General features: G+C 46.2%; 1 protein-coding gene across 2 annotated transcripts; it reads right to left on the bottom strand.

The window, feature by feature from the left end:
- Positions 1-27,763: 27,763 nt before the first annotated feature.
- Positions 27,764-70,680, bottom strand: TENT4A (terminal nucleotidyltransferase 4A). 2 transcript variants are annotated; one of them, XM_045848189.1, is made up of 13 exons: positions 69,912-70,680; positions 46,876-46,999; positions 45,813-45,859; positions 44,728-44,848; positions 42,833-42,940; positions 41,515-41,643; positions 38,681-38,894; positions 36,619-36,745; positions 34,939-35,039; positions 33,445-33,617; positions 32,856-33,014; positions 30,808-30,972; positions 27,764-30,073 (listed from the first exon to the last, which is right to left on the bottom strand). In XM_045848189.1, exons 1-13 carry the CDS (start codon positions 70,625-70,627, stop codon positions 29,879-29,881), a joined length of 2,379 nt encoding a protein of 792 aa, XP_045704145.1. In that variant the 5' UTR covers positions 70,628-70,680; the 3' UTR covers positions 27,764-29,878. The 2 variants fall into 2 exon arrangements, with proteins under 2 accessions (XP_045704145.1, XP_045704146.1); XM_045848190.1 differs by having other exon boundaries at positions 27,764-30,070.
- Between the last annotated feature and the right edge of the window lie 1,409 nt (positions 70,681-72,089).

The following is a 72,089-nucleotide window of genomic DNA, read 5'->3' as shown; positions in this document are numbered from 1 at the left end:
AGAATGGTTCTTACATTTTAAAATGGTATTAAAAAATCAAACCACAATTAATATCCTGTGACATGTGAAAATCACATGAAACTGAAATTTCGGCATCCATAAATGAAGTTTTATTGGAACTCAACCACACCCATTCATTTCATCTTGTCTAAGGACAAGAGTTGAGCAGTGACAAACACCATCTTATTCACAAAACAGAAAATATTTGCTTTCTAACCCATTAAAGAAAAGTTTGCTGACCCCTGATTTAGTTTCTGTTTATTCACCCGAGCCAAATGATAACATTTCAGAGACTGAAAAACTGAAGGGCAAATGCAAAAGACAGGGCTCTGAAAGTGGAAAGACAACAAAGTACTGGTTTGGAAAAAGAGCCCTGGCCAGTGTGTCCAGCCTGCCCAGTCGGTCGGAGTGCCGTCCTGCACCCTGAAACGCTGCGGGTTTGCCTCCCCCCTCCCCATAGGGAGTGTGTGCCTGGGTTGCAGGTTCGGTCCCCTGTCCGAGAGCAAGCCTACAGGAAGCAATCAGCAGATGTTTCTCTCCCTTCCTTTCTCTCTCCCTCCCTCTCTCTAAGAACAATGAAAAAATATCCTCAGTGGGGATTTTTTTTTTTAAACAAAAGACACTCAAGCAAATGTATGATTCTCAGTTATTTAATTTCTAAGGAAAATTTATTTCCAGTAGAAGTAAGAAAGGAGAATGTTAAACCATTAATTTTACTCCTGAGAAAAAAAGAGTTAGCAGGAAAGAGCCATCTCTTCTACCTCCTCATCTGTTCGGCTCACGTCTCAGGTTTTGAATCTCTCCCATCGGATACACATATGAAACCTCAGGAAGAAGTGTGGTCAAATGTAAAATAAAACATAAAAACGCTCCTCGGATTTGTTACATTTGGTGCAAGCCCAGTGGTTAGCAGGTTAGATTTATTTTCCTTTTCACCTTTACAGATAGACATCACTCTTCTCACTGGTCTTTTGCTTTTGTTTTTTGAAAACATCTCTTGGGAGAACCATGTGTACACAAGACAAGCTATCTTCTGCTGATTTATATAAATACACACACTGTGCCTGGTTTTTACACACTGTTTTCCATGAAGTGTTCATTTTCATCATGGTCAGCTTCTAGGGCTCTGAAGAAAAAATGAGAAGGAACGTTTCCTACCACAGTCTTCTGAGAACTAGCCTGCGCTGGGTTGATGCTGTGAGTGGGGGTGCAGAGGCTCGGCCCCACAGGTGACACACAGATAACAACTCCTCCAATAAACAGGAGGGAAAGGTGACTTTGAAAAGCACGTCTCACGTTGTCAGTTGTCCACTAACACCAGGAAAATCAGCTGCAGTAATCATTTCAGTGATGGTAACGCTGTCATAGTCCCCGTTGTGGAAAAGAACCTTAGCTAGCCCCGTGAACACTCTGTCGAATGCGATTGTGTTGAATGATGTTTTAAGGCTTTGACATGATACAGAGCCAATTGTGGGCAAGCCTCTCATCTAGAGTGCCTGCAACAGGGCTGTGTTATCAGAGGGCAGTTTGTCATCCTCCTAATGACCCTTAGAAATAAAACTCAGAAATAACCACGACCTCCCCTTGGTGCGCTCTGGAGTCCCCCGCTCCTTGCGCCACCTGTCCTTTTTGGCCCTGCCCCTCCAACACCGACCTCTCCACTCTCCATGATTTCTGATTATTTCAGAGCCTTACCCTGAAACCCTTCTCAAGACTATCACTGGAAGCAGTAACCTTCAGTTATATACAAAATTCAATTCTGGGAATCCTCTCAGTGCATAAAGGAGGCCCCTCTGTGTGCCCAGAGTTAATCAGTACCAATTGACAACTTCATCTTACTCATAGAAAAGAATGAATTTTAGCTGAAGTGTTAATGGAAAGGAATGACTACACCTGGTCTGCCTTCTTCTCCAGGAACATTGCCCTTTAACAAAACCTTCAGCATCCTGGACTATTATCAGCCCAGAGGGTCCAGAGGGGACATAACCCCACACCTCAGTTTCAGGCCTCCAGAGGAATGCTGAGCTGAAGGAGGAGGAGCAAAAGCGACAGTGAGCTCAGGGAGCAGCCAGCTCCTCTAAGATGCCTTCCTGTGAGGAAACGAAAGAGCCATAGCCCTTAAGCACTCAGAAAGCCATGCTGAGCGCTTGTTTCCAAGGGATAGGCCATGAGCAGCTCAGGAGGGCAGGGGCCACAAGCCAGTGGGATAGCGTGTGGGGTGAAAAGCTAAAGGAGCACCGGATACCCAGGGGGAATGGTAGGTGCCTGGGGTGAGGGGCTGCTACCATCTAGGAGGCAAGGTCATGGCCAAGCTCCCCATGGGGACAGCTGGGATTGGTGTCAGGCTCTTCTTGTGCCACAGAACTAGATTGGGAAGCAAAGAAGATAAGTACAGTTTACTTTTTCCAACTGAAGCAATGTTGTTTGTGAAAAAGAGGAAGCTTATAATGTCAAGCCTTCACAGGCTTCCAATTTAAGCCAGGAACACCAGTTACCAAGGACACAGTGATCCAGGTATAATGATTCCAGGCTCACACTGATGAGTAAGGTTAGAGCTGCAGACACATTTCCTGCACAGTAATTTATGTCTGAGGACGCAAAAGCTGGTAGGGCCAGGAGTGCGGAGTTGCATTCTGGGCATCACACTTTAAAGGTGGTCAAATTCAATTCACAGGATGGCATTGGATCAAGGTATTAGACATCGTTGTCCCCTAATTTCTAGAAATGACAAAGGAAAAACACGTTTAAAACAGAACAAATCCGTTGAGCCCATGACATAAGAAAGAAGTACAGCTTCAATGTTGAGACTGCTGAAACTTTTTAGATTATTCATTGCATCAGCTCACTTTAATTACCCTAAGACATAACTTAGTAACTTGAAAGAGGATACTCACAATTTAAAATATAATAAAACCTAAAATATATATAACATTATATTAGCAGTCAGATGGCCAAAAAAAATGTTATTTAAGTCTGAGGAAATGGCTCAATGTTATCTTGTGGCAAGGTATTTGAAAAAATTCTTGGCTTTTATTTATTAGAAGGCAGCCCACATCCTAGTGGACCTTGGCTCCAGAGAAGAAGATGAACAAACAATGTTAGTGGAGTGTACCAGCTATAACTTCTCTCGGAAGCAATTAGAAGAAAGAGACGAGTGCAAAAAAGGAGGAGCTCGTGTGCGAGCAGTAGGCACAGGGAACAGAGTCCAGAAATGTTCAGCCTTTGCTGGTTGCAATGGAAACAGCTTGGCTTAAAATCAGGGCTCAGCTGAAGGTAAGCCCACTCGCATCAATTGTTCAAGAACAAGAAATAAAACGTCCTGGTATTAAAGTACTGAAATGCTGGGGCTTTTGTTACAGCAGCTAGTACAAATTCCCCAAGACAATTTTCTATATACTAGTCACAAGCAGTTCAGAAATATAATCAGGAAAAGGAGGTCCCAGTCACAATCACAAGAATTAAAAAAACTTAGGTATGCATCTAACAAGAAATATGCAAGAACTGTGAATACTGTAAAAGTTAAAGAGTATCTAAAGAAAACACATAACGGTCTGTCTTTGCAGTCATTCTTGCCTGTCACCACGCTCAATCACCAAGCTGTAGTGGGATGATGGCGACCCCTAGCGGCTAATAGAGAAAACTGTTTAATTGAAACTTTTCAACACCTCTAGGATTCATGAATCCTGCTCCGAGTCATGTATGGACAGACATTTATCTTTCTCTTCCGGTACTGCCTGTTTCCATGGTATTTCCACCTAAGGTGATAATTTTCTTACACTTTCGTGGAAAATGCCTTCCTTTTCCTGTTTTAGTAGTCTTGTCTGAAGAGAATAATGTTTGCCTTTCATTTCTCCTTAGTGAAAACATTAAAATTACTCTGGTTATGCTTGGAAACTGTGTCGATGTAACAAAAATGGAAACTTCTGACATGAAGTCAAACAGCCTCACTCGCTGCTGGCCCTTGCTTCCTCCTCAAAGGCTTCTTCCCAGAAATTGCACCAATTCCATTTTCTAAGCCCCAGGATTCTGGCTTTTCGAAAAGCTACTAAATTGCCAAATCCTCTTTCATTTATGCATTGGTGCCTTATTAGTTATTTGAAATGTGGCATTTGCTAGGATGTGAATGCTTTGTGTAGTAGTCAGAATAGGGTAGGTGCTGCAGCGGCAAACTAATCTGGAAACCTCAGTGATTTTGCATGTAAGTGTTTATCTGTCTCCCTCACAAAATCTTCTATGATGTCATCTACTTTTGAGGGACTCCTACTTCCAAACAGTGGCTTGGAGGTCCATGCGAATTGCTTCTCACAGCTTCTTACATCCGGGACCCACGGGCTCCAGCTCACTGCCTCAGTGGAAGAGAGAGTGCAGGGTCACGCACCCTCTCTTCCGTGCTTAGAAAGCCCAGAAGGGATGCCTGTGATCCTGGCTCGCCATCCTGAACTTGCCTCACGGCCCAACCTAACCGCCTAACTCCAAGGGGCTGGGAAGGTTGGGTGTCATATTCGCTGAGCAGTAAATGCCTCATCACAAAATATATTTCAAAAATGTTTTAAGTTTGGTGTTGTTGAGGAAGGAGTGGGTCTAATCCAGAATTTCAACCCCACTAATGCCACTACCCATGAGAGTGTGCTATCTTGATCAGTTGTAAACTGCTCTATCACTTTACTAAATATAAAAAGAGGAGGGAAAAGCAGCTTCCTTCAAAATAAATTTCCAGAGGAATAACATTAGCGAGGTACCACTGCTGAGATGAAGAGGTCGGCGTGAACATCTGAAGCAAGGTATGGCAAAGAAAAAAAAACAACAGACAGTAATAAACCACCAGACAAGCCTTGCAAAAATTCTTCATGGAGTATAAATAATGCGACATATTTATGAACAGAGAAGAGAAAAATTAACTAGAGCTAAGAGTCTGATGGCTCGGCCCCTTGTAGCCTTGTGGAGAAATAGCACCTCCCAGCGATGCTTCCTCGCGTATCCCGAGTCCCCTCGCAGGCACAGGAGTCCCTGTCTTGGCTTCATTGCCTTGGCTGAACTCTAATATGTTTCGGGGCATTTTAAATTGCTTCCAGAAGAACTGGCGAACCACAATCTTATATAACCATCTATCACAGATAATTTTCAAGTAACTTTGGAAAGCAGTTTGGCAGTTTCTTCAAAAGGAAAACTTATCTTTATCATACAGTCCAGCCATTCTACTCCTTGGTGTCTGCCCCTCAAAAATGAAAACACAGAGACTTTTGCACAAATGTCCACAGCAGCAGCATTCTTTGTAACCCCAAACTGGAAACCACCTAAATGCTCCTCAGTAGGCAAATTAGCAAAATGTGGTGTATTCCTCCAATGAATTTACTCAGCAGCTAAAAGAAACACGATAGAGGCAACAGCCCGGAGAATCTCAAACCATTGTGCTAAAGGAAGCCAGACACAAAAGAGCACATTTTACAGGATTCTGTTTATGTGAAATTTCTAGAACAGACAAACAACATTGAAACCAAAATATCTGTGGTTGCCTGTGGCTGGGAGCGGAAGCAGGATTCATTGCCAACGCTCGGAAGGAAATTCTTGGGGGTGATGAAAAGTGACCTGGATCATGGTGATGGTTGTACAACCATATATTTCTAAAATGCCACTGAACTTGCATTTTTCCATACTTACAGTGATGAAGTGTATGTTATGTAAATTGTAATTCAATAAAGCTGCTAAAATAAAACACTGCAGGAAATGGTTGTACAGTCAGGGGTGCATTATAAAATGCTTGTAAGACTCAGGGCTCCTCCTTAAACAAATTAACTCTAATTTGTGTTACTGAATTCTGGTGTCAGAGGAAAGTGGGAGTGTCTGAATACCTATCAGTAAACCCACTCCGAAGGCAGCCCTGCATCCCAGCTGTGTGCCTCTAGCAGAGGTGTCCGCTCCATTTCGTTATCAGATGGCCTGTGTCTGTGCCGGCAGCTCAACCACAAGGTGAGATGGGAAGGCTACAGGTCACGGCCCTGTGATGCTCAAAGGAGCGTGCAGCGTTATCAGTGAGCCTATTTGCAAACCTCTCTTCTCACCAGGTACTAAGACATGTGTGCTTTAACACTGTCAATCAGGCTCTGGAAAGGAGCTGGAAAACACCAGATAACACATACACATGTTCCAAATGTCACCAGGATTGGCACCACAGTGCTGAACCTGTGGCAAAGAGGCTATGGCAGCAGCCTCCTCTGGCTCTCAGACGAGGTGCCTGCCATAAGTTAGAATGGCCCCTCTGGCTGCAGGTGCTCCTGATACGCTTCATGATCACTGCCATGTTTCTCAAATTTATACAAAAGTGAGTTCCAGGTTTTACAAATAGAAGTTGTAGCCTCCATGCAGAGTTGGGCTCTTCCAAACACTGGAAGTCAGAAGCAGTAGTGTGCTGGTAAAGGTTTAACACTGGGCTCTCCTGGGAATGGAAAGGACCTGGTATGCAGTCTTTGCTGATGGCTGTGGTGTAAAGACTGCTCCCATGGCTGATTTCAAGCTACCGACTTGCTGTTAATGAATGTGGAGTTGAGAAGAGGGTCGCAGTGGCTTCGGTGAACCAACTAGTGGGAGCCGTTTCCAGCACACCTGTGTCTGGGTCTGGGCACACAGATTACAATGTTTGATCAAGACTTTAATCAAGACCTAGAATGTCAGAGTAAAACCATGTAACATTTTTTACTTAAACAGTTGAAATAAATTTTAAATATTCCAAGTTTAAAAAATTGCTAATTTTATAATATTTCTCTGTATGTTGGCATTCTATCAGCAAATTTTCAATAGGGTCATTTACATAGCCGTGCATTATATGTACATATAGACACATATTATATATATGTGTATACACACACACACTATACCTGGATATACACCTGTATACTTGAACAAGCCCAATGTTGATCTCAGAAGTCCTGAGGCCTATCCAAAGGTTTTTGCAGATCTGAGGTTCTTATAATACCAAGGTTCTTTGGTTGACCTTTCTACTAAACAAAAATTCTATTGTTAAGGTTCTCACTCAGTTACAATGGACAGACTAGCCAATGGGCCATCATTTTTCCAAGGGTGGTATCAAGTTCATGTCCTCAGGAGAGACCATCTGAAGTGGCTCAGAAAAACCTTAATCTTGCTTCCTTGACCCCGTGACCCCAGGGACACGTGGGCAAGAGGTTGGCCTGAAGCCAAACAGGAGTAGACAGGTTGGGACTAAATGTGGCCGTTGCTGATTCCTGGGGTCAGTGACTTACACACAACTCACCTGCTTGGTGGAGAGGGAAGGCTTCCAGTCTCCCTCTCAGGGAAGGCCCAGAGAGAGCTGGCAAGTCTGAAAGTACAGACAGGGGTGCACTTTCAGCCTCTTTCACAGGGCTGAGTTTCGTAAGGTGCCCATCTCCACTCTCGCAGGTCGGTGGTGGCTCCCCTTTATCTGAGGGCCCCGCTCAGGAACCTTGGCTCTGGGCGCATGAGAGGTGGTAGGTGGGGCCTCCAACAGGCATGCATCCTCAGTGCACTTCCCACTAGATCCTGAGGACTGCTCGGTGACTGGCGATGAGAAAGACGATCATTGCAAAATGACAGACCAAAATGTTGACACTTGCAGAGAACATGGACATTTGATAACCTTGTGTGAGCAAAATAACTTGCCATAGAAAGATGCCTTTCAAGTGTATTAAAAAAAAAAAATTCCTAAGCTCAGTTTTGATTTTTGAGCTTTCCCGAAGCCATATGAAGAAAATCTCCCATCTTAAAATTACCGCAGCAGGAGAGACTTCACAATGGGTAAGGGGTGAACAGTAGCGATACATAATTTAGCATTTATGTAGCATCTGGCATCTTCAGCTTTGTCGGTCAGCTTTGATCATTATGGCTCACGGTCGCTGCAGGTAGGGGTCTACATGATGATTTCTGTTTTCTCGGAGAAGCATATGAAATAATAGAGAAAAACAGCATAACAGCCAAGACAGCTAGAAAAAAGGGACAACCCTTTCTTTATATAAGAATGCCACTTTTAAAGTTGTTCAAAGAGTGAAGTGAATTTTGTCAGCTGTGTTAATAGGAGGGTGATGGTGCTTGTTTTTCTTCTGACTACATAAGAGCCAAATAATCAAAATACGTATCTAAAAATACCACCAGCTATACAGATCAAGGAGAGCTACTGCTGTGATCAGTACTTTGGGACATAGTTTTGTTGTTTGAAAACAGAGAAATGTCGATTTGTATGTGTGCCCTCCATTTTAGAGAAGGATTGAAGACCGCAAACCATAGTAAACATTAAGCATATGTTAACTCTTCAAGACACAGGGCAAGTACCTCACCACCTAACAAGTGAATTTTCCAGTCTTCTGCACTATTGTAAACTTGGGATACTAACCCGTAGGCCAGGAGATCTACCTTTGCTGCACTAAGCCCCTGCCTTTGGCATCCTGTATGTACAACAGACCAGGCCTGCCCCCTGCCTGCAGTGGAGGGAAGGACATAAGACCTGTGGTAAGTGCCTGGCACGGTGGTGAGCTCAGAAGAACCTGACTCGGTCGGTGGTCTGTGGTCAGATGGATCAGGAAAGGCCTCCCGAGGAGTGACCTTCAGCTGACATCTAAAGGGTGAATAGGTATTAACTGGGAATAAAGGGAAGGGGGACTAGATATGAGTCCCTGGAGAAATTACAATGCCCAGAGCACAGAGAATGAAGCTGCAGAGATAGGAAACAAGGAAAACACTGACCTCCAGAAACAAGCAGTTTCTGAGCCAGTGGCACCCACAGCAGCCAGGACTTAGCAGCTTGGGCTCTGGAGGTGAGCCTGACCACCACTGAGTCCCTAAGGGAACTCTGTGCCTCAGTTTCCTCACCTGTAAGCTGGTATCTGCCTTACAGAGGAGTTGTTGCAAAGACTCAATGTTCCATTGTACTTCATACGCAACTTGATCATTGTCAGCTAAAGCCTGTACTGTCCCGCTCCTGACATCTTACCGCTGTTTCCTGACCTACACCGGTGGGGCAGTGCCCTGCGACACAGCTCAGGAAGGCTGCACTGATTGCATGAGTTTGGGAACACTGCACACTGGTGTACTAAAGAATCTGAAAGTCCCACAGCTTAAAAGAAATTAACTGTCTTAACCAAGTGTGTGCAGAAATTAATCAACGATAGACCCCATGCTGCTCCCTTTTCTCGGTAGGTGATGCTGTTACTTACTAATAATCGAGGTCCTTATATCCCCCCCAAGAGTTCCATGGGGAGGACATGGACAGGTGCCAGCCAAGGACTGATTCGGGTCTCTGGCTTGTGCATTTGGGAAACTGCAGCTGAGCGGTTTCAATGTTAATAGTTAGAAAGTAGATTATTTCACAGCTCCCATTTATCACACATTCTCAAGCACTTCCCATTTCTCAGAACTTTTTCCTCACCCGTAGCTATAATGTTCAGTCTATCCAGGCAGTGACTTTCAGGGAACAAATCTGTGTCACCAGAATGACATGACCTTGTTAGCATCATTTCACCTCTTCTCAGTTTCCCCATGGATGAACCTCGGGGTCAGACTAAGCAACCCGAAAGCCCTTCACACACTAAGACTGTATTGTTCAATGTTAAAGTCTTGCCAGGTTACCTAATATACATCAGTAGGTGGTTATTGAGACCAAGTTGGCCTCAGGATGAATGGACGGACACACATCCATCCACGAACGGACCGATTTCTAGCTCTTGCCTCCTTGCCCTTCCATTATTTTGTCTGCCTTAGCAGGGCTGTAGAATATTCAGCAAAGGTGTGATCATGCTATTTTTGTAATTTTTTATCTCCATTTTTAAAAACTCACTAAACACAGAAAAGTGCAAAACATAATATAAAAATAATAGTGTGGAGGGAAGTTTCCCAAGAGTTAACATTTTTTCAACCATAGATGTCTATGCCTCTGTACTTTATGTTTACACGTCTTTCAAGATTGTAAAAGTTATGATCTTCGGTTGGTGACAAATTTCTTTAATGACCTCATAGGGGCCTCTGAAGCCTCTTGTACACACTCTTCATCATCCCCTTAAGTTAACTGTCTCAAGGCTGAGATTTAGAAGTAAAAATACGATCTTGCTTCCTGCCCTGCAAAGTTCATGTTTGGGTAATTATAGATTAGATGCAAGAAGTATTTTTTTTGAGATCAAAATGAAGCTCTAAAATGGCAACCAGGAGCTGAAACCTCACCCAAGCTACCCAGCTGCACGACAAGGGCACTTCCATCAGCCCAACTGTCGGAGTCTCAGGCAGAGACATTTTCCCACTAACTTTATCTGAAAGGAAGACCTATTTCATACTGTCTCATATAAATCACCTTCAGACTGACCGCAGCCAATGTGCCATTTTGTTTTTATTACAAATGAATGACTCCAAGATATATTGTAATATATTATGAAACATCTCAAACTTTGTTCAAATTATTACGAAATTTTAATCCAGCCTGAGTCTGGGTGGGGGCCTGCTATGTTTATCTCCCTGGGAACAAAGTCTTTGTAGAACTTAATCATATACAAACAGCTGAGGCTCTAATGAAAGAACTTTTACGGTCTTTTCTTTGTTTGGAAGATGTCTGGTTCCTACCAAATGCTGAACTGCATGACCCCAAGCTCCTTTGGTCAAGATTAAGCTAGAAAGTTCTAGAGATAAGAAACCAAAACGTGGAGGTGCAGACAGTTTCGAACTCACAGGGTGGTGGACTTGGCCTGGGCCAGGGGCAGCTGGGCACATTGGGAGGATAAAACAGAAGAAGAACTGTGGGGTTCAGCTTGCTTCTCCTTGTCATTGTCTTGAGATAGTGTCTGCTCCCAAAACTGGGGCAACACAGATCTCTGGTCCAGATGGTCACACAAAGAACTTCAGGGAGGTCCAGACACTCTGGGCCTGGAGGAGCTGAGAAAGACAGTGGGGGCTGATGAGCCTCAGCCAGTAGCTTGCACGTGTTCCCCGGGGCTGGGGAATGCAGTCTAAGAGTGCCTCTCCATGGGGGTAGTAGGTGATGCCCTGAGCTCAGGTGGGGTCTTGTGAGGCACCAGGGTGACCGTTTTCTGGTGCCAGGCTCTCATTCACAAGGTTCATCCACCCCCATGCCTTCAGCCCCCTGGGGCTGAGAGGTGGAGTTGGGCCTTCCTCCCTGTGCTGGGCTGGTGCCCCACAGGATAGGAACTGCGGGGCAAAAAGGGAAAACTGTTGGCCACACTCCCTTCATGACTTGTAGGCATATTCTCTGAACCATATGGCCCAGAGCCCCTCCCAGGAAGAACCCAGAGGACAGTGAAACCCTCATGCTGTGGGGAACTGGCCTGTGACTCCACACGCTGCACCTGCGGCCCATGCGCAGAGCCCCACGTCCTCCACTGCTCCCTCAGAGGAACGGTCCTTAATCGCCCGCCACCCCAACTGCTGCACTCTGTCCTCTCCCTGTGGCCAATGGCAGTGATCACGGAGGTGACCTGGAGATTGCAATAATCCCATGAAACGGGGGACAAAGGGAAATAAAACTAGTCATTTTAAAACATTCTACAAACCAGGATGTTTATTTATTTACTAGTATAACAAGTCTGAATTTCTGGGTTTCACATCATAAAATAAAAAAATCAAAGAACCAAGTGATTTTATCTTAGCCTGATTTCATCCTGAACTTTTTTTTTCTTTATCTGTTAAGTCAGATAAGTTCGCCTTCTCTGACAATGTGGGGAGTGGGGGGGGGGTAGTTGGCAAAAGATTAAAAGTGCACATAGCTTCTGTAAGCTCTCCCTCCAAAAAATAATTAAATCACCATAATTAAAGTTGGCTTTCTTGTGTGTGTGTGTGTGTGTGTGTGTGTGTGTGTGTGTTTTAATCCTCCAGAACAATTTCATTGGCTCCAAAAATAGCTCTTCCTGGAATAAAAATTAATAAATAAATTCTAGCATATAAAGAGGCCTTGTATCTTACAAATATTTTGTAAACATTTGCCAGTTTAATTGTTTTACTTAAGTACTTTTTAATGACTGTTTGTTTGTGTGGAAAGTCCTGAGCCACGAGTATACCGAGTATATCGTGTCCTGAGACTGGGAAACAGACGACTTCTCTCCTCCAATCACGTTGTTCTCCACAAGTTGGCTTATCTGCCTGTGGAAACTCAACTCCCCGGCACTCGGGCAGCTGTCCTGCAGCTGGCTCTGCATCCGGGCAGAGCTGTAAGGGTCGTGCTCACAGCCAGGCTTTGCCATCTGGCCCGGCACTGCCACCACCCACAGGTTTCTGCCTGAGACCACCCTCAACCAAGGGCAAGCAACAGGCGAGCCTTGCTTGGGTTTGCAGTAGTCAGGGAAGGGCTGACCCCTAGCAGCCCTTCCTCTTCAAGCCACTGAATTCAGTTATTCGGCAAAAACATTTTGAGCATCAGTGATGGGTCCCCTGGAAAGTGAAACAGGAAGCTGGGTTTCCTCCTCTTACCAGCCTCAGAGGGCGGTTCACACGCAGGGCGTCATGGCAGTGGCACTGAGTTTCCAGTTCCCATCTGTGTCCCACTGTGACTGCCAGCTCCCTGCCCTCCCTTCCCTCCTCAGGGTTCCCTTCCATGGGCATCAGAGTTCTTGCATAAGGAAAGCCCCCAAAAACAGGCCCACAGGTGAGCACATGCACCCCAGTAACCCTCAGCCCTGGACGCTGACGATTTATGATTAAGATCCCAGTAGTTCTGGAAGCCCAACCAGCATTCACGAAGTCCCCTTGGATATTTTTTCCTGGGGACCTGGAGGCTGTTCCACTAAAAATGCTCTCAGTGACCCTCCTAACACCCCACTGGGGTGCCTGTCACTGCAGGTAAGATGTAATCTCTATCACCAAATAGCTGACAATCAAGTAAGAAAAAATAATGTATATTTAAAGGATATTGCTGTGTATGCATTAATTAAAGTAGTAAAAATAGCAGCCGGTATTTTTGAGTACTCAGTATACTCTGAATGCTTTGGCTATATTAATTAATTTACATGTATAGACTTAATAGTTGTACGGTAAATGGAGGAGTCTAGCTCCCTCACACAGATGTCTGGGAACTAGATAAGCGGTGTTCTCACAGCCTTGAGACTGGGTCCGATGAACTGTATTACCATAACACTGAGTGGGCCGGCATGCGCAGAATCACTCTGTCACACAGTATTTTGGCTCCCTGCAGGCTTTGTTTGCACATAGTATCAAAAGAAGTTGGGACTTCCTGCTCTGTGATATGCAATGACACACAAGAACATGCTGGGGCACACACAGCTTGCAGTATGCGTGGCTCACCCCATCCCAGAATAAAGGCATGTCAAGCATCCCGACAGCTCTGTGACATTTCTTCCGTCTGTCCAAATCCCGTGTGAACCTCTCTGGCCTTGAACGGTGGCAACACAGTACTCAAAAACTCTGAGTTGTTACCAAGATCTGGCCCGTTTTACAGATGGGAAAGTTAGCTGACCCTTTGTATAGCTAATGAGAGCAGATGCAGGAATTTGTAGCAGGAAATCTGCATCCAGAACCCGCTCCCATAACAACTGGAACATACCGCCCTCCTGAAGCTGCACCATGACGCAGAGAGAGAAGACTGCCATGAGTACAGTAACAAGTACCAGGATCCATAAATGGTGGCCATGTGCTTTAGGAGTGAAAAAGTGGGAGTGATCCCCTCCAGCTGAGATAATCAGCAGATTGTAAGATGCAGCGTCAGTTGTACCAAGCCGAGTGTGACAGATGGAAGTGGAGAAGTAATTTCTGTCCAGTGGGGTAATATACAGAGGGACGGAGACAGCAATGTTGGCACCCGGGGCACCTGCAGCTTCCTGCTCCTGCCCTCCAGTGCAGGGAGCACGGAGTCCACCAGCACGATGCTGGCCTCCTTCCCTTCTCTCGGGAGAACAGGTGCACCCAGTGGCGGGTGATGGAGGCAGTGAGAAGCTTGGGTTGTGTAGTGAGACGCAGCTCCTTTCTTGCATCTGACAAGGTTCCCACATACTTCCTGCATGAAATAAGTGACTGAGGAGGGGAGTCAAGGCCAGTCCACTTACCCCAGTGCAGCCATAGACAGAGAGAAATTTTAGAAAAGGCAGTCATTACCCACAACTGGTTTTCTAAAATCATCTGTAAACACTCACTGAGCAGGAAGCACAATTCAGAGTGTGGGGGGTTGCCCTTCTGTGCTGTGGGACACGTGTCCATGATGCCTGTGAGCTCCAGCAATGAAATTTATCCTCTGCTTCCACCCCATCTTACCTGTCGCTTTCAGCCCCATTGCGTCCACCTCCAGGACAGGAGGATTGGGAATGAGGGGTGGTAATGCCAGTTCCTGCTGCCCGGGACAAACTCCATCTGTCCGTTTTTCAGGTAGTGCAGCAGTGGCTATGTATATCTTTAAAACCACACAGCTTAATTAAATCTGAATGCAGTGATCATGATTCATTGTTCACATTGCATCAAAACCAGACAGATTTCCTGTGGGCCCGTTTCCTGTACAATAGTCCTCCTGAGTGCCTAGACCAGCATTTCAAAGTTCTGATGAAATAAATCCAAGTTAAGACTGTTTGCTAAAAATTAGAGATAAATATGAGAATATTCTTAGCAGCTTTAAAATACCCCTAAAGTAGAAACAACTCAAGTGTACATCCAGAGAAAGGATAAACCTATTCTGGTTATATTCACATAATGGAATGTGAAATGGTATCTTAGGTTGGGCTGCTATGATGGAATTGCACAGACTGTGTGGCCTAAACATTTATTTCTCACAGTTCCTGAGGCTTGAATTTCAAGATGAAGGTTCCAGCAGATGCACTGTCTGGTGAGGACCCACTTCCAGGTTTGCAGATGGCTGGCTGACTTCTCACGTGTCCTGACAGGGAAGAGAATGAGGAAAGCTCGGGTCCCTTCATCCCCTCATCAGGGCATGAATCCCATTCATGGGGGCTCCACCCTCATGACTCACTGGACTTTGCCATGCATAATGCACACATTTTTGCCCAAACTTTTGAGGAAAAATAAGGATGGGCATTATACATGGGTAGTACTAATTCCATATCTATATAAATGTTTTTAATTCTATTATTTGTGCCTATGTATTAAAAGTATAACTCTAGAAAGCAATAATGATATCTGTGTGAAAAATAATACCCTGGAATATGGTAATCAGTTTTGTTTCTAAATATAAATAAATTAAAAATTGAATTACAAAATTAAAATGAAAGATTTTTTTCCCTGAAAGTTTGGGCCAAAAACATGAATGTGTATCATACACAGGAGTGCGTGATACACAGCAAAATATGGCGATCACCTTCCACAGGCCCCACCTCCTAACACCATCACATTGGAGATTTAGGGTTCAACATATGAATGTTGGGGGACCCAAACACTCAGTCCATAGCACCCAGTGATGAAAAACAATGCACTGCTGATGTCTGTACCAACACAAATAAATTTCAAAGTCATGGTAAGTGAAAGGAGCCATAAAGGAAAAAAAAGGTCCTGTGTGATGCCACTTGGGTCAAGTTCAAGACCAAGCAAAGCCAATCTATGGTCTAATAAAGGTTGAAATAGATATTCTTAGAGAATAGGAGTAGTGACCTAAAGGAAATACAGCAGTTCCTCAAATAACATCGTTTTTGTTCAATGTCATTTTGTTCTAACACTGATGAGATACCATAGGAACTTAACTCTGGTTTACGTCAGTTAGCGTAGGTGAAAGTTGGTTTCATTATCTGCTGATTCACTGCAGTTCCAAGAACCATCTATGATGCTCAGGACTTACCGTACAAGGAGGAATTTCAGGGACCTGACAAAGCTCTGTGTCTTGTTCTGGCTAAGTGGTTAGTAACAGGGGTGTGTTCAGTGTGTGAAAATTCATGGGGCTGCATGGTGATCAGGAAAACAAGAGGCAATGTATAAACGAGATCAGCAGGAATTCAGAAATCTCCCTGTTGGCAAATTGGTGGATGTAGGTATAACACAACCAAAATTAAAATGCCATTTAGGGCAGCTTTTGTGGCCTCAAGCACTGTTAAGCATCCTACAACATTCATAAAACATTGAGACTAGCAGATCGAGGAGATCTTATAAACCAAAATCCTTGGTTTATAGACTCAAGAAGTGAAGGGCTCCTTGGTTTATGGACTCAAGAACTGAAGGCTCCGAGGCTTCTGCAGGACAAACGTTACCTGGGAAAGTAATGTCTTCAATCAGTGGATCTCAGCCCTGGCTGCACAGCAAAAATGCCAAGAGAGTTTTAAAACACTGGCATCTAGGCTGGACCCCAGCTCAACTAAATCCTAATCTCTTGGAATGGGGCCAAGCAGCAATGGTTGAGGAGTGTCTCATGTGAGTGTAAAGAGAGCCAGGGTGGGACACTGACCCCTTGGCTTTCTCCCGAGGCTTACACCTTAACTGAAATTCATCTGGATCAATCTGCCAACTCGTTGCAGAGGGAGAAATGGGGCAGATGGGGATGTGGGAATAGGGCCCTGCCTCAAAAGAAGCTGGAGGAGGGAGAGGGCCCCACCCGCTCCCCACCTTGCTGCAGCTGCAGATACCAGCTGTCCTGGAGCAGGAAGAAAGCTCTTCCTTCTGTCCTGTGCACAAGATCTCCTGTCACTGCCTTCACCTCACACCCAGTGCAGCGCAGTTACATAAGTCAAGGAGATGTGTTCTTAAAGGTCAAAGTCGAGATGGATCTGGCACAGCAGGAAATTCAGGATAAATTTAGTTAAGATCACAGCTCTCCCAGCAAAGGCACGACTCTGACCTGCTGGTGCTGTGCATCCTAACACACAGATTCCAGGACTGGAGATTCACACCCAAATATCCTACTGCAGCCAAAAACAAATTAGGCAGCGTCTGAGCCATTTCCACTGCTCCTAGAAAGGGAAGGGCTACAGTTGTCACCACACACCGTCTTTGGGTTTTCTCTGCTTCTAGAGATCCCCAGGGCTGGGGCAGCTTCATGGAAGGGGCCAGCAGGCTGGACAAGGGGCATCTCTCAGAAGCTTCAGCATTCTCGCCCACATGGCGTTGGGGCCTCTGCTATGATACCCCTGCCGAGTCTGGTCTCTGGGCTGGGCCAAAGACCCCTTGCTACCCTCCCCTCCACACACACACGCGCAAAGCCTCCCTGCCTCTAGGGCCCTGAGAGCACCCTTACTGGTCCAGGGAATTCAGTACTGGCAGGGGGCCCAATGTTCTCACAAGGCCCTTCAGCAGAGACAGGAGGGAGCAGAACCTGGAGGAGCTGCCCAGCACCATCCTGCTCATCTTCGGTCCCTGGGAGCCCAGGGTAGGGTGGGAGGATGGGGCGGCATGTCTCTGCCCCACTGCTGAAACCCAGCACCAACACTGAAACCGTACCCTATAGTGTTCTCTCTCCCTCCCTCTCTCTCTCTTTCTTGATTTTTTAGTGTTTTTCAGGAGATGACACCAGACCTCCTCACAACACTCAAGAGACCACCAGATCAAGCTGGGTCCAGAGGCTTGTGAGGGCCCAATTACAGCCACTTGACTCAAAAATGACCTAGAGAGCACAGTGGAACCAAGACTCGTGGAACTAAAGTAACAGAGGCGACTCTGCTTCCCATCCAGAGCCCATTAAAAAGACAGAGGCCCGTCAATGAGGAAGATCCGGTGCCCAACCCCATGTGGACACACACAGGCCTGACCCACCTGACTCCGCCACACTGGAACTCCTTCGTTCCCGCCTGGCATCCTCCACAGTCCTCACCTTAGGTGGCTTAGTTCCAAAGCTACCCAGTCAGACACCCTGCATTAGAATTAGTCATTATGTGTAGCCCCTCCTCAGCTTATTCTTTAAATTTGCTTCAATTCTTTGTTGGGGAGACTAATTTGAGCTCCCTCTCTGGTCTCCTCATCTGGTTGCCTTATGAATAAAACCACTTTCTCTCTGAAGAAAAAAAAATACCTGTTGCCCCAACATTGTCTGTATGGGATGGACAAAGGACCCACCAACTTTGGTTGGAGACACAGCCAGCTCCCTGCAGACCTGCCTTTTTGACGGCATCAGGAAAGGACGGCAGCTGGGTGGTTCTACGAGCTCTCTCCTTGCACCCGTTCCTCGGCCGGCATGGCTGCCTTCTTCACTGCCCCAGGCCATGTGGCAGAACCCTGACTGCCTGCTGGCATGGCTTCTACCTCACAAACCAGCCCTCAGAGTGGACTGCTTCACCATAAACTGCATAGCTGCTTGCTGCTTCCCCTCTCAGACCTGAAAGCCAAATCCCCCAACTTCGTGTCTCCTTCCTCATGGCTCCCCTCCTCATGGCTTCCTGCTTTTCACTCAGCTCGCCTCATTTTGAATGCTGACCTGGAGCTCCCTGGTACCTCATATCCAGCCCCTTCTACCGTGTGCTACTTTTGCCAGTTCCCCTATATCTTTACCTCCTTCCAGCTGCCATTCTTAGTCATGGCAGGAGTCCCCCATGACACACAGATATCCTGGCTGGGCCACCTCCCCTGGCTATGTCACAAGTCACTGAATACTCTGAAAGTCACTGAATGCTCTGAAAGTCCCATAGACCTTTTGCCAGGTACAGCAGCACAGCTATCAACTAGCTATCAACTTGCATTAGTTATGCAAAGTATCTTAAACACCAACTCATTGAATCAATCAACCATGGGCTGTGGGGGTTTCTCCTATATTCTGGGGACCCCCATTTTGCAATCCATTTCAATTATACTTGCTCCCTGGGACAACAACAGTTTCACCTCTTCCATTCTGTCCTCATCACAGGTTAAGTGTACAGGAGTGTTACCCTCGGTGTCTTGGATGTTTGTGAATGCTTTGTACTACAAAAGGATAGGAATCATCTTCAGGTTACCCTGGGCTGCTGCCCAGTGCATTGCTGTAGCCTCATAATGGTCCTTAGCATCTGGATGAGCCCTGCCTTCCAGTAACACAAGAGTGATCTTGTGCCTGTTTTTGGAACCTGTATAATGCAGGGGAGTACAGCCATTTTGACTGACAGCATTCACCTGAGCACCTCTCCCTAGAAGGGTTTTTACAATCTCATCCTGGCCAGCAGCAGCAGCAATCTGAAGAGACCAAACCAGCACCATTTCTGTCATTCGCTGGCACTCCAAGTTGCAGCAAAAATTCCAGTTTCTCTATGTCCGGTTGAGCAAGCCCAGTGCAACGCAGTTCTGCTGTCCTGGTCAGTTCTAGTAGCCAGGGATTTTTCAGCCACAATCTCCTCCTTTCACTTAGGCAGCTTTCTGCTGTAGGCCAGATTGCAGATCACTGGGTTAGACACACACCCCTCCATTGCACTTTCCCAGGATCTCCGTGCAGCAGGACCCTTACCCACTTACTTTATACACCGGAATGAATGGGGGAGTCATAAGGGGAGGTTATATGAAATCCTTTGGTGACAAATTAGGGAGGTGGGAGAAAGCAAAGCAGGGAAATCTCTGGCATTGGGTAAAAAGCAAAATGGAGAGACACGTAACTTCTTTTACATTGGTGAGTAGAGGAGAGTTATCAACATTTACAGCACACGGAGATGATATACCCGGAACAGGATAACAGTGAGGGGTTCTGTGTTCTCCGCTCTGGTGGGAGATTGTGCCCTGAGGGGTGTGGAAAAAGAGTACCCTGATGTTCCAAAGATGGTGTTACCATAGATGCAAAAAGACGACAGGCAGGCTCAGTTAAGGTAAAGAGTGACCTTTGTCAAGGTAGATGCTGCCCTAGGACACAACTACCTGCCACGATTCATCTTTAGTTAGGTAGTTTCAGACCATCCTATGTGGCTACTTTCAGTCTCTGAGTTTGTAAGACCTGCCATACAGGCCTCCCCTGAGCTGGTCAGGTTCAGTATATGACCCCTTTTTCGTCCATACTCAGCAAACCCCACCCTATGTGGGGGTCAATGAGAAAAATTGGAGCCTACTGACTGACTGCATAAAAAGAACAGGAAAAATGAACTCACTGGTGAAATAACATGTGGTCATCTTCTCAAGGGTCTTCTTCAGAACCTCCCCCATCTCCCACCCGTCACCAAGTCCCTTCTCCCTCCCCCATTCCATCTCCCCTGCCCCTCCCCATCTCCTATCTCCCACAAGGCTCTTTCCACAAGTAGAGGCATCTGACCCCTCACATACACCCCTCTTCTCTCAGAGTCACCCCTGGGACCACTGTACCTGGCTGGGTGGGGTTGAGCATCATTAATAAGAAAACGACTATTCCTGTAAGAAAACTGATGGGACAGTTAAAAAGCACACAGCTGCCTGACGAGGTGATCCTGAATCACAAGATATCTGAAATATTGGCAGCCAGTTCTAGTTTATTATGGATGGGAAACTGTTTCATTACCTTCTAAACTAAGTTCTTTTCTATGCCTTTTAAAAAGTAAGCATTTACTACCTAAACTTTAAGGTGCTTAATATATGCATCTCTCCAAGCCAGTTGACATGCTAAAATGCAGCAGATTCACACAAAATTGGGTTGCAATTATTGGCTTTGTAAAATGATTCAGATTATAATTTCTCTCCCTAGGGTTTGTGACTCGTTATGGCAATTAAAAATATATATTTGTTTATATGCACAGTGAGGCAACATAACACATACATAAATTTATGGACAATACCATATTAAAATTTCTTACACACATGGACCAACATCTTTATTCAAAAAGATCTATAAACCACAGACAAGATTTTACTTGGATCTATATTAAAATAATGGGAAAAAAGGACTTTCCACTAACGAATTTTGCACATGTGTACAAAATTTTCAGGACACTTTTTATTCCAGGAAACACCTATTATCTTCCTGAGCACAGCCAGCCTCCCCACCCCGCCCCCCCCACCACCATTTCCCCACCCACTCGCCCTCTGCCCACCCCTTTCTGAGCTGTGTTCTCTGCCTGGGCATGTGGGATTACACAACTCACTAACCACCTGCCAACTTTCCAATCCAGTGGCCCCTTCACAGTCCTCAGCTCGGTCACCTTCTCTGCAGCATCTGTCACTGCTAGTGAAACTCTCTTCCCAGGGATGTGGGACCCTCCTATTTTTTCTCCCTAGTCCTCCCCTTCCCACACAAGAACAGCTCATCACATCATGTTCCCCACAGCCCATCTCTGGCCTTTCCTTTCTCTCTGAACTTTAGTCATTACTCATGCCCATATCTTGCAAGTTTACCAAGACCCTCCTCCATCAAGACCACCCTCCTCACCACAAGCTCTCTCCCAGCTACCTCACACTCAGTATGGCCAAACTAAGCTCCTTAGGTCCCCAGAAACTTTGAAACTGGTTCTTCTTAGAGTCCCCTTGCTAAGACACACTGAATCTGTCAACTCAACAGGTCTGCCATGAGCATGCACACTCATGGGCATGTGTGCACACACACACACACACACTCACTCACGCTCGCACAATAAAAGCTGCCCCCAAACCAGCTTTCCACACTGTTCACATATATAAAGGAGCAAATAGTAAATATCTTAAGCTTTGCAAGCCTTGAAGTATCTGTCCTGACTCAACTCTACCACTAAAGCTGAAAAATGGCCATAGATGATATTTAAACAAATGAATGTGGACACGTTCTAGTAGAACTTCACAGAACTCATAAAACCAGGTGGCAGGCCAGATTTGACCAAGGGGCCATCATTTACTGAGCCATGCCCAAAAACACAGCAATGGGTCGCAGTGGTTATCTATGCCCATGGAACTCTAGTGGTTCTGATACTCTTTACATTGTTCTATATTTCCCAAGTGTGCTAATATGAGCATGCACATCCTATTCACGATCAGAACATGGATTTAAGCCAACATCAGTCATTAGTGGCTGTTGCCTTGAATGGGTCTGCTGGTTGAGGTTTACCCCCAGTTGTGAGAAAGACCCTTGTGGAGCCAAGCAGTGTTTACAAGGAGCCTGGAATCACATGGCGATTACTGGGCTTGTTTGAGGCTCCAACAGAAAGATTTTCATGCACTTTACTTCTTGTCCTTAATCTGTGCAGGCTCCTGGGTGTGTGCTCACACACACAATGATTTTCTTCAGGGTATGGGTGGAATTCTCTTTTCCAGTACATTTTCCTCATATGACCTCCTCATCTCGTTGGCAGTGTAGAAGTCAAAGAAAATATTTTTATTTCTTACACTACGAACTCAATAGGAATGAAAAAATGAGGCAAACTGAAATGTGCTTTCTCCTCTCCATGTCTGCTCCAGTGCACACAGTACTGGTTAAAGCACTGGTTTATTTAATGCCCCTAAGGCCCCAGGAGAGGGGCTCTGGCATGATCAGTAGTGGTGGGCGAACACAGGACATGGCAGATGGGCAGGAACTCCCCGAGACCCCCACTAGCAGGGCAATGTGGGGTCCCAACCCAGGCCCGCCTCCCTGGGACCTTCTGAAATGCCCTGTTCCTTCAGCACAGCACTGCTGGCAGGAGAGGGGCACTGCCCGCCCAAGCTGGCAGTCCATCAGCTTGAAGACTGAGCCAGCAGATGGCCCAGATGAACAAGGCCATCTCACAGTGGCTGTGCTAGTGTCCCAGGGTCACCCTAACAAAGCACCACATACACGCCAAGTGCTCAGGGCAGGGCCTGGCACACAATGAGTCGGCATAAAGACTCACCTGGCCCTACCAGCAGTCACGAGGAGGCCAAGTCAGCACTGTCCCTCCAGAGCCAAGAATAAGGCTGTGCTTTTGGCTGAATACCTCTTCCCAGAGGCCTGAGCCCCCAAATACAGAGCATCTTTCAGCTGCCAAGAAGGGCTAAACTCCCCTAAATTCTCCAAAGCTGTGCCTATAATCTTCTCAAATCATACCAGTCAAGAACCCTCATTTCTTTGCTCATGTCAGAAGAGAAAGGTTAAGTCAGGATGAAAAGGGTAAGTTGGAAGGATTAAACATGTTTCTGTCATTTTCTAGGTCTGATGCGTTTCACTTGGTACTCTGCCAAACAGAAATTTAACTGAAAATTGTTTCAGGGGAAAATGTAATTATAAGTAGGAAAAATCAACAAGCCCTATCACAATGCCCCCAGGGGGGTTGTTTGACAGGTGGAGTCTAACCACGTGTTCTCTTCTGTGTGCACGTAAATAAATGCACAGGTGATGAGCAGCTCCCAGAAGCAGAGACTTGTCCAGGGAGCCAGTGCCAGGCAGCTAGACAGGGAGCCGCAGGGAGGGGAGAGGGTTAGAGAAGGAAGCGAAGGTCAGGAATCCTGCATCCCGAAGGCCTTGGGTCAGAGGAGAAGGTCTCTGTGAGTGAGCTTTGCAGAGGAGCTGCAGTTTACAAAGTGCTTTTGCACGGAAGTGGACACGTGGGTGAGGGGCTGAGACCGATGGTCACTTGCCTTGCTCACAATGAGGGAGAGATGAAACAGGACAGAGCCTTCAACCCACAAGCAGCTCCTGTCCCCTTCCCACCCTGAGTGAGTCCTTCCTTCAAAGAAGAGCATTCTGGAGACAGACAGGTCCTGCAGGTCCCTGGGACACAGCCTCTCTACCCATCAAGCTCGGGTTCCCTCCCAGCCCATGGGGACCCTGGTGACAGAGTCTGACCTGCAGATTCTGCAGGTAGAATTTCAGCAACACCTGGAGCAACAGTAGTGGCCCGGACCCCCACCTTGCAGCTTCACCCTCATTGTCACCATTGGGATTTTACAGATCTTACTTTTTGTCAGTAGAAGGAAAAAGTGCAGCCTCATTTTCTTGTGTTACGTTTTAAACCCGAGCACAAGGATTTTCAAATACTAACTTAATTCGCAGCCAACCTCGAGGGGCTAGCCATCCTCTCACGAGGAAGGCACTCTCCTTCCCTTAAGTGACACCTAAGCCTTCAACCCCTGCGGGAGGGAGGGATCTACACGTGTTGGAGGTTCTCAGAGCAAGAGAATCTGTTTGTAAGGCAAGAGTGCCCCCTGTCTTCTCTCGGTGAGATTCCAAGCAGCCTGCACTTCCCGCAGGGCCAGCAGAGGAGGGCAGGACAATGAGGGAGGGAGCCCTTAGCGCCGAAGCAGAACCTGGATCAGAGCGCAGAGATCTCCTGCGCAGTCAGTAGCAGGAACAGGTGGGGGCCTGGTGCACCCCAGAACTTGAAATGAAATGAAACAAAATGAAACAAAGCAAAAAAAAAAAAAAAACCAAAGCAAAATGTTGGCAGTCATCAGGCTTCCTCGTGGCTCCGACTTTTCTTCCTCCCATGCTCATTGACTAGCCCGCACTCGGTCAAAAAACAGCAAACAAAACCCTCCAGTGTGGGAGACATCCGAATGGGCTTCATTTCAGCTGCAAGAGGGACAAAACACTTTTAAACTTTTTAAGCACATATCTAGATCCCAATATTCCTAAAAAATGAACCTGGAGTCTTCACTCCATTTCCTGCTGCTTTTCTCCATGTAATTTTTTTTTTTTTAACTCACTGAAGCTTTGCAGTTTATTTGCTCCAGACTTTACCTGGCGTGGGATGCCAGCAGCAAGGGAAGCAGGATGCCTCCTATAACCCATCATGTCCAGCAACTTCTGGGTGTCCAGCATGGTGCTGAGCTGGTGAGGGACCCACGCACACACAAACAAACATACAGGCATGCACACACATACATGCACGCCTCGGAAAACTCAGTCTATCCAATAAAGAAGGTAAATATGAAAAGTTAAATAACACAGAAGAAATATTACTTTCTTACAGCAATACATTGATTGTCCAAAAAAAATAGATGATTATTTGGCCACTGAAGATTCTGGGCCCAATACCCAAAAAGAGGAAAACCACCATCTAGTCCCCTCCAGATGGCACTGAGGGGAGGAGGGGCCGCACAGACATGGGCAGAGGAGCTGGCCCGAGGAAGGTGGACAGGAAAAAGAGGGGTTATCCCCCATACCTGCCAACCTCACCCTGTGCCCAGAGGGGGACATGGGTCACACAGGTGGGGATGAGCGGTGTTAGGACTCCCACACTGAGGCAGACCCCCTTCCCTGCACCAGACCTACCCTGGGGCTTCCCAAACTTCACAACAAGCTGAGGAGTCAGGACATGGAGGGAGCAGACCAACCACAAACATGTCCAGCTGCCCTTTGCTCTGCGCCCAGGATGGAGTGCAGTGACATTTAGACCTGACCACACAGTGCCACCTCCAGCCAGTGAGATGCTTCTCATCAAAGGGCCACATTGGGCACCCCACCCCTCAGAGTGGGTCTCTTGGCAAGAAGCAGAGGATGCTGGCCAGGCTGGAGACCCCGGAGGGAGGAGGCAGGCTCTATCCATCTCTAATGTCTCTCTCTGAGGCTACTCCCCGCCAACCCCATCCCCTCTCATGAGCATTTGGTGGTGGTTATTGCTTCATGAGATGGAAGAGAACAGAATAGGCACCATATGTAAGAGTGGCACAGTTTTATATATGCACATGGTGGCAAATAAAATATACCACTTTTGATGAGGCATCAGAGAAATATGAAAGAAGGTGCTTTAGAGCGACAGCTCTCAGACCTGGCCACCCGGGTCTCAGAATCGCAGGGGCTTAGTTTCCCAGGTGCAGATCTGTCCACACTGAGGACTTCACATCTCTGGAGGCGGGGGCCCAGCAGCCATGTCTCCTAGGAGACACGCACACAGGTCTTAGGGTGGACTCCCACTGGCCACCCACAGAGAGGAATCGGCAAATAGTGTGGTGGTTAGGAGCTGTCCTGGGGCCATGAGGTCCACTGGCCTTTAGTTCCAAGGCCACAGAAGGGGAGCTCTCAGGGAGGGCAGGCTTGGGGAGGCCTGGGGAGTATGTAGGAGCTGCTGTCCAGAGCACGGGGTCAGGTGGGCCCCGGAAACCCAGCATGGCCACCCAGGAATGTGGGCACTGACCAGAATCACAGAGACCCGCAACTCTTAATAACGTGGCTCATGTCTGTCCAACCCAGTTCCAATGTGGCCTTTTATTTTGTGTATCTCATTTTCTTTGTTTCACTCTTTCAACTTGTTGTACACGACAAATTGGTACCTGACCAACAGGGTATTGAAAAATAAACAAGTCCTTCAGTGCAGACCATTTGAGAGGCAAGCGTTCAGAGGCCAAGGGAAACCACGGCCTTCTCCTCAGGTCACATGGCCCACCTGCAGGAGCCACGGCTAGTCGCCACCACCTGGCCACAGCTGTGCAGGGGCTGAAGATGCAGAGGTCTGTGATGAAGGCTGCACCCCCTCACCCCGGCCAGTGCTGCCCTGAGGTGAGGACAGAAGGCTGCTTGGGTGGCTGTGTGGTGTCTTGGAGCAAGAGGCAAGGAGGGGTGGCTGGGACGAGCCCAGGGCTATGTGGATGGAGGACAGTTCGGCCTCATTCATGAGGAGTTCGGAGATCTAGGCCTGATGGAGGCAGCAGGCGGGGGAGCTTCCCTCCTAACAAGGGAGGCAAGGCCAATGGCCAAGAGGGAGTGAAGGGAACAGGGGATGGGAAAGGAGTTTGGACTAAGTGGGGGTTAGAAGCCATCACGGGGAAAGGGCAAGGAGTGCCCAAGTGCTGAGGGCATGGGGAGACGTGTCTCATCTCCACTGCGACACTTACTAAAGAGTCTTGACTCAGTTACTCAACACCCCTGTGCCTCAGTTACTCACCTAAGAAATGGGAATCATACCTGTGCCACAGGGCGGGCACCCACTAAGCACTTACCAGTACCAGGCTCACCTCAGTGGCGCCACCTACAGGGTCTTGGCTAAAGCCCCCAGTACTCCTTACCCGGCAGGCAGGGCCAGCAAGGGCGAGAGCAAAGGACTGGGGTCTTGCCAGGAGAAGGAAGTGAGAGAGTGCATGAGGGGCTGCAGGTGTGTGAAGCACGGGCCATGCAGCTGGAGGAGGAGGCAGCAGGGGACGGGGAGGCCAGAACAGGAGGCCCAACAGCCTTAAGTGGGATTAAGGGAGAAAGGAGCTAAAATGACCGGATGTTGAGGGTAGTGCATGTTTAAAACAATCCCAGCACACTTCTCCGGGACCCGTCTAGATGAGGGCCAGCGTCTCCCAAACACCGACGGCGAAAACCCAGTCCAGCAGGAAATCATCCCATTTCCTGCGCCAAGCAGTCAGTATTCCCATAACTGTTTAAACACACCAGCACAGGTCACTCTGCATCTGGCCACTGCACTTTCTCAGGAGCACTGAGATTTCTGGCAACCTCTCGGAACACAGTGTTGTGAGGGGGCCTCCCTGGTCTCCAGCAGCACCTGTGCGGAGAACCCTCGGAAACCTTTTGTGGAAAAGGACTGACCAAGTGTGTGGTAGTGCCCACGACACTTGCCTTCACCATGTTGTCGATTGTTCTGAAACACACACTCTAAGGGGCTGCAGCCGGAGATGTGTTCTGTGCCTCAGTCACTGGTTTCTAAGAATTTTTATAAACTTCCTTTTAAAGACTACACATAAGTTACATTTCAAGATACATGATGATTATTTGATAGCTTAAAATGTGTCTTTTTAAAGTGGTATCAGTATAAATGTTGACCTAATAGTGATACAGAGGAAACACGTTTGGCTGGGAAGTACATACCATCCTAGTATCAGTTTGTAGAAAACGGCAGACACAGCATCATTTAAATGGTTTTATTGAAACCTCATCAGCACCACAACAGAGCAAATACTATGTTTCAATTCCCATTCTCTCCTACACAACCTGGAACCTCCAGTAGGTTGTGAGTTTACTGAACCAAGGGATGAAATCATTTTTTCAATGCCCTAATTTAGAAAATTCAAGAATGCTGAACTGTAGAAGCCGCCCTTCCCCTTGAAAGAAAAGATCACACTCAAACACTTCTTGGTTTCCAAAGTTTATTAAAAATCAAAGAATAGAAAAACTTTACATAAAAATATGTCAATTTAGCTTCCACATTGTTGTCCACACACAAAAAAAATCGAAACATGATTTCTTCTCGTTAAACCTGTAGCGCGTGACCACAGTGGTAGCCAGGCCAATTCATTCCGCTCACCATGACGCGGGTGGAGCGCGGCGCCTGTGCCTGTGAATCGAGCTTGGAAATGGGCACCCGCGGGACACTCGCCGCCGTCCCCGCAGTGGTGTCCTTGATGTAGTGTAACAGTCAATATTGCTAATGCGTAAAGATTAGTACAGGCCTACATATCAATTTTTATAAATATTTCTTTATCAATAGGTTCACAATTTAAATATCTTTAAATATTTTTGATAGCTTTCAGTCATTAAGAACTGCAGACAAAATGTGCTACTCTATTCTGGAATGCCTCCTAGAGAACCTGCAGTCGCAGCTGGCAGCTCTCAATGATAATGTGGGCCAGTCCTGCTAAAAAAAATAAAATAAAATAAAAAATAAACAGACCATAGACAGTTTAAAGCTTGCCCTTGCTGGGTGTCCATCACATTCAGATATCCTCTACACATCTATCTAGTGTCATGGTAACAAGTGTCTCCTCTCGGCGTTCTCCACTAGTGGACTTCAAAGGCCGACCTCCCTGTAGTGCTCAGCAGGGCAACGCCCCATCTTACAAATGGGAAGTCAGATGACCTGTGAGGTGCAGTTCACTCCCAGGACAACTGTAGTGCTCCAAAAACTCAGGGTTAGACAGGATGGATATATTCTTGTCAAAAAAAGGTAACAAAGACAGTGGTTGTCATGGCAGAATACACTTGCATAGTATACCTGTATGCTTCTCAGGCTGGGCGCCAGCAGTTCCCTGGCCCCAGCACTGGGCTGTGCTCTCCTGCAATACATTAGGAATACTCCCTACGGCGCACCGAGCAGCTCAAGTACTTCTCGTGTATTTGCTCTTAACAGAACGAATGCATACTGCTACAGAGATTCCTCAATGGAATCAACATAATTCCTTTCTCCACATTCCTAAAACTGGGCACCATTGTCCGCAATGATATTCACCAGACCCATCATTACAGGCTATGTTACTAAAACTGACTGAAGCATGTAGAAGTTCACATTTTTTTTTAAAGATTTTATAATGTGACAACCTCTTCTCCCCTTAGAAAGTTAGACTTCTGGCACTTTAAATGCTGGATTTGTTGTCTAGTTTAAAAGAACCAAAAACCAAAACATTAAAACTCCATGGTCAGAGCGAGACGACAGACAGGCCGGACAGCAGAGTCGGCAGGCAGCTGGTCAGAAGACTTGGGGGCCGCGCCCCTTCAGAAAACTGTGGGGGCGACCTGGCTCCTTCACGCACCGAGGGGCTCCCCTCCGACCCAAGAGCAAACATGAAAACGAGCCCGAGCCCCTCACTCGCGGCGCTGGCAGCAGTGCTCATCAGACAACCAGCCGACTCCATGAACCCAACTTAGAAAATGCAACTTGGGAAAGGACCTAAGCTTGTTTAAAAAAATTCCCTCTTCCCTTAAATATAACTTACATGAAAATATGAAATTAAATAAAAAATATTTGAGTTATTGCACAAATCATAAGTTTTCAATATTTACATAGAAAAACAGTTCTGAAGTCTGAAACAAAATGTGAGGGCAGTAAAACAATGGCGACCTCCCATCCTGTCCACCAAGGAAGAACCGAGTATGGGGTTGATCTCTGTGGCTCTGACAAACGTAAAATGAAAACACCCAACCTCAAAGGAACAGACACGGCTACTGAGAAACAAACGCCAAAGCCGACTTCACCCCCTGCAGCTCCAGGTCCAGACCAGCCTCTGGAAGGATCCTGGGAAGGCAGAAAACAGCGTCCACGTTGAATAAGGCTTCACAGATGAGCACAAGGAGCTGTTCTTTAAGATGGACGTGACCACCACACAAGGAACATGCAGAGTGATCAGCGGCGGGCGTTTGAGGGGCCCGGCTGATGTGCTAGATGCTGGTCTCAGTTCCTGCCGGGCGGGCGCCGAGGCCACCCGGGTCAGTCTCGGAAGGGTGGGGGCCAGGAGGTGCCGCCAGGAGCTATTATCTGCTGAGACTGACGGGCAGGCTGTCCCTCGTGTGAGTGTGTTTTTTCCTCCTCCAGCCGGTACGGTTATACTGATGGTGTCCCCGGTTGCCCACTGGGGGCCGCACACCTCCACTGCCCACGGAGCTGTAGCTGCCACCTTGGCTGTGGTTGTGAGAGCCCTTCATGGCCAGCTTCATGCCACTGTGCTGCTAAAGAGATAAAGAGAGACGGCAATGATGGACGGTGTTATTTCAGAGGGTGTTCAAAATAATTTTTGGAGTTACATGTATAAATGTAACTACTCCTTAACTATTAAGGAGTTGAAATTACATTCAGCCCTTTGAAGGCAACCACGAGGCTGATGTGCCCCCGGTGAAAATGAATTTGACGCCCCTGCCTAATGTGTGGGATCTGGGCTTAGATTAGCCACAGGAAAATGGGAAAACACATTTGCAGGGACCCCAGGACCTAGAAAGCACATGAACTTCAGGCCCTGGCAGACCACCTGGCCCTCTGCAGGGAGCCCGGGCAAAGCCCCAGGGAGGGAGTGACACTGTGGGGACGCAAACACTGCAAGGGGCCGCACCAAAGTTTTTCCTGATTGTTTGCTTCTTGAAAACCAAAGTTGTTAGCACATAAATTAATAAACAGAAAAACAAAATAATCATTACTCCAAACCTTATTGCAAACTTCAGTATTATGCTAACAAGTTCAACAGAGAAATTAAGAGGAATATATAATGAGAGGAATTAAACTGTATCAAATTTTGAAATAATTTCTTACCTCTTTTAAAGTTTTGCAAGGGAAAGCATGAAGCTGAACCACCAGAAAACAAATTCCATTTTTGAAAGTCCGTGGAAGGCTCTCTTTGGAGAAGAAAGCACTGCCGATCACGAACCTGCTTTGGTAGGTGCCGGGGACCTAAGCTGGACGGGGGACCTACCTTATGATAGAGGTGAGGGCTAGAGAGCGGGTTGGGAGACGCGGACGGAATCGCCGGGGAAGACATGTGGTGCACAGCCTTCAGTGCTGGAGTTCCTTCAACACCAACTTGTCTACAAGGAACAGGGGCCACCCCCAGGGTCGGCGGAGGTATAGTAAACCTGGTCTGGGGACAGAACACCAGAGACGTCCATAAGGTACATATCCAGCACAGGCCAACCACCCCACTTCCAGGGCTGAGCACCAGAAGGCTGCCATTTGCAAAAAGGCTCATGAATCCGGTCTGTGTTTGACTAGAGCCTCCCAAGATTTTGTTACAAATCAGAAACATTTTATGTTCTAAAACAGCAATCACAACAGGAACCAAAGTCAGAAAGTTTCAATATTAAGGCCAAACAAGACCAAACAATTAAAAAAAAAAACTAAAGTCATCAGAGTAACTGTCCCTTGAATATCTGGACAAGCCCACAGCAGTGACAACCTGCAGATGGACACCGAGGCAAGGCGGTCCCTGCCTCTCCCGCAGTTTGTCTGCACACCATCCCGACACAGCACAGGACACGGGGCGAACCCCCGCCTCAGACCTTCGGAAACCACATTGTTCACACCTGCAGTCCTTTGCCCCACAGACCTCTGGAGAGCAATGGTGGCCCTCCTTGCACATCATCTACGCTGTTTTACAAATTGTAACCATGTTGCAGAGACTGGCTTTCCTTTTAAAATGAATTAATGTGATGGTTTTATACATATACATGAGGTCTGCCTAGAAGAAGTCCAGCCATTAATAATACAATGAGAATGTTTTGCACCACATCCATGTAACCTGGCAGCAAAGAGAGTGGACTGGAGTACGCATGTGTGAACAATGATGACTTCACTGCACTAATCAGTGGGGGCAGTAGATGCCATTGAGTGAGCATGTGCACTGTGTGGCAATCGTATTAAAAATGAATGAATGAGTAGAACAATATATCTGCATTAAATTCTGCATTAAGCTTGAACATTGCCCTGTGGAAACAATTCTTATGGTTCAGAAGGCCACAGCTATGGGCAACTGGTGATTGGCAGCTTCATCATGACAATGTGCCCATTCATGCATCACATCTCATGCAGAGTTTTTTGGCAAAACATCAAATTATCCAGGTGACTCAGCCTCACAGCCCAAATTTGGTGCCCTGTGACTTTTGTCTTTTCCCAGAACTAAAATCACCTTTGAAAAGGCAGAGGTTTCAGACTGTCAATGAGACTCAGCAAAATATGATGGGGCAGCTGATAGAGACTGGGAGAACTGTGTGAGGTCCCAAGGTGCCTACTTTGAAGGGGACTGAGGCTTCATTGTTCTGTGTACACTGTTTCTTGTATCTTCATTTCTATTTTTCGTAGTGTGTGGCTGGATACTTTCTGGACAGACCTTGTATATTCAATTGATATATAATTGGGAAGTAGGTACAAAATTTAATATTTTTGAAATGGTCTTTTAGACTTACAGTTTTGTCTAAATTTTAAAAAAAGAAGGCATTCTAATGGAAAAAGCCCTATAAATACTGCCTATGTGAAAAAATGTAATCAACTTGAAAAAATCCAAGTTTATATTAGACCACACAAGCATGTAAACACTGTGATTTGGAGGAGAAACAGGAACACAAGCCCACTTCAGCCGAGGGACAGCATCACAGCCCCTCTGTCCAACACAACCCCAGGATGATGGTCTCACACTGTGTAGCAGTGTGATCTGCAGAACGACAGTCAATCGGACCTTCTTGAAAGCCACCGCAGTGTTTAAGAACCGACACTGGCAACACTGCACGTGGTGGACGTGGACAACACTGTCTTTTAAAGAATGACAGGAATTACCCACTATTATATCCACAAAAGATGAGAATTTCCTAAAAGACAGAAATGTATCTTCCGAAGACTTTTCATGCTCTTTCCTACATCAAAGGTGTCAGCCACTACTACACAGTTCCTGACGGCTCTTCACAGGATGAGCACCAGCGGCCACGTACCCGAGTTTTAACTGTCGTGACCAGTGTTCCAGCAGCCACGTACCTGAGTGTTAGTTGTCATGACCAATGTTCTGGAAGTAGTGGACTGAGGTTTGCCACTCGGGATGGGCAAGGCGGTGGGCAAGCTGGCCAGCAGAGGAGTGGGCGCTTGCAGACTGAACTGGTAAACGCTGGGTGTCGTGCAGGGTGGCGTGTCGGAATCCTGCAAGAGGGAGGAACAGGGAGGGCTGTACGAGGAGGTGCGTGGCTTCTTAAAGTCGGGAAAGAAAGGCCTGCAGCACACTCACTGTGCAAAGCTGCTGGAATCCATCCACTACTGCTGCTCAACTACAGGCAGCCCAAAGCTGCTCACACATCCTTCATTTCAAACTGAAGAAAAGCGTAAAGGAAGCACAGAAGGGACACCTAGACTTAAATGTTTTATTCCAAATAAGTTTTTTAGAAACTATTCAAGAGGTACTGCAATTCTATTGTCAGTGGCATCAGTGTCCACAAGAGGCCACGTGGGCCACTGAGACTGGCACTCACAGCAGAGTGGGGGCCACGCGCACACTCGGGTGGTCTCACATACATACAGAGAGTGAGGAAAAGTCCCTGCTGTGGACGCTCTCCACAAACACAGACACACTCACAATGTCACTTCCAGAAAGCGAAGACACGGAAGATGCAGAGGAGCCCGAGGAGAGAAGCTGGGGGCTGGGCAGAGACAAGGTCAGGCGCTGGCTGTAGGGCGGCTCCGGGTCTCGGCACTGCGGCTGCTCCCCATCACATGTGCTTATTCGCTCTTTTATCTTAATTCTGTTGTCTGCGGAGAGAAAAACACAGCCCAGGTGAGTCCCCTTCAAGGAGCGCAGATGTAAGGGTCCTCTGGGACAGCCACGAGCCCCAGGTATGACTGAGCCTTGAAATGATGTTAATGAGACAGACAAATTGAATTTCTAATTTTATTTAATTTTTAAAATTATTTTGTTTCAGCTATTGGAAAACATTTAAATATATTTGAAACTTGCGTATGTAAATAGTTTTCAACTGCACATCTTATGAAATCTAATTTACAGATCAAGTGTTTCTGGTGGAAATTTAACATCCTAACTGCAATGTGCTGCAACAAGTATAAATACACACTGGATTTCAGATCTCATACAAATGGCAGCTGCAAAATACGACACCTGTCCAGAAAGTATCCAGCCACGTGCTACAAAAAGAGACATTCATTGAAGATGACACAGGAAACACTGTACATATAGGACAATGACACCTCCGTCCCCTTCAAAGTAGACACCTTGGGACCTCACACAGTTCTCCCAGTTGCTATTAGCTGCCCCATCGTATTCTGTTTAGTCTCATTGACAGTCTGAAACCTCTGCTTTTTCAAAGGTGATTTTAGTTCTGGGAAAAGCCAAAAGTTACAGAGTACCAAGTCTGGGATATAGGGGGGCTGAGTCACCTGGGTGATTTGATGTTTTACCAAAAACTCTGCATGAGATGTGATTCATGAGTGGGTGCATTGTTGTGATAAAGCGGCCAATCACCAGTTGCCCATAGCTGTGGCCTTCTGAACCATAAGAATTGTTTCCACGGAGGAATGTTCAAGCTAAATGCAGATATATTGCTCTGCTCAGTCATTCTGAATGTGACACCACACAGTACACACGCTCACTCAATGGCATCAACTGCCCCCACTGACTAGTACAGTGAGGTCATTATTGTTCACGTATGTGCATTCCCATCCACTCTCCTTGGCTGTCAGGTCATATGAATGTCGTGTAAACCATTCTCATTACATTAACAATGGCTGGACTTTTTCTGGACAGACCTCATATCTCAATGACTTTTTATACTGATTACATCTTGAAATGTTAATATTTTGTACACTAAATTGAATAAATCATATTATCAAAATTAATTTATTTCACCTGTTTATTTTCACATTTTTAAGGCGGTTACTAGAAACTTTAAAATTCCATGAGGCACACTTTATATTTCTACTAGATAGTGATGGCCTGAGTCTCATAGAAATACTAGAAATTTCTCTTAGTTTAAACAATTTCCCATGAAGGGACAAAGAGATACTCCTGTATGAGTAGTCAGGAGGTGAAGGATAACGCAAGGGAACAATCTCTCACCAAGGTCGGGTGCCGGGTGGACCTTGCTGCCCCACTTCTCCTTGATCCACCGCCGGTAGTCAATCACTTCCTGAGTTACTTTGACGATTCTTCCTAAAGTACTATAAAAAGACGAGGAGGGAAATCAACACAGTACAGCAGGACTGTGTAGCCCATGAACCCTCCCCAGTAGCTACTTTGTACTTTTAACAATGTATTGTTTGCTAAGTGAAATACAGAAAAAAGTTAAAATAATTTTACAAAACATGTATGACTTCTGATGTTCAAACCCAAACATACTTTGAGATCGCAGTATAGTAAAAGCAGATTCTTATGCAGAAGTCCTTGAACCTAAACTGATCTACAAAAACTGTTTAAATCAAGTGCCTACATAGGGAAGTCCACCCTCCCAACCAACATGATCATGGAGATCTGACATTCCCACTTCCCACTGCACATCAGGGACGGAGAGACAGAGCACCTACCGTGGGGTCCAAAGCACTGCCTGCAAACAGTGAGTGGATGGAGGCTGCAAAGCCATGGCAGCTCCACCGCCACCCTGCCAGGCCTCCTAACCAAGCTACTTGTTCTGCAACCTGCCCAGGAGCAGAGACGACAACACTGTTTCGACCACCACTCGCAGCGATCGCACCATTCTTCAGCCGCTCTGCCCTCGCCGCCTCTCTCTGTCCCTCAGTCCCACCACGTCCACCGCAACTGCATGAAGGCAGTCACTAGAAACTGAAATTCCATTTGGCACACACTATATTTCTTTTGGATAGCACTGGCCTAACTCTTACAGTTTTAAATTAAACTCTAACGGAAAAAAACTAGGTATTTTTCTTAGTTTGAACAATTTCCCATGAAGGAGCAAAGAGATACTCCTGCATGAGTGGTCAGGATAACGCAAGTGAAGGAACCTCTCACTAAAGTCAGGCACCAGGTAGACCCTGCCACCCCATTTCTGGGGTTAGAAATAAATGCTTCTCACTAGCAAGGAAAGTGTACACTGTAAGTGTCCCAGAACGCAGAATGATGTACCGCTGTGCCTAAGAGAAAAGGGATGGGGCCTGCGAACTCGAACACACATCCACATAGAGCTGACTATTCACATTTTGAAGACTGCCTTAAGAAAAAATGTCCTATTCCAAAGTTTTATATTTATTTTATTTTTTCATTGCTTTTAGAGGAAGGGAGAGAGGAAGTGGGGAGAGGGAGAGAAAGAGAGAAACACTGATGTGAGAGAGAAACATCAATTGGTTGCCTCCTGTACGCATCCCAACCAGGGATCAAACCCGCAACCTAGGTATGTGCCCTGACCGGGAAACAAACCCTCAACCTTTTGGTGTCCGGGATGATGCTGCAACCACCTCAGCCACACTGGTCAGGGCACGCTCTGTAAAGTTTTAAAAGCCAAGAATCACCTCCCCTAAACAAAATATTCTGAAAAAAGAAATGCTAACTCCTCAAATAAGAAATTTTCAACTCTTAACCTTGGAATATATCAAATATAGTCATCCTGAATTCCTAAAAGTTCTTCCTTTACTGATATTTTCAAGTTTTACTAAAATCTGATGGCACATCCATTAAACTTCATGACAGCAAATGACAGAGGCAAAGGGTGCCAGCTTTGCAGAGGCTAATGAGGGTACAATTACCATGCCCCTGGAGCCCAGAGGGGTGTTGATTGACTTCTGTTACCTTTCAGAATCTCTGTTTGGATAGGACCTCGCAAGTGGTGACACGGCATGACTCAGAACAATGTAGGCGTAGTCAAAAACCTGCTTCACCTGCATGGCCCCATAGGAGCTTCGGCCAACATCATTTCCTGAAACAGAAAGGCAGCTGTAAAACTCGACCGCACATTTGACCATCAAATGTTTCTGATTTTCTCATGTAAGTTATTCTGAAGTGGGCCCTCACCACTCAAACACGTCCAGACCCCAGCAGCAAAGCCGAATCGGGCAATTGCAAACACACCTTAGCTAATCGTCACACACCTCTTACAGTGTTCGCAGGCCAAGGGCCCTGATCTGCATCACCAGACCAGGGTCCACCCTCACGAAGAGAGATGTCATTCACCAAGATGGAGTGACAGTTTCCAAGAGTCAAGTAACTCCCCAGATGGCAAAAAAACCACAAGGAAGTCAAAGGCAGCACCCTAATCAGGCTGCCATAGTGCTGACTGGGAGCTCACTGCCACAGGCAGTGAACCTGAGCACACCACAGTTCAGTCAGCACCCATGGGACCTGCAGAGCAAACCCTCTACCTAGAACATTCCAGGTCTGAGCTCCAGGTTTGGGTAGCAAATCAAATGAAGCCGCCACTGAAGTCACCAAGCAAGCCACAGTTAAGGAGCTTAACTTTAATTTTAATTTACATGAAACTTCACAAGTTAATTTTTTTTAGAAGCAGTGTTCTAAGTACTAGAATGTTCTTTTCCAGATTTAATTATAATATAACCTAGTGATAGGGTGGGGTTTTGTTTTTCAAGTACATTCCAGCAAACACTGAAGACAACAGAAATGTCCCCAATTTAGCTTATTACCACAGATGACAGATAATGAAAACCTGTCATACTATGCTGCTGGGAAAACTGCTGCTGGAAAGGCATGGTATAAATCATGTCATTTACAAACAACAACAGAAAAGAATAGTCAGTATGTTGTCTTTGGAACAAAAATTAAGAAATATAGTTAATACCCCAAAAGCCATAAAACAAAAATCATTAAATGAGGATATTAAATATAGAGAGAAATAAAAATCCAGATGCAAATGACACACTGAGAAGAAAAGTACAGTATGTACAACACAAAAGGCTTCCCTGACACACACAGGTGTCACAGCACAGCAGACGAATGGACAAAGCACATGACTCAGACAAAAAGAAACGCAAAGGGGCAGTGTACCTGGAGCTGACATCTCCACCACCTTTTCTGTCACCTGTCCGTCACTGACTTTATCACCAACAGTAAGAACAGTGTCTCACCTAATAGATGCTCAATAAACATTTGTGGAATTGATAACAATGTGTTTAACCTCACTATCATTAAAGAAATGTAAATTATGTAAATTAAATTAAATTTATATTGCATGGTTTTATCAGCTTGGTGAAGACTTAAAAGACTGTCACCAAAGGTTGGGAATATGAGCACCCTGAAATAGGCTAAAAGGAGTAAAACCGGAAAACTGGAGACCTGCCCGGGGCTCTTCAGGGTGGCAATCCTGTTATGGAGCAGACCCTACACACATAAAACAGTGGTCTCAGATATACTTTTAAGTAAAAAACAAGCTGCCAATCTGCTTATTATCTGATGCCATTTATGAATTAATAAGGCTACAATAATGAATGTTAATACTGATTTAGAAAAAAATGGGAGAATACACACCAAAATGGGAGGGGATTATGGCATACTTCACTTTTCCGTTACATACCCCTGGGAGTTAAACAGTTTATGATGCATATGTAATAGTTTTATAATTAAAAAGTAAACTTTTTTCCTTTATTCTTACCATCTCCATTTTTCTGAGTGACTATAGAATATAAACAAAATTGCAACTCTGCAATAAGTAATTAGAAGCATTAACTAAGGAATTGCAAACTGTCACTATTAACTGTTGGGACAGTAGGAGTCTGCATCAGATCCAATGAACTGCCTTGGCTCGCAGGGCCCGAGGACACACCACCACCGGCACACCAGCACACCAGGGAAGGGATGCTCCCGCATCGCTCAGGGCAAGTACAGGGTGAGGTGCCCTTACCAGGCAGCAGGGGGTCCTCAATGCACAGCATCGATGGTCTGTACCCACTGGTCATGGCTTTCATGATCTCTTCTTTGGCAATATAGGCACCTCCTTCTTTTATTCTAATACCAGTTTTCAAGTAATTAAAATTTCTTCCATAGAGTTCAAAAAATTCTACAAGAAGCATTCCAAGGTTTTCATCAGCTCTCCGCGCATCAATTCTTGGATGCAACTGTAAAAGCAATGGATTGAAGTCATTTCTAAAGAAGACTGCGTGCGATGAAGTCTACTACCCAGCAGTCTCCTCCAGCACTCGCTCATGCCCCGTCACACGACGCTCAGAGCAGCTTCGGGGAGGCACTACCAGAGCTTGGAGAGTCATACTCAACAAAGAGCGTTCAAAAGAAATAAACCTTCTATCTGAATGTTTGTACTACACTTCAGTTCTCTGAAATTCATAATCCATACAGCAACTTCCTATAAAGAGACATCTGCTTAACCACAAGTTCCCAACTACTGATATGAAAGTGTGGCATCACCCAACTATTTAGTCAGGGACACTGACCTCTTTTCCCTTAGAATGTCAAAAAAATGGCAACAGCCAACACAACAGTAGCCGTCTGGTGTGAATGAATCAAAATTATACCTTTTTTTTGTCAAATTGACCACAACTATATTTCTTGCAGTGCTGCAGAGTTTTAGGAATTAGTTAATGTTTGCCAGGAGATGGGAAAGCCTGAAAATCATTGATCTAGATGGCAGAAGTAATTTTAAAGATTCTAATCTTAATTCCATTGTTCCAAAATACAATCAATAGGGGGCAGTATTAGATTGACAATATCACAGAAAACCAGAATGTGAAAGGATTTTAACCATGTATAAGAAATTAGTACTGTGTCATCATATTTATGGCAAAATGACATCCCTGCTTGTCACAGAGACTGGCATCAGCCTGACTTGAGCATCACAATTTCTTTAAGTAGGCAATGGACTTCTTCCAAACCTAAATGTCTGTCTACTGATACCCTCCTGAGTCGCTGATTTAAGAGACTCGTATGTGAGCAACGCAGACCTGTGCTGCCTGTGAGGATAGCCATGAGTCACATGTGGCTATATATTTTTTAATAAATTAAGACAATTAATTAAAAACTCTGTCGGTCTTGCTAGCCACATTACAAGGGCTCAACAGGCATCTGTGGCCCTCTGGCCCATGGCTACCTTGCTGGATTGGACAGAGAACAGTGCCAGCTGCATTGAGTTACACTGGGCAGCACATGGAGGTCAAAGTCCTGATAGAAGTACAATTTACAGCACAGAGCTCCATAAGGAAATCCTAGAAGTATTTTTAGGGCTCAGGACTTTGACTTCTAGGGATTTGCGTGTTCCAAAAGCACGAATGTAGCATTCTTAGTTTTGTTTTATCTTACTCCCTTCCTTATTCCTTGCCTTTTAGTCAAAATCAAACACCTGAGAAATACCCAGGGCAAGGTTGGGTCTTCTTATCTCAATTAGCCATGAAATGAACTCAGGTGCTACAACAGTCACAGCTTTGAGGCAGAAGGGACAAAGCACGAAGGGATGTGGACATGACAATGGCAATCCCACCCCTGTTAGGCAAGGCTCCGGGGGTGACGGGAGCGCTGCGAGGATCCCATCGGGAAGTAGTTCAGCAGGAGGCACTTAGCCCAGAGCAGTAAAAGTGAATGGTAAATACTTCATATCAGGAATACATGAGGAAGTAAGTGAAGCGAAGGTTGTGTTTAATTCAAAATCATGTCCAAAAACCAGGGAAGAATGGCTATAAGGGCAGCATCATGGAGGGGAGAGTAGAAAACAAGGCAACAAGATTAAAATTAAAACAAAAGGCATGGAAGGCCATCTTCACCATTCTTAAAGCATCTCTGCAAAGGCAGGCCAAGGAAGTCAAAATACTGAAAGCAGTGTACCAGGAGTTATGCTGACTACTAGCAGTATTCCTGATAAAGAGAAAATGACCAAATTCTGGACATAAAACCCTCACTAAGCCCAATCCCAAACACAAAATTAATAATAAACCTGGAGGAAAGTGTTGTGCAGCTAAAATATAGAGGGAAGATCTTGTAAAGAACAGAACCCTTCATTCAAAATAATATAAATAATACTTCAATTTACTTAAAGACTTTTATATTATGAGTATAGTTTATCAGTATATCACAGTATTTAACACTTAAGTAGGTTTTCTATTGACAAATTTTTCCCTGGTAATCAACAAAATAAGGGCAATATATAATTCAAGACAAAATACTGAAGTTCCATCAATTTGGAAAAAAAAAAGGCTCTTTTCAGGACTTTTTACCATATACGGTCTCAAACTTTTCTCTCTCTCTTTTTTTAGATTTTATTTTTAGAGGGGAAGGGAGGGAGAAAGAGAGGGGGAGAGACATCAATGTTTTCAAGAAATATATCAATCAATTGCTTCTCACATGCCCCCAACTGGGGACCTGGCCCACAACCTAGGCATGTGCCCTGACTGGGAATCGAACTGGCGACCTTTCAGTTCACAGGCTGGCACCCAATCCAATGCACCACACTATCCAGGGCTCAAACTTTTTTCTGAGACAGATGTTTCAGTATAGTCAAGCACCAAGAAAAATGGTTTCTTACTGTCTATTGAGGTAAGAAGGGTTTGTCTCTCAAGATATTAAAGTTTAGATTAATTAAGAGCTAGAAATCAATCTCTCCTAAACCAAAACAGAATAGTGAAGGGAGAGGAGGACTGCCAGGATCCACACAGCAACTGGTCAGAACACTGAGGAATAAGCTACTCCTACATGAGTCTCACTGTAAGTGTTTTGGAGAGAAAGCACACTCACCTGTAGAAAGCTAATGGCCATTAAAATTAGGCTGTATGAGCTAATTCCACCAGTAAAAACTTCATTCAGGTCCCTCTGCAGGAGGAACTGTTTCAGTACTAAAATCAAGTAAGGCAGCAATGAATATTTCTGTAAATTCCAAAAGAAAAACATTTACTGGTTAGTTCATGTACCTTTGAAAACTTCTTACAGAGCAATTTTACATGGTAGAAAAGAAAGTCTCCTCCATCCTCCTGCCCCTTAGAAACCTCTAGGCTAATCATCCTCAAACCAAAGGGCCTAAGAATAAGTTATATGAGGGACTCATTAAGATCCCACTGGGGAGCTCCTCCCTGCGTTATGAGGCGGGCTACTGTGCATGAAGAGAAACTCAGAGAATGAATGAACACATTCCTTCACACACATTCCCACAGCCTGCTTCATGCCAGGTGGAGGTCCATGCAGGCGAAGGGGTCAGGGGTGGTGGTGCAGCAGTGAGTGAAGGAAGGTACCAGGACTAGCACAAAAACCTTCAGCACTCAGAGGCACTCAAAGAAAAGCAAGAAGGGGTAGAGGGGGGACAGCTCACAAGGTAGGGGACAATAATAGGGTGAGTGGCCAGTCCTCCTGTGGGGAAAGCAGGGTGAGGATAACAAGGAAATGCAGACACTGGAGAAGGGGTGGGGGACAGCGGAAACGTCTGTTGTTTTCAAGTCTGCTGAGGTAGAAATGAGCCTTCAAACAGGACATGATGCAGAAAAAAGGGAAACGAAAGGAGCAATGTCCCTGAAACTGTGGGAAGAGGCAGTACCCAGACTACAGGTGCTGGGTGGCCTCTATCAAGGATGTCACCATTTCCACTGTAACAGGAGGAAAGACCATCTGTTTAACTGGTCAGCGTCCAAAATCGGTCCCCTCGATAAACAAGTCTGCTCTGCCATCCTCAGGCTCAAGACTAGGTAAGTAAATCTAAAGTGTGTCATGATGCATTCACCGTCCAGTGGGCCCTGGACTCCCTTGCAAATCGGACATGTGGAGCCGCAAGGACAGTCATTGTGTAATAACCAGAAAGAACATTTCACAGAGCTCTCTAAAAGAACACTCAACTTTATGAAATGGTTAGCCAAGGAAAGTAAATCAGAAGAACAGCTAAGTAGTTTCAAAGTTATTATTCAATATCCTTTCCCTAGAATAATATTGTAGGATAAGTAATTCAACTGCACAGTCTCTATTATAATTGACAGTTTAAAGTTTTTAACATTTATAGGAGAAACAATACCCAACATTAACATCTTAAGTCCCTGATTTTTTTATTGTGCTAACTTGCTGAGAGCAGCACCTTCATATAATTCTTGATGAACTCCGCTGCCCGGACCCCAGTCTCCATGTTGAAGCTGATGTCGACTTTAACCTCAGTCTCCTGGTCTGTGAGTTTTATTATTGGTACCTGCAAAAATTTAATTTGAAAAATCGTGCTTCAATACGCAGCAGTCTCCATGATCAGGCATCAAAATGTTTCCAAAGATGTACAGAGATGCTTTGGAAATGTTATTCACACAGTGGGCTTGGGGATTAAAGAAAAGGGACTCTGCCAGGGTTAATCTCGTTAGTCCCTGGAACCCAAGGCTTCCACCCTTAGTCCCACCCACAGCTCTGCCCAGCCTTGCTGGCATGACTCAGCACCTTGCCAGTGACTGAGCATCAATCACAGACACCATATGCGTCTGCCAAGGGCGTGGGGGCAAAGGGGAACAGGTGCCTGGGGGAAGGAGGAAGAGGGGTGAAGGCCCAGACTGCACACGCCTGCCTACCATGAGAAGAGGCCAACTAAGTCCTGGCTCCACCACGAGTGCCTGGTGGTGGGGAAGAACTCCTGTGCCCCAAAATGTGCTTGCTAGAATTTCTGAAAACATCCAAACTAACTTCAAAGCTATTTTTAAAATTATAATCTGTACTGATGTTGCTTCTCTAAACAATTTTACTTTGGGTTTCAATCTCTAAAACAAACTAAAAAAAATTTTTCCCTAAAAATCAGAGAATGAAAGGCCATTTTGGAAATACTCATCAACTGAAATTATCAACAAAAGGCACTCAAAACTGGCCTCATCAAAGATGCCCAAGCAACTATTCAGATCTCCTCCCCCGCCAAAAATTGTGTTTTTCCCGAAGAAAAGTTAATGTCTTGTTCATTCAGCCTCTAAGGAATAAAAAGGAAGTTCCCTTCACCAAAACAATTGGGGTCTAGTTAAAGGTTTAAAATGTCTAGAAGTCAGTACAGAAACACTTTTCAGCACACAGTCTGATCTAAAATGCTCACCTGGGACCCACCGCCCAGGACACCCCAGTGAAAGTGGACCTCTGGCTACACAGGAAAAGATATGGCTGTTGAACCCACCCTGGGCTAATTACCTAACCTCTCTGTGCCTCAGTTTCCTCACCTGTAAAGTGAATGGTAAGTTTCTGCCAATAAGACTAGCTTGGAGGATTAGCTGCGATAATACCTGTGAGTGGCTTTAAAACTGACTAAAACTAATCCATGGCGCGAGAAGGCAGGGGAGCAAACGGTTCCACTACACGAACAAGAGAAAGCTCCCATCTTAATTTCTGACAATTTTCTTACAACTAAAAAAAGTTACTCTGGCTTCATATAGGTTGAAACAAAACTTAAAAACCAAATGTTAACCTATAGTACAGGTGAGCTAACAACTATCACACAACAGGCAAGTAACTTACAGTTCCTGCACTGTCTCTAATCTTGGACTAAAGGAACCTTGACCAGTACACTGCAAAATCAGTCTCATTTTCCAACTTCTCCCCAATAAGATGTTTTTCATAAATCTATATTTTTAGAACAGTGAAAGGAACAGATAAGTTTTTCTTTCTGAAGTCTAACTTGGCAAATAGTAATCTTTTTCAAGGCCATAAAAGCCATGGTTTAGTCATTCAGTTACAGACTCCAGAAAGGGCAGCAACTGCACACGTCTCATTTCAGCTACTAACATCCCTTCCTTACACGCCCTAACAGGCCCACAGCAACTGCTCCAGTGCCGAGAACGGCGGGATGCTCTCCCAGCTTGCGATTCGACTGTCATCGAACATGGTGATCCCAACTACGGGAAAACAACGCCGAAGCACATTTATACCGGAAACAGAGAAGTCTCCAGAAACGTAACCACGACCTGCGGCGGACAACCTCAGTGAATCACACAGGCATCAGGGCAGGCCCACACTTACTGTAGCTTTGTCCAGGACTTTGATGGAGCCCGGCTCGGCCACGTTGTGCTTCCTCAGGGCCTGCTCCAACAGCTGGAGAGGAGGACGCTCCCATTTTCCAAAGACCACTAAGTCAATGTCACTGGACAAAAGAAAAGTGGCTGTGAGCTGCTCACCTCGCTACTCAGGAACACAGGCATCTGGGGTGGGCTGGTGCCAGGGTGCACATGATCCCACCTCCTTCAAGGGCCACAGGTAACCTCATTACACATATCCCTCTCAGGGAGAGGAAACGCAGCTTGCAAAGTATTTATAACATAAAGACTGGAAGCAAAAAAGCTGACAGTCTCCCAACATTACTATGTGATAAGGGACTGAAATAAAGTGCCTGCCCCTCCTGAGGTTTCTGTGTCCTTACTTCTGTGCTGTCTACACTGGATCACTCTGCTGACCCGGGAATCCTGGACACCTCGAACCTGTTCAGTTCCACACCGGCCCTGCCAACGCCAACCCTGAGATTGTAGCCTGAGATTATAGCCTTTTTAGTCTCCAAATGCTAACAATGAATTAACAACAACAAAAAAACAGACTTTTAATGAAACAATGTACATAAAATTGATTTGGATATTAAAAGAGTCCTTGCTAGGGGAAACACTGGAGAATGACTTTAGAATGCAAACTTGTTTGACATTTCTCTATCAAATAAAAATCCTAACAAAGTACTGTTTAATTAGAATTTTGCTTGAATCTTCATTAAAATAAAAGATCAATTTTTCAAAACGTATCCAAAAATATCAGCAGAATGTTTTCTACAGCATTTTCCCCTCAGGCCTCTTACTCATCTTCTTTATGTCTCTCGTGTCCAGCACTTTTGTACCCCATCAAATTAAGTACAAGAGGGAAAATACAAAGCAAAGCAATCAATTATCATAATAGTAAATTAAATTTTATTTTCTGCAATTTCCCCTCCATGTTCCATAGTCTTTTCCTTCAGCTCATACTTCTAGCCTTAGATTTGAATACAAGGAACCTACTCTGAGCCCTGAATACAGATAGAGACACCACCATCCCCCATCCCCATAAACACAAATACAACAGGCACTCACCTCGTTGGAAGATAGAGACCAGTACTAAAGCTGCCAAATATCTGGACCTGAAAGAGAATGGCTGTCTTAAAACAGGTGGCAATCCAGTCACCCTGCCACCGCTTCTCACTGCAAGGAAGGCCTCCCTCCCACTCCTGGGGAAAGTTAAAACTGCCCTGCACATCAGGGGACACAAAAACAACCCAACGAGATCTCCTTCACCTTTAAATTGTAGACCTGTCCTGAGAAGGAATTTTTAAAAACTCAAAATTAAGAGGCAAAACAATTATTGGCCTCACTCACACCTGCCCAAGCCAAGGACTTTTTGGAACTTGGTTCAACCCTTCCAACAATTTTCAAACCCAAAGCTAGGACACAGAGGCGGGGGACTCTCCCAGGGCACTGGAGTTTAAAGCCTAGGATGTAAGTCCCTTTAAAAGAGGAGGGGAACTGAGTTACCGCCTGGCTCACTGGGGGCACACGTGCCCTTCAGCAGCTCAGCTCATCCCCATCACTGGTAGGTCAGCAGTAACAGTCACTGGTCACCACTAGGGCAGGCTGGCTGATTAGGACAGGAGACTGTGGGCGGGCCGTCCTATCTCGGTCAAAGGACATGTTCAGTGCCTGCACCAAGCACAGAAATGCCAGTGGCTCCCTCACCTCAATGGACACTCATTCATTTACTGTACAGGTGGTATATGAGGAAATACTTTGTTTACACAAAAATTAACTTACACTATGATGAGTGGTGAGGGGAGGGGAAACATTTCTAAACTTAAGGTAAATTTAAAAGAAAAATAATCACACTACTCCAAAAACCCTTCCACAAAACCCATGGTCCTTCCTCACACTTGAATGTGTCAGGAGGGCGAGTCAGACACAGACCCCCGCCCCACCCCAAGGGGTCTGACTCAGCAGGCGCATTGTCAGCCAACTCCCAGCTGAGGTGCTGCTGCTTGGCCCAGGACCACACCTGGAGAATCCCTGCCTTGGGCCCATGAGGAGACACAGGTCTGCACAGACACGACAGACACATTACAGTCTCAGGTGCTCATGTATGTGCAAGTGCAAAGACTATACTCACATCAGCCGTTGGCCAAAGATCTTTAACCACAGTTTCAATCCGCTTCACCACCTCTCTCCTCATGGCTGCTTCTTCAGGACAAGGGGACATGAAGTTATAAAAGTCAATGATTTCCTCATGAAGTCTAGTGGACAAAAGAGAAAACACACTAGAGTTACAATGGAACTTAACCACACTTTTCACCCTTTCATTAAATCAGCATGACACTACAGTATACTTCTGGCCACTCACAACCCACTTTCTCTTCTCTTCTGAAAGTACATAATGAACACTCTGTGATGGACCAATTAATTACACAGTTGTTTGGCACCACAGATTAACACAAGTGAACTCTGTTAAGACCACCTACCAAAACTTTTGATTGGCATTTTAAGAATTATCCAAAAGAATCCTTTCAGTGACCTTACATTGAGAAACGGAGAATTTCACCCATGAAAAGTAGAAGACAATTCCAGCTGATGTGTCACAGTAAAGCACGTCACCCCAGGCATGTCACCCCAACTCTGATGTGCTCTGAGCTGTGGGCACCTCTGGTGCCCACGCTAAGCATGGATGGTCTGAGACTGGCGAGGCAGGGACACGCGAGACAAGAAAGACAGGCGTGCTCAGCAAGCCTGAGAGTTGAGTCTCAGCAGTCAGGCTCTGCCCACCCTCCCACCCACTGACGACCTGCTGGATCTGGTGCCCAGTGCCTCCCAGCCTTGATACACAGAGACCCTGTCCCTGGAGGCAGAGAAGCCCCATTTAACTCAGCACTCGTGTGTCCTCTCCTTACACTCAGACACAAGAATGTCAACAACCAAACACACGTGGCAGGTATGGCCCCTCCCTCCCTTCCCCAACGGAAGTTTTCAACAGAGAGGAGTGAGCTCCAAAAAGCCACCTTACAACACCTCACCTCTGCCTCAAAAGTCACTCTGTCACTCTCAGCCCCATGGACACAAAGCCAGCCCTGTGGGGGTGGCAATGACTTGTGGAGTTAAGTTTCAGGGCCAACGACCTGCTCCACAGAGTCCTTCTGGGGGGAGGAAAGACAGTCATCCTCCATTTCTTTCAGAGATTAATTAAAGGGAGGGGAATGAGCCAATCCTAGAAGTTGTGACAAATCAAATTCACCGGCTTCCAACTTCATTTAGAAAAGCAAATAAAAGATGAAAGAAAAGTAGCTCAATAATAATATTATAATAATAGTGTTACCTCAATAGCTAGCAAAATAGCCTACATAACAGCAGGCAACACTTCTTAACAATATTTCTTTAATATCAAGTTAAGAAGGTAAGGAGCATCATGCTATCTTATGTATTATATGGGGCTCTTGTTCAAGTCTGACTTCAATTTTCTTACCTGATATACTGCCTCCCCCCACCCCCAAAATTCACTTGCAGTGACCATCCTGACATTATCAGCAGGTCTAAAGGCTACTCAAGGCCACTGAAAGCACAGAGAGGACTCCAGCAGGAAATCAATCCTCAACACTCTTGTTTATGGTGTATCTGCAGTCGCAGGCCATCACTGAAACCTAATTTTGTTCACCGTGTTTAACAAAAACAAAAAACAAAAAACAAACAAACAAAAAAAGCCCTCACCCAAGCATGCTGCCAATTTAGCCAGCAAGGATCCAGTTTTTTAATAAATCCAGAAAAGTAGAGTTATTCAACACTAAAATGCAATGTGTTTTCCAAAACATCTAACTCCAAGATATTGAGGATAAACCCTCTATTATTTCAACAGTTACTGAACACCAACTACACACCAAGCATTTAACCATCTCTCTTCCAGCAGTTCAGCAGACATGTTAAAGTAGGAGGTGTCACCTAAAATTCCCAACATTTGGAAATGTCGTTAGTAGGTCTAGATGTATCTGGTTAGCAGGTTCATGCCCACACCAGCAAAGAGCCACAAGTGACTCCTCCCCTGTTGGCAGGACCTGGCTGTAGAGAGCAGTCTGGGGGGGGGGCGGTTCACTGGGCTCCCTGTGAGAACAGTCTGTGCTACGGACCCAGCTGTCACCCTGGGTGAAAAGTTAGCACACCTGAAGCACTAAGGGCACATGCTCTCCTGCACCTCTTAGTTCTGTCTGATAACAGGAGTACAGAAATTTAGAGACAAAAATTAAGACATGGGTCTAGAATAATTAAGATATGGGCCCAAAGTAATGGAAGAAGAACACTAAGGCCAGTGTGCTAAAATTCTCTCCACGTCCCACGAATGTAATACATTAAATCATCTTGTCAACAGGGCACTCCAATTTGCCAAATGTCACTGCAGATCTGCACTTGCAGAGTAGAACATCCTGTGAATGTTCTCTCAAGTTGTACACTTCTGCAATAACAACGTAAGACAGGCCCTCCTCAGCTTCCCGGGACCCTGGACGTACAGGACAGGGAAGGCGCGAAGGGAGCCAGTCTGCACTCTGCACAGACACGGCCCGATCTGTGCAGCACTGTCGGTTTTCTGGCGTCTGTTGACGGGCTCATGACATAAGAGGAGTCATCTAACACCACCCCCGATATTTTAGGAGAAATTAATGATGGGGTCTCAGCATGCTCACATTCCCAGAGCAGGAAGGTGCCAAGTGGGACACAGAGGCCTCCTGATGTCAGTGGCGTGTCCCACCAGTAATACACACTGACAATACACCCATCTGAAATATGGATTAACATGAATCTCAAAGCTAGCAACTGCTCCAACAAACACTACATGTAAGAGTATTTGGGCTCTGCCTTCTGGGAACAGAAGACACACTGCCCGGTAACTGGCTGGACCTGCAGGCTCTCACTGGCCAACCCCGCTGGCCCTACCTTGAGGCAAGCTGGGGCCTTGAAGGTATTGCGTGACTCTTGAAACCACCGAAGACTGTGTGGCTCTGGACAGCGATGACACCTCCGGTACAGAAAGACAAAGGCAGGCCTAACAGCCATCATGACCTCTGGGCAGACTCGGGAGGCAGACAGCTGCCTCCTCCTGCTGGGGCTCTGGGCGGAACGCTCAAAGGAAAAAGGACCCACCACGGGTGAGAGGCAGGGGGATCAGGCAGTGAGGGAGGACTGCTGTGGGGCCCCAGAAGAACTGTGGAATTGAGCAATCAACAGAAGCCACAGGACAGGGGACGCAGTGCCCTCTTCCTGGCTAAGCCCAGCACTCCCTCTTCCCCCACCTCACTGCATTCTTCAGGGCCAAGTAAGTGGTGATGGACGGGAGTCTGTCTCCACCCAGGTAGGCAACCTACCAACCTCCGGAGAAAAAGGGGTCACCCGCCCAGTGCCTGGTATCCAGCACTGGAACAGTGTTTGTTTGTGGCAAGCATTCAATAAATATGTGTGGAATGAATCAAATCAAGTTTTGATAAATATTTTGCTATGACCTTGTCATTTAAATTTACATTCCCTATAAAATGACATCAGAAATTAACATTCCAAGAAATAGTATTTTACGCCTATAGTGGCTAACTTGATTTGTTAGGAGAACCTATTTAAACGGCCAACTGTCCTTTTAGAGATATGAACAGTGCTAAATAAAACACTTTGGATTACTTTATTCAATACTAACATTACAAGTAGTTTTCATCACTTTAAAAAACTGCGTATTTGGGCAAGAACAATACACTTTCACAATTGGGTGCTACCAGCCATGTGTCCAGCCACCAGCATCAGATACAACGCCGGTCATTTTATTAATCTATTACTTCCCATATTGAATATACCCATACACTCAATTTCCCAGTTTCACAGAATTACATCCATAAAAAGTTTTGATAATTTCTTCTCAAAAACAAAAATAAGGAAACTTATCCTTCTCACATGTCAAAATCTCAAAAGAATCTCACAGCTGACAAGGTATCTACATAAACACTACACTAAGTCACCTTACCCACAGACAATTTAGTCATCATTATCTCTGACAGCCCAGTATCAGTCCATGAGCATTCAGTCTGCCAATCTCCCAAGAGGCTTTCTAGGCTATGACCACCAAAGAAAAAATCTCTAAAAGGAATCACAGAGAGGGTATCTCAAAACCAGCAAGAAACTATGACCATCTCTCAGGAGGCCCTGGGACACTGTTCCAAGCCTACTCCAGGGGCAAAGTCTGCTGACTGCCTACCTGGTGTGCTAAGAGGGCACCGGGACCATCCTCTCCAGCAGCTCCAGGCAGAAGCTACCAGGAGACTCTCTCAGAAGATTTCTTAAGGATGTAGTCCCCACAGCCCTTTTGCCTTCCCCTTCCTCAGGCCTGGAGCGCTGACCTGTGGCTGGCCTCCAGAACCACAATCCCCATGTGGCTCTGCGAACAGCGGTCAGGTGTGCAGCCAGCAGGCAGGCCAAATCCCAATGGGATTGCATCACCATTACTCCATTACTTCTGTTCTTTGTAGCCAAAACTAACCCTCACGGAGTAGCCTAAAAACGACAAGGTGAGATTCCCACCTTGTTCTACATTTGAAAATGTTACAGACACATAGTTAAAATTTTTACCTGCAGAAAATCAAAAAGAAGAAGAAAATAACCACAGGGAACCTTTAGCTATCTCCAACTTGAAGGAGGACTTTCCCAACTGCAATTGAAAAACAACATTCACAATGCAAAAACTGATAGACTCCAATAATTACAAAGAAATTCTATCAAAAAACATGTTGAGTGTAAACAAATTGAAAAGCAAATGACAACTACACACGACAAAAACAGTGTGGATCTGACTCTGCAGCAAGCACAGTCCTCTCACGAAGTGCATGGAGACTGGGACCTGGCCCACTCTAGGAGAAGCTGGCCATTTATCCATCTCTGAGCCCCATGCAATTCCACTTCTGGAAACCGGTGCTAACAAAACACTGAAACATACACAAGAATCTGTAAGGCATGCTCACTGCAGGGCTGTTGGTTATAAGGGCATTCCCACATGAGGAGATGCTGTCCACTCATTAACAGGAAAGATGCATGCTCTGATATGGAACAATCTCATGATAGACCCCGTGTAAAGACAAAAGAAAGACATGGTCCCATTTACAGATGAATGTTCAGCCGCATATGCACGTGAACACACCAGAGGTCTACAAGACCACATGCCAATAGGGCTTCCTCCCCAGGAGACTGGGATGAGCTGGGTGAGAGAACACGCACTTTCTACTCCAGACACCTTTGTACTGCTTGAGTTGTCTTTACAAGAATGTACTCATCATACACATAAATTTAAAAATGAAAAGGAAAAAAGATAATTATACTTTTTAGAAGAAAAACAATAATGGCATACACAAACGTTCACCCATGAGAATATTCACTGCATCATTGCTTATATTTAACATTTGGAAGTAGCAAAATGTTAAATACAACATAAAACAAGTCAACTATATTTTTACATCACAAAATTACTTGTGGTTTTGATATCCTTTTTGCTATATGCATTTTCTAATTTTAACAATGAATATACATTCCTTAATTAAAAAAAAAAAAAAGGAAAAGAGTATCGAGTCAGTCAGGCTTCTAACCCCTGATGCCCTTTCCCACCCCAGCTCATAAAAAGCAGCGCACTGACAGAGTGCGATCATTCCACCTGGGTGTGGATCATGGAGGCCAGGCCCTAGCAAAACGTGAGCAGCAACACACAGGCGAGTGGGGCTGCCACAGGGAAAGGACAGACAAATCCATGTGAATCTAGCAGGGTGCTGTGAAGAGGATTTCCTGAATGGAGCACTTGGAATGTGGCAACTGAGGACCTCGATCTTTAATTTCCTTATCTGAACAGTCATATGTGGCCAGTGGCTACCATCTGGGATAGCGCAGTTCTGGCTGTTTCTTCCTTAACTCAACCCAAGACAGCTGAGTAACACTGGACTCAAAAGAAGGCTGACATGGACAGCCCTACTAGAACACATTTGTTGAGGGTTTCCAAACTGTATGAACAGCTTCCAACTCCTCTCCCAGATCCTCATTCCTTCCTTTCATCCTTGGAGGCAGAGAAGCCAAGAAAATAGGAAGTAGCTCCCACAGAGAACGGCAGGCCTGACTTGAGCACTCCTCACCGCCTGCTCACACCCTCCAGGAGACCAGGTCAAGTGATAAAACACTTTTTAGTGGGTCCAGAGACTCTCCAAGCTTTCTCTAAAATAAACATTTTAAAATCTTAGACCTAAATGTGGACAGACAAGAGTCATGTGAGTCAAAATTAAGCATTACAGTTTTGATATAACTTAAACACAATACTTACTGCTACAATTTTGAAACTATGGTTTAATAGCTTAACTAGATGTTAGTAACAATGGTGCCCAATTAGGACACTTTCCAAAGTAACTGATAGAATTGAGCAAAATGCAGACTACTCTTCCATTATCACTAAAATACACTTTTTTCTTAACATTTAAACATGCCATGTATGATTTCAGTTACATGCATGAGAAAAATCAATGGCTGAGCATCAGATCAGTTTAAAATTAAATGTTTTTCTTTCTTCATGGTACATTTCACAAATGTACATCTTTTAACATCAGCTGATCTACAGGAAGTTGTCTCTGTGAAACTTTTATTTCTGACCCACAAAAAAAATTTCAAATAGATCAACTTTTTGCGAGCACTTTAGATCCAACAAAATATGGGAATTAAATGTTGACCACAAAGCATTTTGGGGAAGCAGCAAGAACAGCGAGGACCCACTGGGGCGTGAGGCCTGCCCTGCCACTCTCCAGCTATGGGGCCATGAACAAACTCCATAAACCTCACTGAAGGCTGAAAGGCCAGTGTACAGACTGCCGTGGGGCTGAAAGAGACAATGCCAGGGAGTAGAGCTTCCAGATGCTCTGTAGTGGTGGCTTCAGCCTCATCTCAGGTTATCAGTGTGGACATGCGTGGGGGAAAGAAGGTTTGATGTCATGTGTATGAAGGAGCACCACAAGCATCAAGATGTGTAAGCACAGCTCACCTCTGGTGGCCTGCCTCAGAAGGGTAATTCTGAGACTCTAGTGATGACCACCTGCCCTTCCAGATCAGGTATGACTTTGAGATTCAATTTGAAAGTATCTCAGGTTGACATGTCATAATGGAAACAGGTTAGAATGATTAATTTTCTGGTTATTTAAACCAGAGTTTTCAGTGAATTTGTTTTAATCACAAAACTTCTGGAGAATAGACTTCTGAAGCATTATTTTCTAGGGTCCTTTTAAACTAGACATTCTCATCTACAATGGCTCTCTTGTAAGAATACAGACCCATTCAAAAGGTAATGACTGACTCGTCAATTTTTAGTATGATATATTTCCTAAATTAATTTCTGCTTTTAGTAGCAAATACAAGATCAGCAATGTTTTAGTATCTATCCTAAGACGTATCTGGTATATGGTTGCAGTAAATATTTATAAAAGCCGCCTGAGAGCGGTTTTAAAGAGCACAAGATGGATTACTCGGTTAGAGAACCAAACCATCTAATTTCATAGCTAATGAAGCTACTGATGAAAACGGATGACCATTTCAGGGGATGATTTTTGATTTTAGAAGCTCAGCTGGCAGGGTTCATGGTTCCCAACAGTGTCTAACTTTGAATCAAAGCCAGGTAGGTCTGGCTGGCTCTGAGGGGCACGAGGAGGGGAAGCATCCCTGTTCCTCCCTGTTTCTGTGACTCCCCCACCTGGAAGACTTGGTGTCCAGCCCCAGGCAGAGTTGGCTCCCCCATGCCAACCTCCCAGCTCCCACCTCTAATCTGTGAGCTGTTTAAAGGTGACCTCTTTGTACTTGACCAAGGAGGACAACACCATATGTTTATAATAAAACTGTGGGAACAAAAGGGGCAAAGGAAACACTCCAATCGGTTAGGAATGCTGGTCTGCTCTGTTCAGCGACAGGGAAGCAGAGGCGGGTCTGCTTGCTCGTCTGGGCTGTAAGTCCCATGGCTGCGTCTGAGCAAAGCTATGGTCAGAGTTCAGATTTTATTCACTGTTTTGTTTAAGGAAAGAGAGAAACCAGCTGAATGAACCTCCTCTGGTGTGCTTACAAGAAGTTTCGGCACCTGAACCCACTAAATAGGAGCTGTGCTCTAAAGTGTTAACACATCCAACACCTTTCCACCTCACTGAACTCTAAAACTCACCACACTGGCCCCCACAGTCCCTGTCCCCACTCTTAATCATGTGTCATCCTGTTAACCAGGTGAGGTGGTCTACATTTAACATCCCCCATGAACCTGGTCAATTCCAAAGGCTTGGGGGAAAACAGGCTTTTCCATTATGATGTAAAAGGCAACAGAAAATACTAGAAATTGTCTTCAAATGTGACTCTCCCTCTCCCCTCCCTCCAACTACTCTTAAAAACTTCAAAAGCTTTACAAAGCCAGTGATATCTTAGAAATTGGTGCTCCCTTCCCTCAGGCTCCACAAAGTTCATTGTCTTTTTTGCAAAACCATGCCTTAGTTAAAATATTTGGAGTTACCTACTGAAGTTTTATAGCTTTCAAAGCACAATTCGATGCACTTACAGTGAGAGGACAGACTAAGAGTCCAGTCTACCACATAGATATGGTCTGAGTCAGCACCCCCTTCACTAACTAGAAAGAATGGGCTGCTAAAGCAAACGAGGGAATGAGTGGCTAAATCACTTGTATTTTCAGGGGTAGGCCATCCTCTTCAAAGTACCTATTTATTAATACAGTTAATGAGCTAATTATAAATCACTTTTATTTATTTTTAATCTATTAATATCTGCTCCAATTATTTAGAAAACCTTGCATTACGCCTTCAAGTTTTTTTTAATCTAAGCTCAAAAGCAGAAGGAAACTAACTGAAACAGCAAATTAGAGACCTTATGTGTTTCCAGAGCATCCTAGTATGTTGCGTGTGCTAGCTGCCAAGCCAGGGCTCCCATGAGCCTGCTCTCAGTCTGCTTCAGCTCTCATCACTCCTCACAGACACATACCTGTGCACCTCTTTCTTCAGAAGGGCTTTAAACAAAGCCACAAGTGTGCATGGTTTTAAAATGTTAATGGAAGAATGAGGCCCTTGGAAGAAGCTGCTGTAAAGGGAAGCTGCTGAAAACTAAGCAACAGACAGGAGGAGGGTACACCTCCTCGGAGGAGAAGCTGGCAGGAGTTGAGCTGGGAGGGCACTGCTGGTATCAGGCAGGGCAAGACTAACCCCAAGGTTGAAAAGGCTAAAACCAACTAGCATTCACAAAACAGACAGGACAGAAGGGCTCTGCAGCTTTGGAATTATCAATGTAGTAACCATGATCCATGCAATTCAGCCCCCAGCAGAAGTGAGCTTACTCCCCTTCCCTTCAAGACCTTTCCTGGGATCACACTGACTCCTGGTGCAGGGAGATGTCCAAGAGCCTTTCAGAACCTAATGTGACAGGAGCGAAGGAAATGACACCCTTCTGCCCTAGCACAGCAAACCCAAGCACACTGCAAATGCCAGCCAAAGGCACAATGGGTCCACCTGGAGACCAGAGAAACAATCTCTTCCCCTCAGAACAGAAAGCAAGAACTCAGACACCTGAAGCATATGATTAAGCCATGGCAGAGTAATTGAGTGCATTTCTTCTGAACCCAGCGCTAGAGAAGATGTACTGACACATTTCTTCAGAGAGAACTCTGGGGAGGCACCTGGGAGCTTCCCACAGACCAGGATGAAACCCACTCTAGCACCTCACAAACTGAGTGAGCAAATGTTGCAGGACGGGGTTACAACTGCTCAGAATCATTACTATGCCATTTTGCATTATAATCCCAAGGACCACCCCATGCCACAGGCACCCACCAAAGCAAGAATCTGCAGAAGCATCCCACTTGCTTAGCATGTCTTCAATCCACCACGGGGCAAAAATTACTGAAGGGCCTAAGTCTCCTGACAGTGGTACCCCAAGGAACCCACAATGCAGTGCAGAGGATTACAGCCAGGCAGGCTGCTGGGTCACACGGAAGGCACCAAGTAGGCACTTTGCTGAACCCTGTGTGCTGGCTTCCCCCTGTACTGGCTCAGGCCACCTGCCACCCAGCCTTGCATGCCATTACCAGCATAATTACAAACCACTGCAGGCCACCTCTGGGGTGCTCAGAGGGAACCACACGGCTACATCTGAAAACCAAGGTCCCCAAGCCTTGCTTACTACCTCAAGTAGCTGAATTGGTTTTGAAATGAAAATAGTTCTATTTTTTGTCATCTTTACCAAGATCCTTACCCTAGATGGGAAGGTGAGCTGGGATAATCTTTTGAGAAAGCAAGATGTAGTAAGAGTCTGATAAAATTAATATTCTGAGATATTACTACATTACTATACACATTACCAACATTTTCACTAAAGCCACCCAAATAGTCTTTGAAGCAAATACTACTGTCTCCAACTTACAAACTAAGTACTCATTAGACAGATGGTAACTGACCCAGGATCCCATGGCCAGGACTCAAACCCAGAGCTGTATAGCTCTCCAATTCGAAAGTTCAGCCACAGAGCTGGAAAGCCACAGATAGGTGACCCAACATACGGAAACATGTGCAAAAGCTCACTGTAGTCCCTTTATAAGAGTAAAAAGTCATAAATATAACCTCCTAATTACTCATAATAAATAATATGCATCCATACAATATTTAAAAAATCATTTGTAAGAGCTTTTCAATGACAGGAGAAACTACTTATCTAGAATTAGATTTAAACAACAACAACAAAAAAACCCATAAAAATTATATCTTTGCAACATATTTAAAGAAGCATTAAAAATAACAACAAAATATGCCCAAGGGCTAGCAGGAAAATTATTAGTTTCTTTTCTGTATTTTCCAGATTTCTTCAGTAAGTACATTATTACTTTTATAATCATAACCAAAACAAAGTTATCATTTCAGCTTTATTAACACTGACCCTACCTTCCAAGTTGAAAGGGCAGACATGGCAGTGCTTATCTTAAGTCTTCTTTAAGAATCTGGCCAGTGTGACTCAGCTGGGGCACTGTCCAGGAACTGAAAGGCTGTGGGTCTGATCCCTGGTCTGGGTGTGTATGGGAGACAACCAATCGAAGTTCTCTCTCCCTTCCTCTCCCCCTTCCTTAGTCACTAGTTTAGTAAGCTATCCCTTACAACAGCATACACCACCTCCACCACCACTGCAAAAGACAGCTCCTAAAGAAGCTACCCCACAATCCCAGAAAAACCTCTGCAGATGGGGAAGACGGAACCCAGTGGAGGCGAAAGTGAGCGAGGTGCAGGGGGTTCTCTTCAGTGCCCCATCTCTCTGACCATGCCACGCCAGCTACAACAAACAGGCTTTTCCCTCCTTTCCAGCTCCCATCAAAGGCACTGCTGCCAGAGGGCTCTGCTGAGCATAATTCTGAGACTGCAGTCAGACTTAGTACAAGAAAACTTAAAATTTATTAGCGACTCTATCATCAATATTCTTATTAGCTGAGAATTACCACCTGTCCAGGCACTTCTTGGCACATTTCACCGAGTACAAGCTGATAGCCACCATTATCGCCCATTTACAGACAGCTCAGAGATTGAACATCCTGCCTCAGCAGCATGTTTGGAGCGGGACAGCACTGCTACAGCACGTGTCTCTCTGCTACTGAAAGCACTCCATGGAGTCTCCTGGTCTGCTTCCTGCAGAACTCTGGGATCTCCGAACCCTGCTCTACCTCCGCCATGTTAAGCTGCTCCTTCCCTACCATCTACTTGCCTGGCCCTGACCATTTAATAGCAACATGAGATAGGCACAGCCTCTCACCAGTGCCAGTGCTGCTCTCCTGATGGGACAAGTCCTCCCAAAGCCCCTGGAAAGGAAAGCCCATGGAACGCCCCTGGTGGAGGTGCTGACAATCACCTTCCACATCACCAAAACTAGAACAGCACTCGATAAAACCCATGTGAAGTGCTAGGCGCCTGTGAATATGCACACAGTGGACATTCCCAAAATGGGAATCAAACTTGCTTCAGATTTCTCCACAACATTCAAAGCCAGAGACACCAGGGTACATGCAGAAGCTCTGAGGCAGAGAAACCTGTCACTCAGGCACACAGAAGACTTCAGGGAATACGGCACCAATTAGCTCCTCTTTAGAAAATTGGCCAATTAATACACAAAACAAAAAGATACTGACAAGTGGAAGGGCTGAAGCTGGATGGGTGCCCAGGCCCCAGGCAACTTGGAGGGTCTCAGTGTGAGGACCATGGCACCTGGTCAAAGTGAAGCATGGCGCAGGGTCAGAGCCAGAGGAGCACTGCCTGCTGAGTGCAAAGAAGGCACAAGACCCTGCAAAGCTGATACAGCACACAAAGCAACAAAGAAAAGGCAACACAGACAGCACCACACCTGCGAGCCCTGCCAGGCAAGGCCCACCCTCAATGAAGCCCTGCAGGAACGGGGACCACACAAAACACTCTGCGATCTGAAGGAGTCCCCATAAAAGTCCTGGTGGGGATCATGAAGTCTATGTAAACACAAAATCAAGCCTAATCAGTAAAGAACTGGAACTCAGCGTAATTAAGTGTATTCTTCTTATTGATCTCTTTGCTCCACGGGTCCAGTGGTTAGAAAGACGGGCTGTGGGTCATTAGACCACCTGGACCCCAAGGCCACTTCTGCACCCACCAGCAACATTTGAGCCTGGGCAGGCCGTTTCGCCAAGCCTCCCTTCACATTCTGCTAGGTTAAAAAAAAAGGAGCTTCTCCTTGTCCTGGGAGGGCTGCAGGAGACAATGCATAGTCACAGGGGTGTCCAACCTTGTGGCGTCTCTGGGCCACACTGGAAGAAGAGATGTCTTGGACCACACATTAAATACATTGTGACACATAACCTCACACACACACACACACACACACACACAGATCTAATGATGTTTTAAGTAAATTTACGATTTTGTGTTGGGCTGCATTCACAGGCATCCTGGACTGCATGTGGCCCACGGGCCTGCATGCAGACACCTCTGGTGGAAGGTGAGGACTTGGTAGGGCCACTGACGATTGTGACTGTGACAGGTGCTGAACTCCCTCGCTTGATGAGAGCAAAGGGAAAGCTGAAGCACCCACCAGATGAGGAAGGCTCTGAGCACAAGGAACCCTCTTCCCCACCCACAGGCCTTTTACTTCCTCTGGCCTTACTCCTAAAACTCACCTGAAAAGGCCCTCTGTATTCATAACAGTTTGCAAGCTTCAGTTCATTCTAAGCCTTACTTTGTGACAATCCTCACAGGTTTCCATTCTTTGGAATTTGGTCTCAGTTCTATATTCTTATTCCTATCCTTTAGGGTTGTACTGAGGTTTGTACATCAGCCCCTTGTGAATCAGTCTTTCATAAGGCCACAAACTCTTTAGACAAGAGTCATCTTCTGCATTTTTCCATGAGATACTTTATAATAATACTTCTGAATTTCTTTACTCTCACAAGCCATGCAAGGTTGTTCGCTTTTATATTTTTAGCCGTCACTTCAGACTTGTCCTTCAATTCTTAAAAATCTGTTTGCTTAAATTTAGAGAAGATGACCAGAACAGAAATACTCTTTAGAGCGTTGCACCATGGCTCCACTCCCACCTTTGCCAATTCACAGGTTCTTGCTTCTCCCTCTTAATTCAAGTGCACTAATTCCTTCCCTGAGGAGGCAATAATGAAGTGCCTGGGCTTTTTCATCAAGCAGGCCTCCATTCCTTCCAGCCCAGTTCTTTTAAATATTTTCTGGTTGTACCTCAAGTAAGACCCTTAGATCTACTGAGGCTTAGTTTGTCTCTCTTTAAAACGAGTTGTTGTCAAGAAGAATAAGGATGCAGGTTGCGCACCAGTGCAGCACCTCACACCAAGAAGGCATTTGGCAGATGCTCACTGGTCCTGCTCTAGGTTTCTTAATTGTCTTCAGATAAAACAGCAACTCAGCAAATGCTCCTTTTTTGGTAGAATGCAATTTCTAAGAATAATCTAGATGGTAGGGGTCCTGCTCCCTCTACCCCAACTTCCTTCCAGGCCAGTTCTGGAATGCCTTGGAAAGCAGGGGGTTCCAGTGTACTACAGCGCAGGACTGGCTTCCTGATCCTGGAGTCTTCCTGCAGTCCACCCCTCCCACCCCCACCGGTCTTCTTCATTTTGCACTTGACAGAGTCCTTCCAAGAGGAGGTAGGCCCCGCCCCACTTGAAACTGGTCTCTACAGACACATTTAAACCAGGTTTGCAGGTCGCATTAGTTGCTAGCTTCCATCCCCCACACCTTGAGGATGTCTTCTTAACACTGCTTGGAGCTCCCCAGCATCAGCACTGGACTGACATTTCCTAGTGCAGCACCTTGACAAATCACATTAGCCTGTCTAGGCTTTGGTTTTCTGTCTACAGACAGGGCTCACATTGCCGATTTCACAAGTCTGCTCTGCAAACTCCGGGAGGACACTCCGGCAGAACCGAGCCCCACAGAGCTCCGTGCACTGTGAACTGCTGCTACTGCTGCTGCTGCTGCTGCTGCTGCTGCTGCGTAACTGAGGACCAGGTAGTCACTGTTGGATGGTGTCAGTAACCTAGAGTGTAAAGGTGCTAAGAACTATCACCTGCATCCTTGGACTAGGCACTCCAAGCCATAAAAGTTGTGCACGGCCGCACTCTGCTATGAACCTATTTTTATGCTTCGAGTGTTACTGAAGAGCAGGCCTTTGAAAGGATTTACACTAGTAACTCAGAAACAATTTCTCGAGCTTTCTAGTGGTGACTTGCTGGTTAGCAGAGCTTTTGCTGTTTTTTGAATTCATTTAGACAATAGTTACTGAATCAAACACTGTGTTTTGAATACTGCCTAAAGTTACTCCAGTTCGTGCTGTTCAAACATAAGGCTATTTAAATTTTAATTCAAATTAAAGATAGTTAAAATCCAGTGCCTCAGTTTCACTGGTCACATTGCGAGTGCTCAGTGGCTACTGTATTGGACCGCACAAAACTAGAAACCCCATCGTCACAGACCATCTACCAGACAGTGCTGCTGTCACTCTAACTTTCCCTTTCTCTTGCTTTCGTTTTCTCCACTGTACACAGAACATGTTAGAAGCTGCAAAGAGCTCAGAGAAAGAACACAATGCGCACTTCTATCACGTGCACAGAACAACAACAACAAAAAAACTCCTGAACAACTTTAAACAAGTTACATACAGCAACACACACATACCTGATAAAATACTTCAGGAGTAGCCCTAAAGCTCTGGGGAGGTACGATTCTTATTAAAAAAAAAAACAAAAAACAAAAAAAAAAAACCTAGAGAATACATTACTTAGGCACTGTTTAAGTTTTTAAAAATAGAAAAGTATATCTGGATTCAAAGGGAGAAAGCATTTCCAAAGCTTCATGTTGGTCTCCAGCTGTGTCCACAGCTTTCTCGGAAGACTCAGAACTTTAATCTTTAATAGTTTCTCCAAGAGAAACTTTCGGTCTGAGAGGGAAAGTTGTTCATACTTTCAAAAACCAAGCAAAAGACTTTTTCTATCCAGCTGGCAACAGGAGCAACCTAATTTTTGGTTTCATTTTCCTCAGAGAGAAGAAAAGGGAAGCAGAAGCTTTTCTAATCCCTCACGTGACAAGTCACGCAGCGCTTCCAAGTCTCTTAAATTTAATATGCCCTTTGAGGAGCACGTCCAAGGCCCCACTTCACAGATGGGGAAACTGAGGATAAAGCCAGACAAAACAAGACCTGTCAACCACACTATGAGAGTGCACGATGCAGGCTATGTGCAAGCAAGCTCAAGGGTATGTGCTTGCTTCCCAATGCTGGGAATGCCAGCCAAAGGATTCAAAGCAAAAAAATAGAAATAATTTGATTTTTCATTACCCTTCAGGCCCTGTATCCTAACCATTCTTTCAGATCCCCAAGATCCCAGAAACATTATAGTCTGAAATTTTTCAAACATGGAAAGATACAAAGTACCTATACTCACATGTTATCGCTTAGGAAACTAACTCCAATTTAACTCACAGAAAAGCCTAAGTAATTGTGCAGAGCAGCTGATTTGATAATTAAAGAGAGTGGAAACCCACAATAAAAAGGCATGTTGCTCCTAATCAAAGACATTCCCTGCCAAAGGGAACTCGGTACCATCCCCCGCCTAGTCCACATGTCAGGGGGAGATGGATAAATCTCTGCATAAAGACCCACCTGGCCCACCACCAAGTTCAGGCCCTGCCTCCTCCTCCTCAATGTTAGCAAAAGGAACACCTACCTCTAAAGCCCAGGACACACAGGCATTGGTCACAGGACACTTAACCAGGTGGCCAAGTTTTTTAACTTTTCACGCTAGGTACCACTTTTATAATAAGAAAAGAGAGCAATTAAAACTAAATGGGGGGGGCCTTTCAAATACAGTATAGTTTTTTTTTCCATATTTTGATTTGCATTTGATATTGCAAGGGTTAAAACTGCCTTAACCACACTCTTCAGGAAAACAGGCAAATAAACTGCAATAGCTCTAAATATTCTGCATTCAAATAATTTCAGAGACAATCAAATCTCTAGAAATTGTAAGACAAATAACAATTTGGTTTATTTAAACTATGCAAAACTGCCACCCCTCACTTGCTCATCTAAGCTGACAGATCCTTTCTTCTTTTTCATCCATCTATCCAACTCTTATTCAGAGGTAGCGGCCAACATGTGCTTGGCTGTGAAAACGCAGTACACACACCTCCTCCTTCCCTGAGGGAAGGCAGGGGAGCAGTGGTCAGTTTCGTAAGAGTGGCAGTAACTCCAGAGGACGGGACCATGGGAGAACCATGTGGGAGTCTTCTTTCTTCTCCTCCTGAAGGAAGCACAGGACACTGAAGGGGGGCTCTGGAAAAGCCCCCACTCCCACAATCCTGGGCTACCAAACACGTGGTTCCAACCACTCCCGACCACCCTTGCTCCCAGCAGAAGAATGACACCTTTCCTAGTCTGGTCACTGCAGAATACCTCATGAATGGGACTTTTCAATCACTGTAATTTTCATGTATTTATTCACATGACTTTCATGCCAACTTTTCTTAGGTGACAAACTTTAAGAACAGTCCCCATAAGAGAAGTACAGGAAAGAACTCATAGCAATGGTCATTCTGACGACATGAGTTCAGTGGTGACAACCAAGCCAGAGGACAAAACCAGTAATCAATAAGAGATATCCTGATGGGTTGGACTCAAGGGACAGAAGTGTTGGAAAAGAAAACAGCACCTCCTCATCAGCCGTTTCACCATGGCAGGAGAAGTCTAGCTACAGGAAAATGCCTGCATGTGGCCCAAAGCCCCAGAAAATTCTATACCTTCATCCCTAGAACCTGTGACTATGATGAGATCATCATCACTAATATGACATACCTTTAAGATAGAGGGCACCTAGGTAGGCCTGACCCAACTACATGAGCCCTTAAAGCAGAGGGCTTCCTCCAGCTGCCGAAGAGATGGTCAGAGGGTTTTAGGGAGCTATTGCCAGTTTGAAAATGGAGGGCCCACAAGCCAAGGAAGGCAAGTGGCCTGAAGTAGCTGACAGAGGCCCCCCAGCTGACAGCCAGCAAGGAATGAAGAGGGATCTCAGCCGACAACTGCAAGGAACTGGTTTCTGCCAATAATAGGAATGAGATTGCAAAACGACCCTGAGGTCCAACAAGAGAACACAGGAGCCAAAACCTTCAGCTTGACCCAGTCATCCCTGTCTTCTGACCCGCAGAAACTGGGAGACAATAAACAAGTGTTGTTTTCAGGGGCTGAATTTCTGGCCACTTGTTACACAGCCACAGAAAACTAGCGCAGCATGGAAATCTTACAGTAAGACACTTAGTTTGTAGTACAAATCCCAAACTGCTGGGGAAGATGGACCCTGACCACCTCACTTGTGAGGTACACTGGCATTGGCAGGGGTCTTGAGCACCTGTTTCCACCACCATGGTGACACACCTGCCCCTCACCTAGGTGCCACACTGGCTCGGCGGCCTTCTGAGAGGAGAAACCACTGACAAGCTAACCAGAGCCTTCTAGATAGGCCTCTCCAGTCACAATGGCCAGTGGCGATTTCTAGATGATACTGTGGCCTGCACAATCTCCAGTGATCTGGTTAGCATGATTCAGTCACCCCTCTCCAGTTAGCCTGATTCTGATAGCATCATCAAGATCAAGTTTCTGAATTTGAGCATTAACAAAGTTTTTTGGATTTTGAGGAGTTTTTTGTTTTGTTTTGTTTTGACTACAGTCCTTTTTTACTTCACTAAAAAAATCCAGATCCTAAACTGTAAGGACCTAACCAAGGCACAGAAGGTCCCCATTTTCCAGGATAACTGTTATCTCTCCTCGCATAGGCCACTTATAAAAATCCATTTAAAATGGGGACCAAAATTTCCTATTAGTGAACAAAAGAAGGTCTGAAACTTTATCTTGAAATTAAAATTATGAAAAACTAACTTTTTATTTAAAATATTTACTTAAAAAATTACTAACAAAATCATTAAGCCACAATCATGTGTTCTTTCCAGGAAACAAATGAGGTGGCAGCAAGATGGGCCCCACTCTGCGCCCCCCCCCTCTGATTTCTAGGGCCTAAGCATTAAGAAAGCAGAAATACTCAAAGCCTCCATTTTTCCCCAAGGACGCTCCCAGCCTGTTTGAAATTCCAATCCTCCTGTCCCAGAGCATCTGTCCTGCCCTCACCCTCCTCTTTCTCATCAGCAGCCTCCTCCCCGAGCTTCAGCTATCCTAACTTCACGCAGTCTCCTTTATCGCGAACAAGCATAGCATTCCCCAATTTTGTCACACCCTGCCTCATGCGCTCGATTTTTCGATTTCACTCTGCAGAGGGACTGGCGGTAGCACAATGGGCAGGAATGAGTGGTGCTATTATTAGGTAGGGAGGAGTGTTTGAGCTCATTTCATAAATGGTTAGTGCAAAGTGTGATTATTCCCACTTCCCTCTACAACCTTATATTTCCAGGGTCTCAGATAACAAACACTCAGAAAATAAGGCCCACATGTGCCACCACCACCTTTTGAGGCAGATTTCGCAATAATTCCTCCCTGCATCCATGATGTTTCTGGGCGAGATTGGAGTTAGAGAAAGGAAACTAGAGTGATGATGGCTGGGGGGCTGAGGCAGGCCCTGCTGGGCTCTCCCTCACCTGTGCCCTCCCACTTGGTCCCCCTCAGGATGTGCTGGGGGGAGGTCACACTGGCTCTACGTTAGGTAGTGCCAAGTCAGGCTGGAGTCACACAGACAGGAGGGATCCCAGCTGCTCCTCCAGGCCCTAACTCCCTCAGGAGAACAGAGGAAAGAGAACACGGTGGAATTAGAAAGAATTCATGCCCGGGACCCTGAGTGTGCATGGCTGGCTATGTCCTATGAATGGCATCTATCGGTTTCTCACAAACTTCACACAAAGAACAGAATTTCTTTTGGAGGAATAAAAGGTGTCAAAAATTAAGCCCTGTCAGAACATGCAGAGAATACTACTTATGATTGCTGTACACTGCAAGCATGCCTGAGAGGACAACCTTCAAAAGGTCAAGTCCCCAGCTGAAGCCTGGTCAGAGCCCAAGACTGAAGGGGTCTGCCAAGGGGCTGGGGGACTTCCCTTGTTTCATTGTGCCCTTCCTGGGGCTTTGCAGGATACCAGTAAGGATGTGGCAAAGTACCTGAGGTCGACGCTCCCACCCTCCCTTGTATGGGACTTGTCTTTCTCTTTACACCGATGAGGTGCAAAGTAACAAAGCACTGATGGGTCAGAAGGTGAGGGGTCAGGAGGTGAGGGCATGTGAAAGTGGCAGCAACCAGAGGCCAGGATGCACAGGCCCACAAGCCTGTCCACACACCTGCCCACATCTCTATGTCAGAAGCCCAGATATAAAGTACATCTCACACTGTTCCCAAAAATGTGAGAGTTCAACCAAAAGATGAAATAAGAACCAGAGCCAATGGCAGCTCCAGAACACGCATTTCACCTTCACTACTCTGAAGGTTCTTGCACTAATCCCTATCCTCTCATCTACTTTTTCTTTATCTCACTCAAGGATGAAAGCAGAATGGCAAGCCCACAAAGCCAGATCACCAGGCAAGGTTTCCAAGAGCAGAAACCTTCTCTCCAAAAAAGAATAAACAGTGCAGGTTGCTACATGGACCACCAGGCAAAGGCCCAGTTGAGTTCAGTCGATGCTACTGAAACTCCCACCACACTGAGCAGCTGCTTTTCCTCTCTCAAGAGCTGCAGACATCTTTCCAGAAATGTTTGTCCTAGGACAACACAGTAAGTTTGACCAGCTTCTCACCAAGAAGGTCCTTTCCTACTGGACAGGCGAGGGGCTCTCTTAGCTCTTTCCCTCTGTAAGGCACAAGTAAAGAATTTTTGGTGGCTTTCCCATCACTCTGGGTAAGGTAGCAGCCAGAGGCAAATTCCAGACAGAGCTATTTCCTGATATTAAAAGGATAGTTCCCTTAAGCCCACATTAATGTGGGAGTCCCACATTAATGATGATCAATCACCTTCCTCCTTTAATCACAGGCACAGCTCAACCAATCACTACTCTGGTTTACTATTCCTCCTTCTTGTCCCCTCTAAAAGGGCAGTCTGATAGAAGGACGGGCAGTAGCAAACCAAGCAGAGGGCACCCTGCCCTTCCATGCATATGGCAGGCAATCCTAGCAGGCTCTCCTTTAGGCAGAGATAGCAGGAAGTAGATACAATGACGTCAGTACCGGGGGCATGTACCCCACCCCACCCCACCAGGCAAAAGGGTAGCTAGCAAAAGATAAAAAAAAAAAAAAAACACAAAACATTAACTTGAGCATTACTGCAGAAGCCCCTATTTGATGGGTTTAAACAAGAACTCCTGACTGCTTCAAGACCACTCTTAGCCCTATATCACATGGCCTCTGAGCTGAGATCTAACAAGAAGACAGAGGATGGCAGGGTGAGATGCCAGCAGAGAGCGGGAACAGACCAGGGCAGGGTCCAGAGCAGCAGTGCTGAGGGTTTTGGGTTTTAGTCTTTAACCAAAGGGCAATGGGTGCTATCATAGGGTTCCAAGGAGGTGGGACCTGATTAAACCTGCTAGCAGATCACTGCATTGGTAGTGCTGGGGAAAGCCCAGAGGAGCAAGACTTGCATGCAAGATGACCACCTGGGGCTACTTGAGCAATCTCTACTAGAGGTAACAACAGTCTGCATAAAGATGAGGAGGATGACATACAGAAAGATTAAACAGGACAGCAATGAAACACTGGACACAAGAGACAGAATAATGGGCATGAGAGCTGCATACTGGACAGACAGTGTTCATGTCATTAGGCAGGGGCACTCTTCTCAGAAGAGGACTAGGTTTGGGGATCAGGATCATAAGACAGTGTCTCTCATGCCAACCCCTGCCCCAGATTCTAGCAAAGCACCTGGCATGCAGTGGGCTTATTCGTTAAGCAAAGCAACAGCAAGGTATATACTGAGGCTTACCAGGTAGAAACCTACAGAAAGGAAAGGGCATCCAGAGCCCCAGTGATTTGCACAAGGGCATGATGCTGCCACTGCTAGAAGCTCCCAAATGGAAAAAGTGGGACTCAGAAGTGGGACTCTCAACTGTCTGGGCCCAAAAATGCTTTACAGTGAAGATCACATATCTTTCTATTTCCTAATACTAAGTCACAGAGCCAATCCCAATTACAAACAGGCTTGGAAACCTGAAAGTCCCCCAAAGAACTCTTAGGTATAATGTCATACACCAAGAAACATCTCCTGCCACCTCTTCTCAACAAGTTCTACACATAAGAACTGGAAGAAGTGAGGAAGAGGAGACTGAGCTCCTACCTGGGTCTGAAGTACATGCTCACACTTCAGGGAATTAAGAAAGTAATGCTTCTGAACCAAATCAGGTGAAACAAGTTGCAGAACATGCAGCTTTACTGTGTGTATCACACATGCTTTAAAGTAGGATCAACTGGTTTTCCAACATATTTCCAATGAAAATAAACAGACCCATAAAAAGGAGAGTTCCTTTAAAAAGTAACCCCAATACCTAAAACAGTGAAACGGTAGGGCTCTAATGCTTGCAACAACCCTAACACCCTGGGAAATCCTTATGTGCCTTTTAAAAGAGCATGCAATTGTGCAAGGAAAATTCATGATGTAAGTCTTAAAATACAGAAATAAAACCTATGTACAAATACTTTATTTCTAGATGCTGAGAAATGCACCGAAAGACATAAAGAAACTGGGTAATTAATATTTGCACCCGAGCAGCCTCACCTGGGACAGCTCCACCCAACCACACACGTTTTCACCGGTCGTGGTCATCTGTAATTGCACTAAACTGAAGTAGAACTTCTAAGTCCCTTTAGTCTGGTTTGGAAACATTTTTTTAAAAGGTGGCATATTCCAGAGAGTAAGTATGTGCAACAAACGTTTTTATTTTATTTGAACACTATTCTTAAAAAATAAAAACTGCGGTTGATGCTTTTTATGTTAATATCAGCACAAAATTAAATCATAACATGCAAGCTCCCTCCCAAAAAAAATCACTTCTAAATCCAGTTAAATTGTATCAATACCAAAAAAAAAGTCATCTTTTAAAAAACCTTTGCCCAAAAGAAAAAAATGTTAACAATATTTACCTTTAACTTGATTTAAGTTCCTGGCAATACTGAATCATGCGCAACTTACATAAAACGCAACACCTTTCTTCACCCTACATTGACCAACGGTCCCTAGTGTGTCTTGGGGGGAGGAAAAGGAGGTAAGTATCCAATCCCCCTTTCTAATCTCAAGACGCAGATAAGGCAAACATCTGCACGAGTCAAATTTTTTAATAAATAAATAATAAAGATTTATTCAAACGTCTTAGGACTTGCAAATATGGTAACACAACTAGGCAATACCAAGTGTCTGAAAATTAATATTTAAAAAATAAATAAAAGCCTTATGGCAAAGAACCTTAGCCTCCAACTTACATCTCTAAAATGAAACGGAAGCCCAGAAGGGATGCCCGAGCGTCTGCAGCACCCACCGAAGGATCACGCACCCTTCAGGCCGGGGTCCCCACCTCTCCGCCCCTCCGGTGCCCTGCCTCTCCTTTCCCCCTCCCACAGTCCCCGCGCCACCGCCCGCAAACACTCACCCCTGGATGCCTGGGCTGTAGGCCCGGCTCTTCCACGGAGTGCCGGGCCGTGGCGCCTGAGATCCCGGGCCGCCCCCTCCGCTCAGCGCGGCCGCGCGGCTGCCTGACAGCAGGTAGTTGAGGCCGTACGTGCTGGCCTTGTTCTCGCGTTTCCGGCGGCCCGGGTGGAACTGGTGCTGCGATGGGGAGCCGGCGGGCGCAGGGCCGCGCGGCCCGGTGTGCCCGTTGGCCACGCCAGGAGTGCTGGGCGAGCCGTCGGCGAAGTGGAAGAAGGCACCGCCGCGGCCGCCGCCCGCTCGTCCGAGCGAGGCGCTGCTGGAGGACGAGGAGGAGCAGCCAGGGCTCTCGGTGCCCGACTCCGCGTTGGACGAAGACGAGGACGACGACGACAGCGACGGCGACTTGTGTAGGCGCCGAGCACCCTCTGCCGCGGGCCCAAGCGCCGTCAGCAGCGCTGGGGGCAGCGCGGCGGGGCCAGGCGCGGGTGGCGGGGGCGACGCGGCGGGCAACACGGGCCCGGCCAGGCCGCCGCCGCCGCCCAGCCCGGCAGCCCCCGCCGCGGCCGCCGTGTCCAGCGCGGGCGAGTTGAGACAGAAGTAGGACGCGAAGCCCGAGCCGCCGCGGCCCACGCCCTGCGAGGTCTCCCAGATCTGCATCCACAGGGCATTGGCCGGTCCCTTCTGCTCCGGCTGGATCCAGGCCACGCGCGGATCCATCCACGCGCCGCCCCGCGGGCCCGCGCGCCCGCCCGCCCCGCCGCGGCCCCGCCCCCGCCGCGCCCCGAGCCCGGCCGCGCCGTGCACGGACCGACGGACGGGCTGCGGGTGGACAGACGGGCGGGCAGACGGGCCTGCCTTGCGGTTACGGCCGGCTCGCAGTGGCGGTTCGCGGGTTCCGGAGCGGCGCAGATCGGTCCGAGCAGGCCGTGGGTTGGCTCGGGCCTGTCGGGCTCCTTCAGGCGGTGCGGGGCGGGCGCGGGGGCCGCGGCGGCGGCGTTCCACAAGGGCCGCGGGGAGAGGCCATGGGAGAGGGGCGGGCAGCCGTGCCGAGGGGGCGGGCCCAGGCGCCGCGCGACCCGGGACCGGGATCGGAGGGAGGGCCGCCGCCGTGCGCCGGGCCCTCAGTCACGCTCGCGCCGCTGGTTCCGTGCTCCTGCAGCGGCGGCAGCGGTGGCGGTGAAAAGACACTCTCGGCGGCGACAGGGAGCAGGAGAAGGAGGGGGCGCCACCGCCTCCGCTCCAATGAGGGGCGGAGAGGAAGCGGGGCGGGGGCGGGGCAGGCGCCGGGGGAGCACGGCCTCCCTAGCGAGGCCGGCACGTCAGTGCGCACGCGCGGGCAATTTCAAACCCTCACTAGACACCGCCGCCTTGGTTACCGCGCCTGCGCGCTGGGTGCACTTCTGTGCGGGTGGGGAGAGCTGTGCATCGGAAGGATACGCGACTGGGAGGAGCAGAAGGGCCAGCGTGGGTGGTGCTGTAGACCTTTGTAGTCTAGATTTAGCTGCGGTGAAAAAGTATTAGGGAGCCAGTGCGCTGCCTTTGGCCCGGCTGCGTCTGCCGGTCCTATCTGGGATCTCTGCTCTGGCCGAGACTTGAAGACTTGCGCGCTGTGATACGGTTCCCTTTCCTGCGCCAGGCCAGGCTGCGCAGGCGCAGAAGCCAGAGGCTGCTAGCGCTAGGTGGAAGTTTCCACGCAGTCGGGTGGGGATCTCAGATGCAGCCCGGGGCCGTGCCCTCCGCCAGTTCGCGTTACGTAAGGGTCCGGCCAGCTTCACCGTGCTGCACCCACTGCTCCGGGGAAAAGATAAAAATGACCCAAGTACCCTCCCGTCCCATCATTAGGGTTCCGTGTGTAGCCAGTCACGCTACAGTCACTCGTGTCCTCGCCCATCCACGTGCTCCCCAGCGTCTTCCCGGAGGAGACGGTCCTACACGCTACGGCCTGGGCAGCACTGCGCCAGAGCAGGACCCGGGGGTGGCCTGGCAATACCCTTCTTTTTGGGTCACCCTACTGGTTTTGTTTCCTTTTTGTTAAATGGTTTTGTGTGCATTACCCGAAATTCAGATTTCCAATTCGGCTCACTGGTGCGACTTCCAGAGTTAAACTTGGCAGTGCTGCCCATCAGAGAAGCAGCTGGTGTACATAGGAGTGGCTTTGATTTTTCAAGCTGGCACAGTG

Source organism: Phyllostomus hastatus, unplaced genomic scaffold (genome assembly GCF_019186645.2).
Source record: "Phyllostomus hastatus isolate PE091 unplaced genomic scaffold, TTU_PhHast_1.1 phas_contig_58, whole genome shotgun sequence".
NCBI lineage: Eukaryota > Metazoa > Chordata > Mammalia > Chiroptera > Phyllostomidae > Phyllostomus > Phyllostomus hastatus.
This window is presented reverse-complemented; position numbering and strand designations above follow the sequence as displayed.

Bases quoted from the DNA above. Each gene is read 5' to 3' on its own strand.
- TENT4A (XM_045848189.1), bottom strand. From the start codon at position 70,627: ATGGATCCGCGCGTGGCCTGGATCCAGCCGGAGCAGAAGGGACCGGCC. The intron at 36,746-38,680 runs GTAAGGGCACCT...TTTCTGTTTCAG, and splicing joins TGAGGACCCCCTGCTGCCTG to GAAATGATGTTGGCCGAAGC. The intron at 30,973-32,855 runs GTACGTGGCTGC...TTCTGTCCCCAG, and splicing joins TCATGACAACTAACACTCAG to ACCAGGTTTACTATACCTCC.